Genomic DNA, 72,089 nt, shown 5'->3' with positions numbered 1-72,089 from the left:
TTTCTCTTGCCCCTAAGAGATGACGGCACACACTCGACTGCAGCCTGCATACCAGAGACAGTCTGAGTTTTCTTCTGCAGTGATATGTTTAGGCATTCAAGCGCTCCAAGAACAGCAAAGGCAAGTGTGAGGCCCCACACATTCTTGCCTTTGCTGAAGTGCTCAAATAAGCAACTGGCAGTTGATGCTGTCTTGGATGCAGTTTTTGCCATCTCCTCTAGGCTGTTTAGTACCCGCTCATACTTCCCTAGCACAGCTCTCATAGCAGTATTCCGCACATTCCGTCTTGTTGGACACATACGGGTTTCAGGGTGGTCAGATGTGTATCTTCGGACGTGGCAATTTATTCAAAAATACATTTAAAAACTTTCCTGACTGGCCATTAGGGTTGCACATTTTGGGGAATATTCAGGAGGTGGAAACTTTCCGTGGGAATTAACGGAAATATATGCAAATTAACATTAATACCATTTAAATGTAGATGTTTTTTGCACTGGATATATTTACCATATCATATGGAGAACGAAACATAGACCTTTACCTAATCATAAGTAGACATAATTGCAAATGATTAAATCCTTACAATAGAGTTAAAAAACAATTTAGTTACGAATTGAACTTTAATTAAATGATTTCACTGAAAACAAAATAACGGGAATATTGAATGACCCATCGCATCTCCCAAAAACATTTTCAACATACATCTGTAAAATGATAGTCTAGAAACTAAAGCTTTGGTTGTATTCCTCTCAAGCTTCCATGTCTTCTCCCTGGACCTCCTCAATGTCCACCTCTTGTCCACCTCTGTTCTGTTATAATCTCCACCCGGCACAGCCAGAAGAGGACTGGCCACCCAACATAGCCTGGCTCCTCTCTAGGTTTCTTCCTAGGTTTTGGCCTTTCTAGGGAGTTTTTCCTAGCCACCGTGCTTCTACACCTGCATTGCTTGCTGTTTGGGGTTTTAGGCTGGGTTTCTGTACAGCACTTTGAGATATCAGCTGATGTACGAAGGGCTATATAAATACATTTGATTTGATTTGATTTGAACATCAGACTGAGGCCTCATCTTCACTGTCACTTTCCAATGACAAAATACTAAAATTTGCCCGGATGGCCACTAATTAATTTTTCAACCCTTGTATTGGTCAGCCAGTTTCGTGCTTTGGTGTGTGTGTGTTCCCAAACAAGGACCAGTTGTGCTCTGAGGTGGCTGATTTTGATGGGATTCGGGGGATTATGGAGGCTACAGGGGAAAGAGCCTCAGATCCAAAGTCCCTTCCACCAGGTGGCTGATGAGATATGTTGACACGACTGCCATATTGCATCTCCAAAGCCCTTGCTTGAAAGTGTACTTCGCCAGACTGCCAAGAACCTTGCCCCCATTCAGGCCAAGAACCTTGCCCCCATTCAGGCCAAGGTGGCGAGACATGGTAGTGATGACACCATAGGCCTTGTTGATCTCTGCACCAGACAGGATGCTCTTGCCAGCATACTTGGGGTCCAACATGTATGCTGCGGCGTGTATGGGTTTCAGACAGAAGTCTTCTTGCTTTATGATGTATTTCAGAACTGCAGTTTCCTCTGCTTGGAGCAACAGTGAAGTGGGCAGGGCAGTAAGGATTTATTCTCTTACATCTGCAAGCATAGTCTGAACATCAGACAGGATGGCATGGTCTCCCTCAAGCCATGAAATGGCTACTGCTATGCTGTAGGTTTCAGGATCTTCAGGCTGCTTACGTCTCTCTCCCAAAATGCATCATCCAGGAGAATCCTCTTGATGGGGCTTTCCATATCAGCAGACTGTGATATGGCCATTTCTTGGAGAGACTCCTTCCCCTCCAGGAGACAGTCAAACATGATGACAACACCACCCCCAACGGGTGTTGCTGGGCAGCTTCAATGTGGTGCTCTTATTCTTCTCACGTTGCTTGTTGAGGTAGATTGCTGCTATAACTTGATGACCCTTCACATACCTAACCATTTCTTTTGCTTTCTTGTAGAGTGTATCCATTGTTTTCAGTGCCATGATGTCTTTTGAGGAGCATATTCAATGCATCAGCAGCACAGCCAATGGGTGTGATGTGAGGGTAGGACTCCTCCACTTTAGACCAAGCAGCCTTCATGTTTGCAGTATTGTCTGTCACCAGTGCAAATACCTTCTGTGGTCCAAGGTCATTGATGACTGCCTTCAGTTCATCTGCAATGTAGAGACCGGTGTGCCTATTATCCCTTGTGTCTGTGCTCTTGTAGAATACTGGTTGAGAGGTGGAGATGTAGTTAACCTCAGAGCAGAAATCCCGTTATCGGGATCAAATATGACAACATCTGGTGAAATTGGAGGACGCCAAATTCTAAAACCAATATCGTAATATTAAACATTCATGAAAATACAAGTGTCTTACATTGTTTAAAAGCTTAACTTCTTGTTAATCAAGCCACTTTGTCAGACTTCAAATAGGTTTTACGGCGAAAGCATACCATATCTGAGGACAGCGCCCCGCATACAAAAGCATTACAAACATTTTCCAACCAAGCAGAGGAGTCACGAAAGTCAGAAATAGCTATACAATAAATCACTTACAGTGCCTTGCGAAAGTATTCGGCCCCCTTGAACTTTGCGACCTTTTGCCACATTTCAGGCTTCAAACATAAAGATATAAAACTGTATTTTTTTTGTGAAGAATCAACAACAAGTGGGACACAATCATGAGGTGGAACGACATTTATTGGATATTTCAAACTTTTTTAACAAATTAAAAACTGAAAAATTGGGCGTGCAAAATTATTCAGCCCCCTTAAATTAATACTTTGTAGCGCCACCTTTTGCTGCGATTACAGCTGTAAGTCACTTGGGGTATGTCTCTATCAGTTTTGCACATCAAGAGACTGACATTTTTTCCCATTCCTCCTTGCAAAACAGCTCGAGCTCAGTGAGGTTGGATGGAGAGCATTTGTGAACAGCAGTTTTCAGTTCTTTCCACAGATTCTCGATTGGATTCAGGTCTGGACTTTGACTTGGCCATTCTAACACCTGGATATGTTTATTTTTGAACCATTCCATTGTAGATGTTGCTTTATGTTTTGGATCATTGTCTTGTTGGAAGACAAATCTCCGTCCCAGTCTCAGGTCTTTTGCAGACTCCATCAGGTTTTCTTCCAGAATGGTCCTGTATTTGGCTCCATCCATCTTCCCATCAATTTTAACCATCTTCCCTGTCCCTGCTGAAGAAAAGCAGGCCCAAACCATGATGCTGCCACCACCATGTTTGACAGTGATGATGGTGTGTTCAGCTGTGTTGCTTTTACGCCAAACATAACGTTTTGCATTGTTGCCAAAAAGTTCAATTTTGGTTTCATCTGACCAGAGCACCTTCTTCCACATGTTTGGTGTGTCTCCCAGGTGGCTTGTGGCAAACTTTAAACAACACTTTTTATGGATATCTTTAAGAAATGGCTTTCTTCTTGCCACTCTTCCATAAAGGCCAGATTTGTGCAATATAAGACTGATTGTTGTCCTATGGACAGAGTCTCCCACCTCAGCTGTAGATCTCTGAAGTTCATCCAGAGTGATCATGGGCCTCTTGGCTGCATCTCTGATCAGTCTTCTCCTTGTATGAGCTGAAAGTTTAGAGGGACGGCCAGGTCTTGGTAGATTTGCAGTGGTCTGATACTCCTTCCATTTCAATATTATCGCTTGCACAGTGCTCCTTGGGATGTTTAAAGCTTGGGAAATCTTTTTGTATCCAAATCCGGCTTTAAACTTCTTCACAACAGTATCTCGGACCTGCCTGGTGTGTTCCTTGTTCTTCATGATGCTCTCTGCGCTTTTAACGGACCTCTGAGACTATCACAGTGCAGGTGCATTTATACGGAGACTTGATTACACACAGGTGGATTGTATTTATCATCATTAGTCATTTAGGTCAACATTGGACCATTCAGAGATCCTCACTGAACTTCTGGAGAGAGTTTGCTGCACTGAAAGTAAAGGGGCTGAATAATTTTGCACGCCCAATTTTTCAGTTTTTGATTTGTTAAAAAAGTTTGAAATATCCAATAAATGTCGTTCCACTTCATGATTGTGTCCCACTTGTTGTTGATTCTTCACAAAAAAATACAGTTTTATATCTTTATGTTTGAAGCCTGAAATGTGGCAAAAGGTCGCAAAGTTCAAGGGGGGCGAATACTTTCGCAAGGCACTGTACCTTTAAATATCTGCCTCTTTTTGCAATCTCAAGGGTCCCTGCTACATAACAAATGGTCCTTTTGTTCAATAAAATCCTTCTTTATATCCCAAAAAAGTCAGTTTAGTTGGAGCGCTTGATTCAGTAATCCACCGGTTTTCCTTGTTCAAAATGCATACAAATGAATACCAAAGGTTACCAATAAACTTCGTCCAAACAACCACAACACGTAACCACAACACTACAGCCAAAATGGGAGCCACTTAGAAAAACTATAAATTGTAGCTCATTTTTCAAAAAACAAGCCTGAAACTCTTTCTAAAGACTACTGGAAGCCCTAGGAACTGCAATCTGGGAGGTATTCCTTTGATATACCCATAGACAGCCATTATAATGAGTGGTGAGCTCCAATTTTTTTTTCCCAGGATGGATTCTCCTCAGGTTTTCGCCTGCTATATCAGTTCTGTTATACTCATAGACATTATTTTAAAAGTTTTGGAAACAGAGTGTTTTCTATCCAATACTACACATTATGTGCAGGCTTTTGGGCCTGAGTAACAGGCAGTTTACTTTGGGCACGTCAGTCATCTGAAATACCGAATACTGCCACCGGCCCACGAGAAGTTAATTATTCCTTCCCCACGAACATTCGACCACCCATCAGAGATGATTGCAATACAGTCTGCTTTCTCTATGATTTGCTTGACCTTCACTTAAACGCTGTTGAACTCTGCATCTAGCAAATGAGTAGAAAGCATGTCTGGTTGAAGGGGTGTGTTCTGGGTGAAGAACATTCAGAAATCTCTTCCAAAACACATTGCCTGTGAGCATCAGAGGTGAACCAGTTGCATACACAGCTCGAGCAAGACATTAATCAGCATTTCTCTGACTACGTTCCTCCATTGAGTTAAAAAAAACTTCTGATTCCAGGAGGACAATGAGCTGTTGCTATCGATAAGGTGTCGGATTCATCATTTTCACCTCAAATAGAGGTAGAGGGACTTTTGTCAGAGGTTGCTTGTTGTGAGTGCTGAGGTAACTTTATGCACTTGGCCAGATGATTCTGCATCTTTGTTGCATTCTTAACATATGATTTGCCACAGTATTTGCAAATGTACACAGATGTTTCTTCTACATTAGCTGCAGTGAAATGTCTCCAGACATCAGATAGTGGCCCTGCCATTTTCCTGGAAAGATTAGGAAAAAAATTGTAAAAAAAACAAAATACAATTCCATGTACAGATAAATAGTTAAGCAGTCAGATTAAACAACTCCTTTGTAAGATAAATGTTTTAAAATGAAACATGTATGGAAACAGATGAAATAACACTCCTCAGTCAGCAGGCTCAATCAAGCTAAAACCTACATGGTAGCAAAAACTAACTAGCAGAAATTGTTAAGTTAGAAATTATTTAAACACACTTTGCTGTAGGCTACTATTTACTAGTTAACACAAATCATGTCTGTCATATAACATATATTCACCCCACCCAGTATTGTAATTAAAACTTACCAGAAAGCATGTAGTCCTTGGCTCACACAGTGTAGTAGTGTGGGCTCAATAGCATCTCATTAGTGTGTAAGATCTTGAGAATCAGCTGTACATGTGATGGAAGAGTACACTGAATATGTGATGAAAGAATGCAACTGTGCATGCAGAGGGTTGAACAGTTTAACCTAAATATACCACAAGACCTAGAATTGCCTTGTGTATCCCACACATTTTTTTTGACTGTTATAAGCCAACTTTTTTTATGAATTTAAGCAAAATTCCCCAAATTCCCGGGCTTAACATCCCATGGAAAAATTCTGGAGAAATTCCAGAAATTTACCAGAAAGTTTCAGACTCTTTGCAACCCTACTGGCCATAGAGGACACATAACTGATGGACCCAAGAAAGAGAATCCCGGATCAGTGGGGAGGCTGAGAAGCCAGTCTGCGTAATCAGATTTACACAGTGTGCTCCACAATGCACATAGAGGGCTAATGGCTGCTGCCTCCTCACAATTGCATGTGCACTGTCGTGGAAATATTCAGTCAATAATATTTCTTAAATACCGGAGCATGTGAGTTCAAATATACTTACAAAGTAACATAAGCCAAGCTGGTTCATGAAAATAACTAACTTTCCAGTCTTGCCACACACTCTTTATACAGGTTACATCCTTAGGTCACACACACAGTAACTCCTCATTATGATTCATCCCCTCTGGCATTTGGCCCCCGTTATCCTTTTTACCTTGTACTAATTTCAGTTTGGTTTCACATTAGGGCATGGAAACTTTAGAGCCATAGCAATGGTTAAAAAAATAAACAGTCATGTCCACTCTCTAATGGTGTCTAATGACACAGATGCACATATAGAGTGGACTATTCTTGCTGACTACTCTGAAATGAACACACATGTTCTGGAAAAATCCCAATATATCCCTCCTCTGGGGCTTAAGTCCCACACCTGAAAATTTGTCCCAGTACAAGTGAGAAGGGAAGCACCTTCTATGTTTCCAAGGAGACAACCTGCCACCCTTAATTCTTATCAACATTAGCGCCACTTTCTCATCCATACCGGGGAGGCAGGGCCAAACATATCCCTTCACATAGCTAGAAAGAAGTAAAAGATCCCTCCTCAAGCTAATTATCATTTAACATGCAGTTTAAAAGCATGTGCATGCATTTCTTGTCCTTGCCCGAGGTTCACAGTTATGTAAAATATAAGAAAACAATAAAAACATACAAAATAATAAACTAAACCTCAAACGTATGACCTTCCCTCACAGACACCTCTCTAAAAACTGTTTGGTCATAAGTGAAAAAAATAACATTTTGTCACGCCCTGACTTTAGAGAGTCTTTTTTATGTATCTTTTTGGTTTGGTCAGGGTGTGATTTGGGTGGGCATTCTATGTGCTTTATTTATATGATTTGTGTTTCTATGTGTTGGCCGGGTATGGTTCTCAATCAGGGACAGCTGTCTATAGTTGTCTCTGATTGGGAATCATACTTAGGTAGCCCTTTTTCTCTCCTTTCAGTGTGGGTAGTTAACTTTGTTTGTGGCACTTAGCCCTGTAAGCTTCATGGTTGGTGCTTTCGTTTGTTGTTTTGTTGGCGACATTTTAAAATAAAATAAAATTTACGCTCACCACGCTGCACTTTGGTCTACTTCCAACGACACCCTTCCAACGACACCTGTTAGAGGATTAAGGGCATGTTCTGTGGACTCTTGTAACCAGAAAACACTATGCAATTTATATGCCTAAGCAAACAGAAATTCAGAAGGTCTAACATAATTTATCATTCAGCAACTGTTACATATGTGTATACTCTAAACACATTCATAAGGGGCAGTCCCGCTTTTTGCGTCCCGCTTTTTTAGTTGCTTTTCTAAATTTTGGGTCAATGTTTGACCCTGGGGTAATTTCTTCATTGTGGCTATCCCAGTTGGTAACAGATGTCCAGATTTTCTGCATCAACCCCTTTCTTGTGGTTTTGACATTGTCTCCATTGGTGTACTATTGGGAGGTGTTTTTATAATTTCTTCTATGTTTGCTGTCAAGGCCATTCTACCGTTCTTCATCTGTCCTGGTTTCCCCTGTCTGGTAAGAAGTCAATGGTAGGGAAGATTCCTTCCCATTCTCCTGTCATTGTTTCTCCGTACCCTAGGACAGCACCTCCGTCAGGGGTATCTGCCAGAGTAGGTATGTCATCAGGAGCAATAGGCATGGCACTCCTCCTTATCTCTGGAATGGATATTCTGAAGAGAGTATGTTGGCTATTGGGAGTTGCACCTTGGTCCTCTTCTCCTTCTGTTTCCTCCTGCCTGGTGTATCAGCATCCTCTCCTTCCATTCCCTCTGGGCTCCTGCCTGGTGTATCAGTATCCTCTGCTTCCTCATGGCTTGATGGTCGCTCACTGATCTCCTCCGGAACTCTGGTACAGTGGTTTAGATGGTACCACGTAGTGCTTCCTTTCACCTGGACGGCTGTTGGTGTTGCTAGGACCACTTCGTAGGGACCCTCTCGCCTTGGCTCGTTCCACTTCCTCCGGGAACACTCGGATGTAGACCTGGTCCCCTGGATTCACCGGACAGGGAACCTCTGGTCCTGGTTCAGGTTTTTGCCTTCTTTCCTTGAAGTTTTCAAACTCAGAGAATTACGGCCTCTGTTCAATGATTACACCATACACAATCTTATTTCCATCTCTCATCACACCTCCACTTTCTCCTTCTGGTTCCTAAGCGAGTGATAGCATAAGACTTGGAAAGCAACGAAAAACACAAAACGTAACAGTATTAACAATGTGGTAAGTTATGCATAATTATATATGCATGAAAACCAAAGTCTGAAACCATGACAATTCCCACTCCCTCTTCACCTGACTTTATGCCTCTAGGATACTTTTCTGCTGGATTCCACAAAAATGAAAGCTCTAAAACACCTCATGCTTTCACCCAGTCTTCCCCTAATCAATGCTCCATCCTCTTGAGGTAACCAATTACCCCAACATCTATCCTCTTTCATATGATGCATTAACCAGTAAAATAGCTAACCCAACTATGATGTTAAAGTAGCTCCCAGACCCAACCCATCTGCATGTCTTACAGTGGAATCTTTCTCTCTCTTTAGCTCTGCTTACTGTGTCATGGTATCTTCAAGCTCACCCATTATGCAGCTGGACCTTACGTCTCGTGAGAACTATGCATCCACCGAGGAGAGACATGACGATCCTCACTGCTGCAGGTGCTGTAAGGAGTACTTTGTGTGGACCAGACCAACGCTGTCCCCCGCCTGGTGTATCTTGATGTACACTCAATCTCCAATCCATGTCCTTGGTTATCTCTGGCTCCTTGTGTGCTGCTTTCACCTGAGGACATACAAACTGCAACACATGGGTAATTTCCTGTCAACCTCTTATGGCAAGATCACAAATTTGTAACATTTAATTAACAGTCCCCCTGTACTCCCATTGGTCTTCCAGTTACCAAGCCATGTGGCATACTAAATGCTACTAAAGTAACCCCTGCTACTATTGACATAGCCCATAACTATAGCCTCCTTCAATTACTGTCCCACAGCAGCTGCCGTAAGAATAACTACTGCATGTAATCTGTCAAGTGTCTTCCAGCTGTTAAAAATTAAGAAAGATACCAATGAGTTGGAAGAATATCCAACCTAACAAAACTCTAAGTCATAAGTTTCTTAAACTTTTACCATAGGGTCTAAAATGCCACCACGATATTTTACTCTCACCATAATCTAGGTATGTATAATGTTCAATTTTCTTATAATTCTCCCTATCAATCAAATGTATTTATAAAGCCCTTTTTACATCAGCTGATGTCACTAAGTGCTGTACAGAAACCCAGCCTAAAACCCCAAACAGCAAGTAATGCAGGTGTGGCTAGCACAGTGGCTAGGAAAAACTCCCTGGAAAGGACAATTAGGAAGAAACCTAGAGAGGAACCAGGCTATGAGGGGTGGCCAGTCCTCTTCTAGCTGTTCTGGGTGGAGATTATAACAGAACATGGCCAAGATATTCAAATGTTCATAGATGACCAGCAGGTTCAAATAATAATAATCACAGTGTTTGTAAAGGGTGCAACAGGTCAGCACCTCAGGAGTAAATGTCAGTTGGCTTTTCATAGCCGATCATTCAGAGTATCTCTACCGCTCCTGCTATCTCTAGAGAGTTGAAAACAGCAGGTCTGGGACAGGTAGCACGTCCTGTGAACAGTTCAGGGTTCCATAGCTGCAGGCAGAACAGTTGAAACTGGTGCAGCAGCACGACCAGGTGGACTGGGGACAGCAAGGAGTCATCAGGCCAGGCAGTCCTGAGGCATGGTCCTAGGGCTCAGGTCCTCCGAGAGAGAGCGAGAGAGCGTGAAAGCCCCCGAACACAAACTATTGCAGCATAACTACTGGAGGCTGAGACAGGAGGGGATGGGAGACACTGTGGCCCTGTCCAACAATACCCCCGGACAGGGCCGAACAGGCATGATATAACCCCACCCACTCTGCCAAAGCACAACCCCCACACCACTAGAGGGATATCTTCAACCACCAACTTACCATTCTGAGACAAGGCCGAGTATAATCCACGAAGATCTCCCCCACGGCACAACCCAAGGAGGGCTGCCAACCTAGACAGGAAGATCACGTCAGTGACTCAACCCACTCAAGTGACATCTCCTAGGGATGGCATGGAAGAGCACCAGTAAGCCAGTGACTCAGCCCCTGTATTAGGGTTTGAGGCAGAGAATCCCAGTGGAGAGAAGGGAACCAGCCAGGCAGAGACAGCAAGAGTGGTTCGTTGCTCCAGTGCCTTTCCGTTCACCTTCACACTCCTGGGCCAGACTATACTCAATCATAGGGCCTACTGAAGAGATGAGATGAGTCTTCAATAAAGTTTTAAAGGTCGAGACCGAGTCTGCGTCTCTCACATGGATATGCAGACCATTCCATAAAAATGGTGCTCTATAAGAGAAAGCCCTGCATCCAGCTGTTTGCTTAGAAATTCTAGGAACAGTAAGGAGGCCTCCGTCTTGTGCCGTAGCGTACGTGTAGGTATGTACGGCAGGACCAAATTGGAAAGATAGGTAGGAGCAAGCCCATGTAATGCTTTGTAGGTTAGCAGTAAACCTTGAAATCAGCCCATGCCTTAACAGAAACCAGTGTAGAGAGGCTAGCACTGGAGTAATGTGATCACATTCTTTGGTTCTAGTCAGGATTCTAGCAGCCATGTTTAGCACTAACTGAAGTTTATTCAGTGCTTTATCCGGGTAAACGGAAAGTAGAGCATTTCAGTAGTCTAACCTAGAAGTGACAAAAGCATGGATACATTTTTCTGCATAATTTTTGGACAGAAAGTTTCTGATTTGCAATGTTACATAGATGGAAAAAAAGCTGTCCTTCAAATATTCTTGATATGTTCGTCAAAAGAGAGATCAGGGTCCAGAGTAACGCAGAGGTCCTTCACAGTTTTAGTTGAGACTGTACAACCATCAAGATTATTGTCAGATTCAGCAGAAGTTCTTTGTTTCTTGGGACCTAGAACTAGCATCTCTGTTTTGTCCAAGTTTAAAAGTAGAAAATGTGTCGTCATCCACTTCCTTATGTCTGAAACACAGACTTCCATGGAGGGCAATTTTGGGGCTTCACCATGTTTCATCAAAATGTACAGCTGTGTCGTCCACATAGCAGTGAAAGTTAACATTATGTTTCCGAATGACATCACCAAGAGGTTAAATATAGTGAAATCAATAGTGGTCCTAAAACGGAGCCTTGAAGAACACCGAAATTTACAGTTGATTTGTTAGAGGACAAACCATCCACAGAGACAAACTGATATCGTTCTGACAGATAAGATCTATACCAGGCCGGAACTTGTCCGTGTAGACCAATTTGGGTTTCCAATCTCTCCAAAAGAATGTGGTGATCGACGGTATCAAAAGTAGCACTAAGGTCTAGGAGCACGAGGACAGATGCAGAGCCTCGGTCTGACGACCATTAAAAGGTACTTTACCAACTTCACTAAAACCAGACTGAAGCAGTTCATATACATTGTTTGTCTTCAGGGAGGCAGTGAGTTGCTGCGCAACAGCTTTTTCTAAAACATGAGAGGAATGTGAGATTCGATATAGGCTGATATTTTTTTTATATTGTCACGGTCAAGGTTTGGCTTTTTCAAGAGAGGCTTTATTACTGCCACTTTTAGAGAGTTTGGTACACATCCGGTGGATAGAGAGTCGTTTATTATGTTCAACATAGGAGGGCCAAGCACAGGAAGCAGCTCTTTCAGTAGTTTAGTTGGAATAGGGTCCAGTATGCAGCTTGAAGGTTTAGAGGCCATGATTATTTTCAATGTGTCAAGAGATATAGTATTAACATGTTATGGCTGCAATCCCGATATTGGGATCGATATGACAACTACCAGTGAAAATAGAGTGCGCCAAATTCAAACCACAGAAATCTCATAATTACAATTCCTAAAATATACATCAAATCAAATCAAATTTTATTTGTCACATACACATGGTTAGCAGATGTTAATGCGAGTGTAGCGAAATGCTTGTGCTTCTAGTTCCGACAATGCAGTAATAACAAGTAATCTAACTAACAATTCCAAAACTACTGTCTTGTACACAGTGTAAGGGGATGAAGAATATGTACATAAGGATATATGAATGAGTGATGGTACAGAGCATCATAGGCAAGATACAGTAGATGGTATCGAGTACAGTATATACATATGAGATGAGTATGTAAACAAAGTGGCATAGTTAAAGTGGCTAGTGATACATGTATTACATAAGGATACAGTCGATGATATAGAGTACAGTATATACGTATGCATATGAGATGAATAATGTAGGGTAAGTAACATTATGTAAGGTAGCATTGTTTAAAGTGGCTAGTGATATATTTACATCATTTCCCATCAATTCCCATTATTAAAGTGGCTGGAGTTGAGTCAGTGTCAGTGTGTTGGCAGCAGCCACTCAGTGTTAGTGGTGGCTGTTTAACAGTCAGATGGCCTTGAGATAGAAGCTGTTTTTCAGTCTCTCGGTCCCAGCTTTGATGCACCTGTACTGACCTCGCCTTCTGGATTATAGCGGGGTGAACAGGCAGTGGCTCGGGTGGTTGATGTCCTTGATGATCATTATGGCCTTCCTGTGACATCGGGTGGTGTAGGTGTCCTGGAGGGCAGGTAGTTTGCCCCCGGTGATGCTGCTGCGCCTTCTTCACAATGCTGTCTGTGTGAGTGGACCAATTCAGTTTGTCTATGATGTGTATGCCGAGGAACTTAAAACTTGCTACCCTCTCCACTACTGTTCCATCGATGTGGATAGGAGGGTGTTCCCTCTGCTGTTTCCTGAAGTCCACAATCATCTCCTTAGTTTTGTTGACATTGAGTGTGAGGTTATTTTCCTGACACCACACTCCGAGGGCCCTCACCTCCTCCCTGTAGGCCGTCTCGTCGTTGTTGGTAATCAAGCTTACCACTGTTGCGTCGTCCGCAAACTTGATGATTGAGTTGGAGGCGTGGAGGAGATGTTGTTGCCTACCCTCACCACCTGGGGGCGGCCCGTCAGGAAGTCCAGTACCCAGTTGCACAGGGCGGGGTCGAGACCCAGGGTCTCGAGCTTGATGACGAGCTTGGAGGGTACTATGGTGTTGAATGCCGAGCTGTAGTCAATGAACAGCATTCTCACATAGGTATTCCTCTTGTCCAGATGGGTTAGGGCAGTGTGCAGTGTGGTTGAGATTGCATCGTCTGTGGACCTATTTGGGCGGTAAGCAAATTAGAGTGGGTCTAGGGTGTCAGGTAGGGTGGAGGTTATATGGTCCTTGACTAGTCTCTCAAAGCACTTCATGATGACGGAAGTGAGTGCTACGGGGCGGTAGTCGTTTAGCTCAGTTACCTTAGCTTTCTTGGGAACAGGAACAATGGTGGCCCTCTTGAAGCATGTGGGAACAGCAGACTGGTATAGGGATTGATTGAATATGTCCGTAAACACACCGGCCAGCTGGTCTGCGCATGCTCTGAGGGCGCGGCTGGGGATGCCGTCTGGGCCTGCAGCCTTGCGAGGGTTAACACGTTTAAATGTCTTACTCACCTCGGCTGCAGTGAAGGAGAGACCGCATGTTTTCGTTGCAGGCCGTGTCAGTGGCACTGTATTGTCCTCAAAGCGGGCAAAAAAGTTATTTAGTCTGCCTGGGAGCAGGACATCCTGGTCCGTGACTGGGCTGGATTTCTTCCTGTAGTCCGTGATTGACTGTAGACCCTGCCACATGCCTCTTGTGTCTGAGCCGTTGAATTGAGATTCTACTTTGTCTCTGTACTGACGCTTAGCTTGTTTGATAGCCTTGCGGAGGGAATAGCTGCACTGTTTGTATTCGGTCATGTTACCAGACACCTTGCCCTGATTAAAAGCAGTGGTTCGCGCTTTCAGTTTCACGCGAATGCTGCCATCAATCCACGGTTTCTGGTTAGGGAATGTTTTAATCGTTGCTATGGGAACGACATCTTCAACGCACGTTCTAATGAACTCCCACACCGAATCAGCGTATTCGTCAATGTTGTTGTCTGACGCAATACGAAACATGTCCCAGTCCACGTGATGGAAGCAGTCTTGGAGTGTGGAGTCAGCTTGGTCGGACCAGCGTTGAACAGACCTCAGCGTGGGAGCCTCTTGTTTTAGTTTCTGTCTGTAGGCAGGGATCAACAAAATGGAGTCGTGGTCAGCTTTTCCGAAAGGGGGGCGGGGCAGGGCCTTATATGCGTCGCGGAAGTTAGAGTAACAATGATCCAAGGTCTTTCCACCCCTGGTTGCGCAATCGATATGCTGATAAAATTTAGGGAGTCTTGTTTTCAGATTAGCCTTGTTAAAATCCCCAGCTACAATGAATGCAGCCTCCGGATAAATGGTTTCCAGTTTGCAAAGAGTCAAATAAAGTTCATTCAGAGCCATCGATGTGTCTGCTTGGGGGGGGGGGGGGGGGGGGGGATATATACGGCTGTGATTATAATCGAAGAGAATTCTCTTGGTAGATAATGCGGTCTACATTTGATTGTGAGGAATTCTAAATCAGGTGAACAGAAGGATTTGAGTTCCTGTATGTTTCTTTCATCACACCATGTCACGTTAGCCATAAGGCATACGCCCCCGCCCCTCTTCTTACCAGAAAGATGTTTGTTTCTGTCTGCGCGATGCGTGGAGAAACCCGTTGGCTGCACCGCCTCGGATAGCGTCTCTCCAGTGAGCCATGTTTCCATGAAGCAAAGAACGTTACAGTCTCTGATGTCCCTCTGGAATGCTACCCTTGCTCGGATTTCATCAACCTTGTTGTCAAGAGACTGGACATTGGCAAGAAGAATGCTAGGGAGTGGTGCACGGTGTGCCCGTCTCCGGAGTCTGACCAGAAGACCGCCTCGTTTCCCTCATTTTCGGAGTCGTTTTTTTTTTTTTTTTTTTTACATGTGTCTGATATCATTTTAAAGCTATTCTGGTTTTTAATCCCACCAAAGTGTCCGATTTCAAATAGGCTTTTCAGCGAAAGCACTACAAACGATTATGTTAGGTCTCCACCAAACCACAATAAGCACAGCCATTTTCCAGCGAAATATAGCATTCACAAAAACTGAAATAAAGATAAAATGAATCACTAACCTTGAATTATCTTCATCAGATGACACTCATAGGACTTCATGTTACACAATACATGCATGTGTTGTTTGATAAAGTTCATATTTATATAAAAAAAATCTGAGTTTACATTGGTTATTTGGATTCACTAGTTCCAAAAACATCAAGTGATTTTCATAGCCACATCGTTTCAACAGAAATACTCATCATATGTAGATGTAGATGATGTATGTAGATGATAATGTAGATGATAATACAAGTTATATACATGGAATTATAGATATACCTCTCCTTAATGCAACTGCTGTGTCAGATTTCAAAAAAAGTTTATGGAAAAAGCAACACATGCAATAATCTGAGACTGCGCTCAGAACAGAAGCCAAATTAGCCGCCATGTTGGAGTCAACAGAAACCAGAAAATACATGATACATGTTTCCTTACCTTTGATGAACTTCATCAGAATGCAGTCCTAGAAATACCAGGTCCACAATAAATGCTTGATTTGTTCGAAAATGTCAGTTATTTATGTCCAGTTAGCTACTTTGTTTAGCGCGTTTGGTAAACAATTCCAAAGTCACAAAGTGCATCCACTATAACGTGACGAAATGTCCAAATGTTCCGTAACAGTCAGTAGAAATATGTCAAACGATGTACTGAATCAATCTTTAGCATGTTATTTACATATATCTTGAATAACGTTCCAACCGGAGAATTAGAATTACTTCTGATGAGAAGTGGAACGCAAGTCCTTCCCCCGTGAACGCGCCTGGTGAAAGCATGGTCCACTAATGGCTGTGGTGACTTTCCTGTGTCAATCGACCCCCTTCGCATTAGAGTCATCAGACAAAGTTCTGTTGACTGCTGACATCTAGTGGAAGGCGTAGGAAGTGAAAACTCATCCATATCTCACTGTAAGTTCAATGAGACATGGGTTGAAAATCTGCCACCTCCAGAAAAAAAACAGGAAGTGGAATTTCTCAGGTTTTTGCCTGCTATATGAGTTCTGTTATACTCAGACATAATTCAAACAGTTTTAGAAACTTCAGTGTTTTCTATCCAATACTAATAATAATATGCAAATATTAGCAACTATGACTGAGGAGCAGGCTGTTTGATATGGGCACCTTTCAATCAAGCTACTCAATACTGCCCCTGCAGCCATAAAAAGTTGTAAAAACTTGAGTGTCTCCCCTTATCCTAGGTCTGGCAGAGTTGTGCAGACTCAGGACAACTGAGCTTTGGAGGAATACACAAAATTTTCTTTCTAATGATCTTTTCCTCAAAGAAGTTAATGAATTTATCACTGCTGAAGTGAAAGCCATCCTCTCTTATTAGTTAGCTTTGCGACAGTATCAAAAATATATATTGGATTGTTATTTTTTTTTTTAAGTTGGAAAAATTGGATGATCATGCAGCAGTGAGGGCTCTTCGATACTGCACGGTACTGTCTTTCCAAGCCAGTCGGAAGACTTCCAGTTTGGTGGAGCGCCATTTCCGTTCCAATTTTCTGGAAGCTAGCTTCAGAGCTCAGGTATTTTCTGTATACCAGGGAGCTAGTTTCTTATGACAAATGTTTTTTTATATATTTTTTTACGGGTGCGACTGCATCTAGGGTATTGCGCAAGTTTAAATTGAGTTCCTCAGTTAGGTGGTTAACTGATTTTTGTACTCTGACGTTCTTGGGTAGGTGGAGGGAGTCTGGAAGGGCATCTAGGAATCTTTGGCTTGTCCGAGAATTTATAGCAGGATTTTGATGATCCTTGGTTGGGGTCTGAGCAGATTATTTGTTGCGATTGCAAACGTAATAAAATGGTGGTCTGATTATGTCCAGGATTATGAGAAAAACATTAAGATCCACAACATTTATTCCAGGGGGCAAAACTAGGTCCAGAGCATGACTGTGGCAGTGAGTAGGTCCGGAGACATGCTGGACAAAAAAACTGAGTCAATGATGGCTTTTAAAGCCTTTTGGAGTGGGTCTGTGGACTTTTCCATGTGAATATTAAAGTCACCAAAAATGTGAATATTATCTGCCATGACAAGGTCTGATAGGAATTCAAGGAAATCAGTGAGGAAAGCTGTATATGGCCCAGGAGGCCTGCAAACAGAAGCTATAAAAAGTGATTGAGTAAGCTGCATAGATTTCATGACTAGAAGCTCAAAAGATAGCCATTTTCAATTTACAAAAAAAAAAAAAGCTATCGTAAATGTTAGCAACACCTCCACCTTTGCGGGATGCATGGGAGATATGGTCACTAGTGTAACCAGGAGGTGAGGTCTCATTTAACACAGTAAATTAATCAGGCTTAAGCCATGTTTCAATCAGGCCAATCACATCAAGATTATGATCAGTGATTAGCTCATTGACTGTAACTGCCTTGGAAGTGAGGGATCTAACATTAAGTAGCCCTATTTTGAGATGTGAGATAGCACAATCTCTTTCAATAATGGCAGGAATAGAGGAGGTCTTTATTCCAGTGAGATTGCTACGGTCGAACACCAGCCATGTTAAGTTTTGCGCAACCTAGATCAAGGCACAGACAGGTTCTCAATGGGGATAGCTGAGCTGACAACACAGACTGTGCTAGTGGCAGACTCCACTAAGCTGTCTAACAGCCTGCTGCCTGGCCAGCACCCTCGCTCATTGTGGAGCAGGGGGGAGTTAGAGCCCTGTCTATGTTCGTAGATAAGATGAGAGAACCCCTCCTATACTTTACACAGCCAACTGTCCTCCCTCTCCTATGAGCCATCTCCTGTAACAATACATATTCTCTAGAAATAACACCCCTACCACCACAACCTTATAAATTAAGTCCCCAACCAGATCCCCAATGCAGTCACATCCCATCTAACCCATAACATACTAGTCACTACTCCTAATGTACTTCCACAGTTAAACATACTAAAACATTTTCAAATAAATTTAGTCAATATACATCAGTCCCTCAAACAATAATCACTCTCTTCCACAAAACCTAAAAACATTTACTTATTAACAAGAAAAGAGAGAGAAAAAAAGTTTAATAACAGTACACCACCCATGGATGTGACTAACATTATAATTCTGAATACATTTTTAAACAAAATAACAAAAAAACCTTATGGTTAACCCAAGCTATCATCCAGTGATGATAGTGTCGTTCCTGTTGGTGTAAGGGTTTTCCTGTGGTGAAGTAGAGGCGGACCAAAACGCAGCGTGGTTATATTGATTCATGTTTAATGAAAACCACGAACACTACAAAACAATAAACGTGGAAAACCAAAAACAGCCCTATCTGGTGCAAAACACAGAGACAGGAACAATCACCCACAAACACACAGTGAAACCCAGGCTACCTAAGTATGATTCTCAATCAGAGACAACTACTGACACCTGCCTCTGATTGAGAACCATACTAGGCCGAAACATAGAAATACCCAAAACCTAGAAAAACAAACATAGACTGCCCACCCAACTCACGCCCTGACCATACTAAATAAATACAAAACAAAGGAAATAAAGGTCAGAACGTGACAGTCGGTGGACACTTAGAAATAAGGTTTCTGGAGCCTCCCTCGGCCTAATAAATTTGAGCAGTGCCCTCACCCCTCATCGTTGGTAAGCAACTATCTCTTAGTATCCGAATCATAACTACATAATTTTATAAATTATCCAACCCAAATTCAGAATGACAGTCCTTAGTGCTTACTTTGAGACTATGACTCGAATTCCTGCTTCCTAACTTAGCATCCCGGTTAGAAGGTACATTTGTAAACAGAACCTTTTATTGTCGTTAATAACTCTTCTCATTACAACCTCCCTTTGTCCCTGTTTTCCTGTCGCAAGTGGCCTGGTAATGAAAGATCAGTATCACAATGCTTCCTTAGTCTAAACTTTTCATAGTGTGTAGACCCCCTTCCCCTTTTATTATAATTTTTTTTCTCTCCCGGCACTTATCATTCTAGCTTGTCTTTGTCAGATATTGTTCACAGATCATCTTCCCAACAGACTCAGATAGTGACTATTAAAACTGTCACATTGCACGCGTTTGTCGCTCTCTCTTCAGCCGGTTAGGGAGGGTTTTGAGGTTCACTCAAACTGTTTGTGGTCAAATTATCCCTACCATGCATTAAGACACGATCTGACAACACCTTCCATGATAACTCCCTTATTCTACTGGCGACCTCCCGGAAGAGTTACCAGATCATAAAGTTATATCACCCTAACCCCTCGCAGAATCCCCTCGCAGGATCCAAGGATCCCAATCTGGTGAAATTTGTATCGAAACAAAAACACAAAATGAAATCAGCAAGACATACAGTATATCACAATCCATCTGAAGTAACTGTCATCCCTTATTAACATATATTTTCCCTTCTATACGCAGACTGAACAAAGTACCTCTGTATATTCACCCAAAGACCATGACCAAGTGAGGCCTGATCAGTCAGGATACAGGGCATTCGACACCATTAAAAGATTGGTGTCGAATCTCTCTCTCCCTTTCCTTCCGAAACTATTTAAATACCTTTCAAAACATTTCCATCCTTCTGTATACCCAATTTAAAGCTGAATTGATAAAACCCCATCCAAAATATATCCCACAGTATCAACACCACTATCACATAAATTGTGTACTGATGTGTGTGTGTGTGTGTGTGTGTGTGTGGTAAACCATATGGCAAAAAAACAAAAATGTCCAGGCCTTCCCATTCTTTATTTAGCATGTACTACCCTTAGACATAATTCACTCCCATATGGTATTATATGATTGGTCTCTCTCTTCCATAACCATGTACAATTATCCTGGTATCGATATTACTAATGCCCTAGATAATAGAAAGTACTGTGCCGCCTTGTTCATATATTTGTCTAAAGCTTTTGACACTGTAGACCATGCAATACTTTTGGGTAAGCTGTCGTTAATAGGCCTGGGTTCGGATGCCTGTCATTGGTTTCATGACTATCTAAAGGATAGAAGTGAGGCTGTTAGTCGACGGCATCCAGTCGGTGCCATTGGAGTTGGTTAAAGGGGTCCCACAAGTTCTATACTTGGTCCTGTTTACTCTCTACATAAACAATATTGGTGATGAGGTAAGTGTAAAATTAATTTTATGCTGATGACACTGTCATGTACTCTGTCACTTCAATGGCTGACCAAGCATTATCACTATTGGAGACAGATTTTAAGATATTAAAAGGGTATTTTATACAGCTGAAACTTGTTTTGTAATGCAAAGAAAACTAATGTCATGATTTTTAATAGATTCAAAAAGTTGGTTGAAAATACACTTACGAGCTTAGATGGCTCTCGAATTAATCAGGTCTCTGCATAAAAATACTTAGGGATATGGTTGGATGATAAACTGTCTTTTAAAATGCATGTTGACGGACTTTGTAAACAGCTAAAAATCAAGCTAGGCTTCCTCTATAGAAACATGACATGTTTGTCCTCTACAAATAGAAGACAGATTGTGCAAGCTACTTATATGTCTGTTATAGATTATGGGGATATTATCTTCATGCATGCTATGGCACCACACTTAAATCGCTGGATACTACTTATTATTGCGCACTTAGGTTTATTACGGGTACTAGCTACAGAACTCATCACTGTGTTTTATATCAAAATGTGGGTTGGACTTCGTTGTCCATGAGACGAGAACAACATGCTCCGTGTTTGTCTATAAAGCACTTCTGAATAAACCACCTTCTTATTTATTATCAATCATCAACATTTAAATTATATTTCCTAAAACTAGGTCTCAAGCATGGATTGCACTTGAGGCCCATGTGATTTCCACAGAGTTGAGGATGGCTGCCTTTCCCTGTTACGCTCCTTGCCTATGGAATAGCCTGCAGACTAAACTTAAACTTGATTCTTGTCGACCTTGCCCATTTTAAACATTTATTGGAGGATTTTTTTTTTCATTGCTTGCAACTGTTTCGGGTAATGCAAGTTCTTGTGCTGTTAGGTTATTCATATATGTTTAAATGTAAAAATCTGCTGCTGTATTTTTTGTGTTATCTGTGATTGTTTTGTTTGTCTTGTGTAGTTTCTTAATCATTGTACCTAAACTGTATGTGTAAACATGTATACACAGGGCCCAGCTGTAAAAGAGACCTTGGTCTCAGTCTGTGTTCCTTGATGAAATAATAATAGACCAATGTCCAATCAACATATATAATAGCTGTTTCGTCTTAGATTGTTCCTGCTAACCATTCAAAATGTAATACTTTTTCCTGTCGCAAATGTAGTCAATTTCTCAGCTTAAGAAATCAGTGATATTTGATCCTAGGCATCTAATAAAAAGTTGTTTGAGACATGGTCTCCTATGTCTCCCTTAATTAACATTCCATCAGTCCTGGAAGCATGAATTATATTCAAGACACATCAGATAATACAGAGTTCCATTAAGTGGAATCGACCCCATTTAAAATAAACAATCCCATAGCCCTTTTCCAGAAATCCTATCAGTTTAACCTGTTGCATTATTTTAATAAAATACAAAACTGTTGTTTAACAAATGTAGAACCTTCAAAAAGTTGGTGCTGTCTTATCAGCCTGATAGTTAATACTTATTTCATTCTACTTTTATTACTGGACCCTGTTCCACGTAATGGAAACATATTATAATTTCTAGAATACATTAAACTTCCTGCTCAAATTCACTGGCGTTACCTAACTATAAAACCAAGCAACAGTAATGTTTCTCATACCTCTACTTCAAATATCCCACTACCTGCTTGCTTTCAACCGCAGCTAATCTTTTTTACAATCTCAAAACTCAATCCCTCTACTCATATAACCTCGTATTGAAACCTCAGATTTTCAAATCACTAAAATATCGCATCATTGGAGTGCTATAAAAAAGACACTAATAACATATTACCATTCACATACTGTCAACACTCATTACAATTACATCAATCCTCCTTATCAGATTAACCTGTAATGCGCCAAATGCAGATCAGTCAATTCTTAATCAATCCAATTCCAATTCTTACTTTCCAATTGACTAACTGTTGTCACGTTCTGACCTTTATTTCCTTTGTTTTGTATTTATTTAGTATGGTCAGGGCGTGAGTTGGGGTGGGCAGTCTATGTTCGCTTTTTCTATGATTTTGGGATTTCTAGGTTTTGGCCTAGTATGGTTCTCAATCAGAGGCAGGTGTCATTAGTTGTCTCTGATTGAGAATCATACTTAGGTAGCCTGGGTTTCACTGTTTGTTTGTGGATGATTGTCTATGTTAGTTGCTTGTGTCAGCACAGTTCTTATGATAGCTTCACGGTCGTTATTTGTTTATTGGTTTTGAACAGTTTACTTCATGTTTTTTGTCATCTATTAAATGATGCATTCACACCTCGCTGCGCTTTGGTCCGCTTCTTACGACGATCGTGACAACTCCTTTGTTACCTTCCCTAGTCTACATCTCTTCTCTTAAACTCAGAAAGCTCTCTACAATCTCAACCATACTCCACTTTGATTTATAATGTTGAATATATTATAAAGGCTGTCAAGCACCCAAACTAACTGGTTAAAGTTGGCTAGCTAATTTAGCTAGCGCAACTTTCAGACATAAACAAGAAAACATCCTCACTCTCCATTCTACTCACCTCGCAGAGCTGGTTAGGCTCTTTACTTGTTTGTTAAAAATGGTGGTAACTAACTGTGCTGCTAGCAATAATTCTAATTACGTTATTTCCCTGACGTTTACTGACACCGGCAATATTCAATCCAGCTTTGAGCATTCGTAAAATCATCAGTTATTCTGCACTCTGGTGCATCCAACCTAGTGCTTTGAAATCCAAACAAAATAGCCTGAACGACTTTACCAAGTACCCTGTTTTACACTATCCATTCTCAAAATAATCCAGTTAGTGCAATTACGCTGATAGAATGCTAACTTCAATATGCTAGTATATATTGATTCTGGTTTTATGTGATTGTGCCAATTCATAATTGCCTCCCTGCATTTTTCTCCTGATTTGAATTCTCTGTTAGCAGGGAAATGTTGCCTTTCCATATTTGAGCCGAATTAGTAGAATTTGCGTGCACTTCTTTCAGCCACTCCATGGTTTCATTAATAATAACTATTCTCCAAGCCTCTCCCTATTGTCCTGTGATATTCATATTTATTCTTTGCTCCCTAGTTTCATTTTATTGTGCTATTCACTTTATTTCTCCCTACTATCCTATTACCTCATATTGATATCCACGTTATTTTCCTTTCTCTGACTATTGCACTCGGTCTATTGGTTATGGCCCGTGTCTCTAGGTTTTTATAATTGTTCTCTTTTTGAGTATATTCTTACTTCAAATGTTATAATTTCTATATTTCCCTGTACTGTATAATATTCTACCTTGCAGCACAGTATGCAATTTTCAATGGCCTTACCAGGCAATCGCTAATATCGTCTTGACATTTATTACTAATTTACTATAATGTTCATGTATTTTTTCATTTATCGTAACTGTTCAAACTTCTAGTATTATATTCCTTCAATGTGTATTCATGTACCATTCACCCACCCCTCCTTTAGTGCGGGACTGGGTGCGTTCTCCCAACCAGGCTACACTTAAGCAACGGTTTCGGGAGTGGTGCGTGACCCTTTCCCCACCAACAGCAGAGAACTTTTACACCCACTTTCACACACCCCTTCCGCTTTCCTAAGCGACCTGAAAACTTTAGTCCATTCTATAATTTAAAAAACAACGTATTATACAGAATTTTCACTTATTTATTTAACAATATCGATACACTTGCGCAACACAAAAAGGAACCCTATAGGATTTCTCTTAGACTTTCCTAAGTGACCTGGAAATTTAGAATTTTCTGATGCTGTCACGCCCTGGTCGAAGTATTTTGTGTTTATTTTCATTTATTTGGTCAGGCCAGGGTGTGTCATGGGTTTTTTGTATGTGGTGTGTTGGGTTTGTAGCTTAGTGGGGTGTTCTAGTGAAGTCTATGGCTGTCTGAAGTGGTTCTCAATCAGAGGCAGGTGTTTATTGTTGTCTCTGATTGGGAACCATATTTAGGCAGCTATATTCTTTGGGTGTTTCGTGGGTGATTGTCCTTAGTGTCTTGTTTCTGTCGCGGTGTTAGTTTGCACCAGTTTAGGCTGTTTCGGTTTTCACATTACGTTTATTGTTTTTGTATAGTTCATGTTTCTTCATTATTAAATGAACATGGATTGCAATAGCCACGCTGCATTTTGGTCCGATCCTTGCTACACCTCCTCGTCCGAGGAGGAGATAGAAGAAAGCCGTTACAGATGCACTTCCTCGACACAGAAAAGGCAATATTATACAGGATTCTTTACCCACCCAAGCAGTCCCACGCTAAATCTAGTTGAGGTGGTATTGTGGGCTACCCACCCAAGCAGTCCCTTGCTAAATCGAGTCAAGGCGGTATCGTGGGATTTCCTATCCTCCCAAGCAGTCCCTTGCTAAATCAAGTCGGCATCGTGGATTTCCTATCAAACAATTCACAAGTAATGTTATTCGACCATGCAGATAGACAGTTACCACTTCAAACTAGATTGAACAGAAGCAAACAAATAACCTGAATGAGACTGAACACCCACCCCAGCTGAGCAACTGAGCGAGCTAGATTAATTGAATGACCCACCTGACTCAGACTGACTGAATAAGCTGAATGGGCTGCGTTGTGCGCAAACTCAAACAGGTCTAAACAAATAAGCCCAGCCAAAGACTGAACAAACTGGTCAGATGAACTGCCTGAACAAATTAGTGAACAACCCCACTTCACTGAGCCAGACAGATGAAGCACATAAATCTCCCTCTGCAATTGGTCACACACACACCAATTACTATACTATATTTTCACTGTTGCAACACTCAAAAGCGTTTTATCCCCCCAATATTTTGCATGCATTTCTAAGGTCTCAATATTTCTTTGGTTCGTCAAATTTGGAGACCCACATGGTGAACTATCGCTACGACAGATTTCCAGAGTGAACCACAAACTCTATTTCTATAGGTAAGTACTCAGCTTACCATCTTTCAAGTGGCCACTTGTATTTTTGTGCAGTTCATCCAAGAAGCCTGTCCGCAGCTGCAGATTTTCACCGTCTCTGGTCCCTTTTCGCCACTCCTGGCTAGCTCGACATATATGTTGTCGAAATATTCAGTCAATAATATTTCTCAAATACCAGAGCCTGTAAGTTCAAATATACTTTTATTACAATAGTAATATAAGCCGAGCTGGTTCATGAAAACAACTAACTTTCTAGTCTTGTAACTCTAGTCTAGTAACTCCTCTTTATGATTCATCCACTCTGGAATTTGGCCATCATTATCCTTTTTGCCTTCCACTAATTTTAGTTTGGTTTCACATTAGGGCATGGAAACTTTAGAGCCATAGGAATGATTAAAAAATAAACAGTCATGTCCACTCCCCAGACAGGTGCATGTCTAATGGTGTCTAATGACCCAGACGCACATATGCACACATACCCATATGCACACATACCCAGATGCACTCTAGTGCACTATTCTTGCTGGCTCCTCTGAAAGGATCAGACATGTTCTGGAAAATTCCCAAAAGGTATACCAACCATAGCAACAGTAAATATTAGGCCATAGCACTGGTACAGAAATTCTAAGGGCACAAGGCGAGACCCAGATGGTTAGAGTCTTTGTAGTGTATTTATAATCTAAAAAGGAGTAGGCAAGAGAATGGTCGTGGGCAGGCAAAAGGTCAAAACTAGATTCTGAGTCTAAGAGGTAAAGAGTGGCAGCCAGGCTCAAAGTCAGGGCAGACAGGTCAGGCAGGTGGGTACGGAGTCCAGAGAAAACAGGTAAGGGTCAAAACCAGGAAGACCAGAAAAAGGGAATTAGAGAACAGGAGCATGGGAAAAACACGCTGGTTGACTTGAAAACAGACAAGACAAACTGGCACAGAGAGACAGGAAACACAGGGATAAATACACTAGGGAAAATAAGAGACACCTGGAGGGGGTGAAGACAATCACAAGAACAGGTGAAACAGATCAGGGCATGACAGAAATGAACAGTCATGTCCACTCCCCAGACAGGTGCATGTCTAATGGTGTCTAAAGACACAAATGCACATAGAGTGACTAATCCTTATCCCAGTCTGCTGTTCCCACATGCTTCAAGAGGGCCACCATTGTTCCTGTTCCCAAGAAAGCTAAGTTAACTGAGCTAAACGACGTCCGCCCCGTAGCACTCACTTCTGTCATCATGAAGTGCTTTGAGAGAGAGACTAGTCAAGGACCGTATCACCTCGACCCTACCCGACACCCTAGACCCACTCCAATATGCTTACCGCCCCGATAGGTCCACAGACTATGCAATCACAACCACACTGCACACTGCCCTAACCCATCTGGACAAGAGGAATACCTATGTGAGAATGCTGTTCATCGACTACAGCTCAGCATTTAACACCATAATACCCTCCAAACTCGTCATCAAGCTCGAGACCCTGGGTCTCGACCCCGCTCTGTGCAACTGGGTACTGGACTTCCTGACGAGCCGCCCCCAGCTGGTGAGGGTAGGTAACAACATCTCCACCCTGCTGATCCTCAACACTGGGGCCCCACAAGGGTGCGTTCTGAGCCCTCTCCTGTACTCCCTGTTCACCCACGGCCATGCACGCCTCCAACTCAATCATCAAGTTTGCGGACGACACTACAGTGGTAGGCTTGATTACCAACAACGACGAGACGGCCTACAGGGAGGAGGTGAGGGCCCTCGGAGTGTGGTGTCAGGAAAATAACCTCACACTCAATGTCAACAAAACAAAGGAGATGATTGTGGACCAGGAAATAGCAGAGGGTGCACCCCCCTATCCACATCGACGGGACAGTAGTTCCTCGGCGTACACATCACGGACAAACTGAATTGGTCCACCCACACAGACAGCGTTGTGAAGAAGGCGCAGCAGCGAGGCTGAAGAAATCCGGGTTGTCACCAAAAGCACTCACAAACTTCTACAGATGCACAATCGAGAGCATCCTGTCGGGCTGTATCACCGCCTGGTACGGCAACTGCTCCGCCCACAACCGTAAGGCTCTCCAGAGGGTAGTGAGGTCTGCACAACGCATCACCGGGGGCAAACTACCTGCCCTCCAGGACACCTACACCACCCAATGTCACAGGAAGGCCATTAAGATCATCAAGGACAACAATCACCCGAGCGACTGCCTGTTCACCCTGCTATCATTCAGAAGGCGAGGTCAGTACAGGTGCATCAAAGCAGGGACACAGAGAATACTAAACAGCTTCTATATCAAGGCCATCAGATTGTTAAACAGCCACCACTAACATTGAGTGGCTGCTGCCAACATACTGACTCAACTCCAGCCACTTTAATAATGGAAATGGATGGAAATTGATGTAAAAATGTATCACTAGCCAATGCCACTTAATACACTGCTCAAAAAAATAAAGGGAACACTTAAACAACACAATGTAACACCAAGTCAATCACACTACTGTGAAATCAAACTGTCCACATAGGAAGCAACACTGATTGACAATACATTTCACATGCTGTTGTGCAAATGGAATAGACAACAGGTGGAAATTATAGGCAATTTGTCACGACTTCTACCGAAGGTAACTCCTCTCCCTGTTCGGGCGGCGCTCGGGGTCGCCGGTTTACTAGCCGCTACTGATCCCTTTTTCCTTTTCTGGTTGTTTTGTCTGTGTTCCTTTTCACACCTGGTTTCAATTGCTTTTATTTCTGTGTGTATATAGGGCACCTGTTGCCTGCCTTAATTCGTGCAGGATTAAGCTTGTGGGTATTTGCGTTCGGTTATCTATGCTGTTTATTGTTTTCGCTGTTACGCACGTGTATGTAGTGTCGGAACTGCGGTTGTTCCTCCGTGTATTGACATGAGTTTCTGTTGCTTCGAGAGCGTAGTTTGGGATTTTCATCTGTGCCAATTTTGTATTGGTGGACTATGTGTGTATGTATATATATATATATATGTGTATATATATATATGTATATATATATGTATACATATATGTATATATATATCGATATTAAACACGCTTCTCAGAAATCCCTGCTCTCCTGCGCCTGACTCCTACACCTCTCACCGAGACGCACCTTATCACACAAATAGCAAGACACCCCCCAAAAAGGAGTGGTTCTGCAGGTGGAGACCACAGACCACTTCTCAGTTCCTATGCTTCCTAGCTGATGTTTTGGTCACTTTTGAATGCTGGCGGTGCTTTCACTCTAGTGGTAGCATGAGACGGAGTCTACAACCCAGACAAGTGGCTCAGGTAGTGCAGCTCATCCAGGATGACACATCAATGCGAGCTGTGGCAAGAAGGTTTGCTGTGTCTGTCAGCGTAGTGTCCAGAGCATGGAGGCGCTACCAGGAGACAGGCCAGTACATCAGGAGACGTGGAGGAGGCCGTAGGAGGGCAACAACCCAGCAGCAGGACCGCTACCTCCGCCTTTGTGCAAGGAGGAGCAGGAGGAGCACTGCCAGAGCCCTGCAAAATGACATGGGCAAATTGAGCCTCATCAACAAATCAGTTGCCACTTTCGCAATGCCCTCGCCTGTTGACTCTGACACCCTGTATAGCACAATAAACTCCTTGTGGGGGACAAGGACAACATAACACAGGCAGACACTATCCTGTTCAGCAGCAGAGACATCTTTAGTACCATCAACAATTACTGAAAACTGTACAATCGAAAGAGACCAAATATAAGCTGCAATGCCTCGAATGACTGTATTGGCCATGATGTTCAGAATTTCATTCTGTGCCTTGGGGCCTGTGTACATTGTGGTACACTCTGTTAACCACTTCAGTAAAATGAGATCATCCTCTTCTGCCCTAAGTTTCAAAAGCTGGTATAACTTCCCACTGTCATCCATGTGGCCTCTAAAGGCTTGTCCCTGTCTTGCTTCACTGAACTAACAATTTTCATCAAGCAATGCCTTGCGTCCTCCTGCTGTTTACCCCACGCACTGGATAACTGGGAACTGATTGGATTTAGCTGGTGTGCTGTTACAGTTACAAAGTGGCGGTGGGTTTGGCTGTTTTGATGTGCTGTGAATTTTACAATGGCTTTTCTCCAGTTCCTAAATCCTGCACTATTGAAGGCAGAATCCACTCTTTGGCCAAAATATGGCCAGCTTGAAAACCCTTGGCTACAGTGAAAACACTCCTTTTTTTGATGGATTATAATATAGCCAGGGGACATCGCGAAACCATTTATCTTGAAACGTTGTTGGTGTGGCTGATATGGTTTTGTGCCATCACTGAGGTAAGTGGACAATGCTGTGCCACTGTCCCCTATACTGGTGCTGCTGGCAACAAGGTTGACACCTGGTCCTGCCGTGGCTGTGACACTGTCATCTGAAGTCTCTCTCCCTGGCTCTTTTGCTTTCACCACCCTCACTGACTCACAGTTTGTCTCCTAGAAAATAAAGAAGGTGTTTGCCACACTCCTATCTACCGGTACCCAAAAACTACACAATTAATCACAGCAGTAATACAATTGCCTTTAAATGAATCTTGGTTCAGTCACCAGTTTAAGTTGAGAGTGGGGGTATCCATGGCATTGTCCAATTATGTCCCTATTTTATAGGTCTAAAAGAAAGAGGGGACCTTTCATAATGTTGTCAAACAAAGACTCAAACTTACCTGAGACTCCCTGTCTTTGCCAGTGTGTCCCTGCCTATCTGTCCCCAGCTCTGCTGTCTGTGTGCCATCTGTTGCCTGCTCTGCCTAATGACATCATCATGAAACAATTCCATTAGCATTTCACTTCTTTCTTATGAACATTTTATCAACTAGTCTTTGAGATATTAGGCTACTAGGGTCCTTACTTTGCATTTTAGTGCACTGAAAAATGTATTTTTTCCTTTTTCTGTCATTTTTCTGGCTGGCTGGCTACACACACACACACAGTGTGCAGGCTATTTACAGTAGGAGATGGGCTTCTATCATCTACAAGGGTAGCTGTATGAGTTCACCATTTACACAACATATGTAACCTTTTGTAATTTGAATATTGTTTGTTTTTGTTTTATATTGGCTGGCTTCCCACAATAGCTGAATTTGCAGAGCTAGCGAGCACCAATTTCGTTTCAGTGGTGTTTGCTATAATCTTTGCTATCGTCAGTTTACTCCAAGATCGGCACATAGGTGCTTCAAAGTCCCTAGCAGCAATGTAGCTTTTGCAACTAGACCATTAAAATATATTTAAGACAATGGTAGAAGAGAGTGTAGTTCTGTTCAGTTTGGAGTTCAGTTTATCGCTAACCTTATCACAGGGAAGAATTACAGCTGCATGCTGATCTTGGAATAAACTGACAATAGCAAAGATTCCATCTTTGACGACGCCACATAAATGGAATAGGTGCTAGCTAGCTAATGTTTGCTCCATCGGTTTGCTCGCTAGCTCTGAAAATGAACCCTGCCAACATAAAACGAAATCGCTATGGTGCGATTGACTGGATTAACCTCACATTAGCTACGAGCATTGAGTGTCTTCCAGATGGTAGACACGAACACTGTCACATTGCCAGCTAAGGAACACTACATTGCATTGCTAGCTTCTCTCATCGACTCAAATTCAAACAGCTGCAAACACTGGTTGATGTTACTGTAGCTAGCTAACAAACGTCAGCTAACCGCTAGCTAACATAAAGAGTGACCTGTAATTCAATGCTGTGAAAATGAAGACTGGTGACGGTTATAAATGTGTTTTATTGTATTGAGTGGTAGAAGTAAAGAAATGTCTAACATATCCTTTGTTTGAACTACTTACTGGAGGTCAGCCACCAACGACAGACTGTCAGATTCCCACACATGCACTGTACCTGCATCATGTGCCACTACTGGGGTTGCAATGTTTGTCTATAATCAGCACAAGTGTTTTCATTGCGCATTATAAGTATTATTGAAATTACATAGTTATATTTACAGTGATATATTGGCTGGAAAAAATCTTATTTTTCCCAGGATGGGGGGGGGGGTTGTGTCCCCCCAGGGATTTCCGCCTATGTATAATGAATTTGAAATTATTCATACTTTTACTTTCGATACTTAAATATACTTTAGCAATTACATTTATTTTTGATACTTAAGTATATTTTAACCCAAATACTTTTAGACTTTTACTGAAGTATTATTTTACTGAGTGACTTTCACTTTGTTTCTATTGTCGTATCTATACATTCACTCAAGTATGACGATCGGGTACTTTTTCCGCCACTGCAAATCACTGCTCTTTTAAATACTTCACTCATTGCTTCAAGTCACACCTCGCCACACCCACAAAACTGGAGCAAACGTGCCTCAAATCTGTTGAACGAATGTGGTGCTTTCAAGACAACTGCGAACTCGGGGGGAAAAGGTCGGAAAGTCTGAGCTCTAGAAAGATGCCAGTGTTTCCGACATGGAATTCAGAGTTGGGTGACTGTTGAAGTCGGAAGTCAGAAAATTCAGAGTTCCCAGTTGTTTGAATGTGGCATTGAAAGCACCATGACGTTGGTGTGTGTGTTCGACTGGATTCATTGGCGGTAGAGCAAAGAACGAAGACTCGCTGGGGACGGCGTTTTCGAAGAGACGTTGTGTGAACAGTTAGAATTAGCGGAAAAACAAACAATCAAACTTTACTTGTGTGGTGATGGTTCGGCTCAGCTGTGCTATGACTGGGTTAGTGATGGTAGGAGATAGTGATGGAGAAGAAAGTGAAGCAAGTATGGAGCATAGTGGTGCAAATAAAGGAGGGAGTAAGAAAGAGTAAAAGAAAGCGGGAGAGAAAGGGAGTAGGGGTTTGAAGGGGAGCAAGAGGTCTATGGAGGTGGAGAGGAGGCAGAAAAGTTTGAGGAAAGCAACATAGTTTCTAATGCTAGCGGCAGTTCAGAGGTAGAAAGTGCAGAGGCAGGGCAAGATAAGACGCGAGGGGAGCATGGAGGTGAGGAAGAGCATAGTGATTCTGAAGTTTAGGGAGGAAGGGGTGTAGGGGTGATGAGTACGATAAGGTTGACGGCTGCGATAAAATAGTTGATTGGGAAAGTTATCAATGCTAAAGTGTTAAAAGATGGGAGTTGGGAGCATCCGGGACTGCTGGATAGGAGGGAGGATGTACTGGGTTAACTTCACCTGAGAAAGATGAGGTGTGCTATGTTATGTTGGCCCATCTTAGTGATGAGGCACTGGATAAGGTATTGGTGTTGTACAACAGTGTGGAAGGAGGGGACACCACCAGGCAGCTGGAAGGAGGCAGTAGTGGTACCAATCCGGAGGCCAGGGAAGGACACAACGAGACCAACAAGGTCAATAGCCTTAACATCACATGTATGTAAGATTATGGAGCGTATGATAATGGAGGCTAACTTACTTCCTGGAGAGCAGGGGGTTAGTATTGCCACATCAGAGTGGATTCAGGAAGGGTAGGGGGAACAATGGACCCAGTGCTCTGCTTTAAAGCAGAGGTCGGAAGGCTCAGGTGAACAAGGAGACTGTTGTTAACTGTATTTTTTGATGTGGAGAAGGCATATGGTATGATACGGAAGGAGGGGTTGTTAATCAAGCTTGATATTATGGGGGTAGGAGGAAGAGCGTACAACTGCATAAGGATTTCCTGTTTGGGTGGGGAAGTCTCCCTCAGACAGCTACACGGTGGATAATGGTACACCACAGGGAAGCGTGATTAGTCCTCTGTTGTTCTCAGTCATGATCAATGATTTACTCTCAAGTACAGACAGATATTGGGAGGTTGTTATTTGCAAATGATGGGGCCTTATTGAAGAGAGGAAGAAATGTGCCATATAGTGTCACAGGCCAGCTCATAGCCTGTGGCAAAAATGAGGGGACACGAACAACAGGTATAGGCCAATCAAAAAGGTTATTTATTGTAAACCAAAACTATTAACTTTAAACAAAGAAAAAGGAATGAGGTGTGAAAGTATCATAATGTAAGGTGTATGTAAAGTGCAGGGATGCATGAATCTGTGTGTGTGAATATGACTGAGTGAAAACTAAGTAAAACTACAAAGGAACAAACAAACAGGATAATACCTGGAGGAGCAGAGAGAGAGAGACAAGAATGATTAGTGAAGCAGTTTAAATACCCTGAGCCCAGGTGACTCCAAGCACTAACGACCTTCCTCTGCCTGCAGGAGGAACCGCCCCTGCACTGCAGAGCAGGGGCCGTGACAATAGTCAGGAAGGTACAGGAAGCAATTGATGAGGTAGAGTGGTGGGTATTAATGTGAGGATTCAGGTTCTCTGTAGAGAAAACTCAGACAGTGTTCTTTACCAGGAGGAAGGTGGGAGATGAGGTATGCTTGAGGTTATATGGAGATGGTGGGGGCCTTCATGTACCTTGGGGACACTTTGATGCTAGAATGACCTGGGCAGAACACATTGAGAGAGTGGTGGGACAGTGTAAAGAAGGTACTAAATGTGATGCGCTGTCTGACAGGGAAGGACTGGGTGTGCCTCATTGAAGACCATATATGTTGCATTGATCCGATCTGTAATAGACTATGGAAGTATAGCGTATGGTTCGGCAGCCCGTACATCATTGGAAAGACTAGACGTCATACAGGGACAAGACTCAGAATATGTAGTGGGACGCTTCGGATGTCCCCAGTGGCTGCACTACAGGTGGAGATGGGGGAAATGCCATTGCAGATTAGGAGACAGATTAGGAGACAGCAGCTGGCAATGATTTATTGGGTCAGCCTACAGGGACATGGGGTATCTCATCCTGCGAAAGGGATTTTACAGGCATGCTGGGAACATGAGTGAAGACAGAACATAAGCTTTGGGTGGGTGGGTAATACCCAGGCGAAGGAGATGGGACTGTATGGAAGGGAGTTTAGTCCAATGGTAGCTATCCCTGTGAATCCATCATGGCTAATCCCACCTCCAGTAGTAGATATAGATGTATTGGAGAGACTACAGAAAGATAGGGAGGGTGTTGATCCATCTGATTTGTTTAAGAGACGTCTGGATACTGTGTATCAAAATTTTGTTGCCATATTCACAGATGGTTCAAAAGATCCAAGGAGAGGGCGCACTGGGTCACCATTTGTAGTGCAGGAATGTGAGGTGAGAGTCAGGAAACGTATTACAGATCATCTGGCTGTATATATGGCAGAGATGATGGCCATACTGTTGGCCTTGCAGTGGGTGGAGGAAGTTAAGTCATAAAGAGTAGTTATTTGCTCTGATCCATGTGCAGTGCTGAGGAGTCTCCAGTCCTTTATATCACAAAGCAGACAAGACCTGCTTTATGAGGTGCTACAAACCCATGGCAGGAGTAAACAAATGGGTATACAGAAAATATTTACATGGATCTGAGCTCATGTGGGAGTGGAGGGGAACGAGGCAGTTCATGTGCTGGCTAAACAAGCACTAAGTAGTGGGGATGTTGATGTGGTAGTATCAATGAGCAAGGAAGAGGCAAAAAGTATGATATGGACAGTGATGGTGGAGAAATGGCAGGAGCAGTGGAATAGAGATACTAGGGGCAGGCATTTATTTCAAGTACAGAGGAAAGTTGGGGAGGGTAGAACGACAGGAAAGGACAGAAGAGAGGAGGCTGTATTTTCAAGATTAAGGGTGGGACACAGCCAGTTGAATAAGACCTTACATGTGATAGGAAAGCATCCAACAGGAAAATGTGAGTATTGCTAGGAAACAGAGACCGTGGAGCATGTATTGATACAATGTGGGCATTATTAGAGGGAAAGAGAGAGGATGAGATCTAGTTTGAGGGAGAAGGGGATACAGGAAATTAGTTTAAAGAGTATATTGAGTAGAACGTCATTAGATATAGTCACAAATATGTAATATTTTTTAAGAGCAATGGGGCTGGCAGGTAGGATTTAGTTTATCCCTATCTCTGGCCTACACTCCAGTACAGTAGGTGGCGGTAATGCACCTTAACGGTGGATGCCAACCGCCGATAAACCCCACCGAAGAAGAAGCGTCTGTGTTCTACGTCAGGGCAGAGTGCGTTGTTGCAGAGTCACTGCGAAGTGGTTCGTGTGTAAACAAGATGTTGGAGAAAGAAAAGTCTGGAACTAGCCAAGTAAATACTGCTTTTGAAAATAATAATAGATTAGAATGAAACTGAATTGATTGTAGTGTGATGCTTGTGGAACGCTAAACCTAATCGAAAAATGCAATAGCTCGCGTCTGTCGCGTCTCATCAATCGATGAGACATTGCTAACAGAGTTAGCTACTTTAGCTAGCCACCTCACTGTTGCTTAATAGCTTGCTGCATTTGAGGCCCGTTTGTCGCAGCGCCTGATAGACCCTACATGTCCAGGCCATCCTCAATCTGGACTGTGGACAGGAGATCCTGAGTTGTGAGTACCCCAATTCTCACACGATGTCAAACTTCGATATTGCCTTGCTAGCTAGTATCCACGTTGATTATTATGGAAATGATGCGCAACTTCATCCACACACGGTAGGCTAGCTAGGAGCAATTCCACGATTTTCACTTTAAAATGTACAAAACAAATACTATTGATTTAAAAGCTTAATAAACCGTACAAGTCTATGCACTAGCAGTACCTTGAACAATTTACAACATTTAAGAAAAACGAATTTACTGGAAGAACTGTGGATGCAAAGTTTGGTGGCTAGCTAACATTTAGAATCTTTATGCTAAAATCTCACTTAGTTTTTTTAAAAGCGACGTTTACCAAAAACTCTTAAATATCTGCACCGAATTAAGATTTAAAGATGTCTACAGAAAGAATGGGGTGTCCGCTTATGATATGACACCTTGAGTTTGAAAAAATATACTGTTGTTGTTGAACTAGGCTACAGTGAGTGAAGTGTATTTACACCTGGTATCAGATTACGGTAACGGAATTACATAATTTGTTAAATTAATTTCTTAACTGCCATTTTTCCTTAACTATAGATTTAAATACATTTAAGCAAAGTTGCTATTCCTCAACAAAGTTATTGGAAGTGTTATTACCTATTCTCCTAGGAAGAAACGGGGGAAATTAAGAAATGGGATTCTTGAGAATAATGTTTTAGGATTTCTTCTTGGAAATGCATTTAATTTTAGGGCAGCTAAACCATTGTCTTGACTTGAATGGATACTTTTGTAAACATGAACGTTTTCTTGCACCACAGTTGCCTACCTGATATTTCATTACAGAAAGAAAACAAATTAAAGTGCATTAGCTAGCTAGTAATTAACAATATATTACAATATTCTAGAAGTGTTAAATAGCTAGCGTTATCTCGTCAATTTGTAAAGAATTTAACTAACGTTAACCTTCGCTAGCTATGTTGGCTATAATGTCGTTACGCGTTAGTTAGCTAACGTAGCTACCTAATTTACCGGTCGCGCAGTACCTCTACCATCGTTTCTCCTATCATGGACGACACCTTCTCCTCCAGCTGGTCCACATGGTCTCTCCGCACCACTTCTTTTTTACGGCGTCACTGTCCCTTGCCATTTTGCCCGAATGCAGAGTCAGACTCGGCCAATCTCGCCCATCCTCTCTTTTTGGTCTCTGCAGTGACCCCCCCCCCCCCCCCTCGCAGTTATCAAGTCTCCCCAACAGCAACCTTTTCCCGGCTGCTATTTCCTCCACCGTCACTTCAAGCTCTTGTTTGCTGAAGTTTTTACTGCTCTTTCCTTGGTTATTATTTTTGGTTTTGATATAGCTAGTCTGATGGCTATAATGTGTGAGAAATAACCAAATCCTGTCACACAGGCTTATTTATTGGTTTCAAGCACGTCACTAATGTCAATGCCAGATAAGATATTTACGAGGTTCCTAAGAACTTTGAGGAATTACATTTACAAACTATCTTATGAACTTTGTATTTTTTCCCATAAACTTTACTTTTTTTTGTAAGTAATGTTTTGTGAATCCGGCCCCTGATCTGTACTACACAGAAATGCATAATTACGGATATGAATGTCATTATCTTCATGATGACTTATCCTGAATAGGTTCACCATGGAAGAAATATGCAATATCATTATTTGCATATATGAGTATTATTCTACACACTGACTATTATTCTAATCAGCTCTGCACCAAAACAAGACCAAATTTGGTTGGACCTGACCAAATCTGAACCAATCATAGACATTTCTGTTTCACAAGTTTGGACTGTACAGCCACAGAACAATGAGCCAGATATTTCACGGATGTATACCTGTAAAGCATCCGGTTGACATTTTCAGATATGGTGATGAGAAGAAGCCCAGTGGCCGGCAGTGGGAGATGGAGTGATATGGCTTTTGGCCGACATTCTTCTTATCAATGGAACATTTGATCTCAATACAGTTTGCTCTTCCAAAACTAAGAGTGGACTAAGTTTTGTAGATTTTACCCTCTGCCAAAAAAAAATACCGTTTAGGAGTGCAAGGTGTGAATTTAGTTATTGGAAACTGGTGTAATTGCGGCCTGCAATTTGGGGTGTTCCTGCATGTGGGCATTCCTATGTCTGCAGGAACCCCTCTTTATACTTCTATTTGTAAATGTTTTAGCTAGGACAGGCGGGGGCGCTAATGCACAATAATGTTGGATGCCAGCTGCCAATAAACCCCCCAGAAGAAGGGGCGGGGCGACAACGATAGCTAGCTAGCCGTACAACGGTAGACGGTGTCCTTCGTCCCTGCCTATTGGGTACTGTTTTCCCACAGTTATGTTAATGATGGCGAGGGCAGGCGGGAGAGAAGGACACTGTGTGCTAGCTTAATCGGCAGCGTAGCCTAGTGGTTAGAGCGTTGGACTAGTAACCGAAGGTTGCAAGTTCGAATCCCCGTCGTTCTGCACCTGAACAAGGCAGTTAACCCACTGTTCCTAGACCGTCATTGAAAATAAGAATTTGTTCTTAACCAACTTGCCTAGTTAAATAAAAGTAAAATAAAAAAAATTATCTAGTCCGGTGAACAGCAGGCGAGGGAGACACCACAGATAGAACAATGAAACATTTGATCTCAAAACAGTTCTCTTTCCAAAACTAAAATCTGTTATGAACAGAGTGGACAACAGTTTGTAGACTTTACCCTTTGACAAAGTTTTTTAAAATTACGTTGTTAAACCTCTTACAGCCACTGAGACGCCAGCGTCTCACCTAGCCAACAGGAATAGTACTCGATAAAACTCAAACTTTCATTAAAACACACATGCAGGGTACTGAATTAAAGCTACACTCGTTGTGAATCTAGCCAACATGTCAGATTTTTAAAATGCTTTTCGGCGAAAGCATGAGAAGCTATTATCTGATCGCATGCAACACCCCGAAATACCTGAAGGGGACGTAAACAAAATAATTAGCGTAGCCGGCGCTACACAACGCAGAAATAAAATATAAAACATTCATTACCTTTGACGAGTTTCTTTGTTGGCACTCCTATATGTCCCATAAACATCACAATTGGGTCTTTTTTCCGATTAAATCCATCCATGTATACCCAAAATGTCCATTTATATAGCCCGTCTGATCCAGGAAAAAACAGCTTTCCAAAACGCAACGTCATTTTTTAAAATGAAAAAAGTTGCCTATAAACTTTGACAAAACACTTCAAACTACTTTTGTAACCCAACTTTAGGTATTTGTAAACATTAATAGTCGATCAAATTGATCACGGGGCGATCTGTATTCAATAGCAGCTACTCTTGAAATCATCGTCCATTGTCTCTCTCCCATAAGCCTCTTCCTGTTTACTGGATGACAGGAAGGGCCTATTTCTCATTCCACCAAGGATTAAATCCAATGCAATTGACAGTACTGGCGACATTGTGTGGAAGCTGTAGGAACTGACATCTATATCTATTTTCTCTTGCCATAGACAATTCAGAGACTGGCGGATTAATACTTTATTTTTTTTTTGTGACCAGGTTTTTCTTGGGATTTTGCTTGCTGTTCACGTTCTGTTATAGTCACAGACATGATTTAACCAGTTTTAGAAACTTCAGAGTGTTTTCTATCCACACATACTAATTATATGCATATACTATATTCCTGGCTTGAGTAGCAGGACGTTGAAATGTTGCACGATTTTTAACAAAATGTTGAAAAAATTCAAGGGAGCTCTAAGAGGGTAGGAGTGCAAAGGCGAATCGACTTATTGCACACGTGCACTTCAGAGTAGACCGTCCCTAACATAAACATGCAAATGCATGCTAAAACTCACCAATAGGATCTCGCTAGCTCGTGCTTGGCTCAGCCCCCCCCCCCCCCCGCTTGTTCTGCACACTATGACTCATTTGTTCCCATTTTAAATGACGGGCTGTGGTCTCTCGGTTTAGTTATAAAAATCTTTGGTTCAGCACAGTAGAGTGCAGTACAATACAGTTATACTCTAGCGTGCTCTAGTGTACTGTATTGAACTCTACTGAACTATATTCTACTTTTCTTGACTATACTGTACAGTGATCTACTTTGCTTCACTGTAATGTGCTGTCCAAGCTTGTGAAACACAGATGTCTATGATTGGTTCAGATTTGGTCTGGTCACCAATCATGGATGTTTATTAGGGATGCACCAATATGACATTTTTGGCTGATACTGATATCCAATATTTTCTTTGCCAAAAAAAAAACATTACCGATATTTAACATTTTTGCTGATTTTTATGCATTCTAGTACAGTTAAATAGTTGAAAGACACACACACTGACCCAAAAAGTAATTTTGTTGCCATTTACTTATTCGCCAATTCGCATTACCAGTAAAACATAATCAAAATGTTTTTTTTTCACTTGCTGTGCTGTTTCGTTGTTCTTTTTTTCAGTCTCAACCAGGATTTTGTTACACATGTCATGCAGTGAACTTTCAGCTCTGTCTGTCCTTGGCCTCTTCCTCGGTGCGCTCTGTCCGTTTCCATCTTGTCCAGCTGTGCCTGTAACATTTAGTGTAAACCCTGTTTCTTGTATGCATCAAAGTAGCGGTCCTTGTACCTATCATCGAGCATGGTGGCGACACAATAAAGAGACTGTATGTCACCAAATCGTAGAGTACTTTTGCAACTTTTAACCCCATGGTATGTGTCGGCAGTTTTGTTGAGCAGGTGTTTCAATGCTATTACAGAGGGTATTGAGTCTCCTGCAGACATAGTTGGATTAGCTTATTTCTTGAGTCAGTTGTTCGTTTCAGCTCGAATAGAGCTAAGAGTGTATTCATGTTTCCAAGTTTCAAACATGTTCTCACGTGCCATTGAAATGGCAGCAGCGGTATCAGAACCAGCACACAATAACGCTTTCCTCAGTACCAAATCCTCATTGACCCACTGTGCTGTCAGTCAGCATGCAAGCAGGCTGACATCGCTGGTCCAAATGTCAGTCGTGAAGCTAATAGCAGTGATGCCCATAACAAGTAGCTCAGTGCGTTTCAACAATACCGTGTTACTCCGGTAGGGCAACATCTGAAAAATAGCACCTATTTGGTGGTGTGTACCAGGGCTCGAGGTGCTCAACCAGTCGGCGAAAGCCAACATCATCCACGACAGAGAACGGTTGATTGTCAAGGGCAATGAATCCCATTATCTTGCCGTTAATGGATTTCACCTTTGAGTTGTCTCTCTGAAAGTTTCTTACTCTTTCAAATGATGGCTCGACTTGAACTTGTTTAGTTGTTGGAAGTGTGCGCTTAGTATTTTTCTGCTTTTGTTCTGTGTAGCGCTGTATTTTCCGTGGCGTCATTACGTCATCTACCTACATTATATAAGTATGCACGTCAGCTTTGACATCGGTTTTGCACAGCGGCTTTAAACCAGATATTGGGCCGATTGTTGGCATTTTTAACTAATATTGTCCGATTCCGATATATCGTGCATCCCTAACATCTATGTTTGGGCCAAATCAAGGCTGTTTTGGACCGGCCCAAAAATAGATGTTTGGATGTTGAAATCAAGGCCAGGGCGGACTGACCAAACTTCAACCACTTCAACGTCCATGTTCAGTGGGTGTGGATGCTGGTTACAGTAAGTGGAAAGAGAGGCGGTAATGGGTAGGTGTCAGTAAGAGCCGGTAGAGGTTTCATTAACTTCTTGACGCTACCTATCCCGTTAGCGGGATAATTGTCATCAACAACCGCTGAATTGCAAAGCGCCACATTCAAATAATATTACTAAAAAGATTTATATTCATGAAATAACAAGTGCAATACAGCAAAACACAGCTTAGCATTTTGTTAATCCACCTGTCGTGTCAGATTTTGAAAATATGCTTTACAGCGAAAGCAATCCAAGCGTTTGTGTAAGTTTATCGATCACTAGACAAAACATTATGAACACCTAGCATCAAAGTAGCTTGGTCACAAATCAGAAAAGCAATCAAATTAATCGCTTACCTTTGATCTTCGGATGTTTTCACTCACGAGACTCCCAGTTACACAATAAATGTTTATTTTGTTCCATAAAGATTTTTAGATCCAAAATACGTTTGTTTGGCGGGTTATGTTCAGAAATCCACAGGCTCGAGCCGTCACGACAACGCAGACGAAAATTCAAAATAGTATCCGTAATGTCCACAGAAACATGTCAAAGGTTTTTTATAATCAATCCTCAGGTTTTTAAAATATATAATCGATAATATATCAACCAGCACTGTCTTTTTCAGTAGGAGAGGGCGAGATGATGGCTGTCCAAGCTCTGTTGAGCAAGTAAAACTCATGCGAACACCTGACGCGATGTTATCTTTCTCGCTAATTTTTCAAAATAAAGCCTGAAACTGTCTGAAGACTGTTGACACCTTGAGGAAGCGATAGGAAAGGGAATCTGGTTGATATCCGTTTAAATTGAGCAAAGGCAGGCTATGGAACATGGAGCTTTCAAAATAGAAGCCACTTCCTGGTTTGATTTTCCTCAGGTTTCGCCTGCAATATCAGTTCTATTATACTCACAGACAATATTTTGACAGTTTTGGAAACTTTGTTTTCTATCCTAATCTGTCAATTATATACATATTCTAGCATATGGGCCTGAGAAATAGGCTGTTTACATTGGGAAAGTTATTTTTCCAAACATAAAAATAGTGCCCCCTAGCTGAAAGAGGTTATCTAGAGAGCGAGGGTTTTTTCAGACTGTTCACACTCGCTTTGACCACCATATGACTAAAAGAGAAAGAAAACAGTTATGAGCTGAACATATATATAAAACAAATGTAACCTTTTATTTAACTAGGCAAGTCGGTTAAGAACAAATTCTTATTTACAAAGACTGCTTAACCCGGACGACGTCTGGGCCAATTGTGCGCCACCCTATGGGACTCCCAATTACGGCCGGTTGTGATATAGCCTGGATTCAAACCAGGGTCTGTAGTGACTCCTCTAGCACTGAGATGCAGTGTCTAACAGTATGCCAGTGTAAGGAAGAACAGTAAAAGGTGACCCAACTGTGGTTTGTGACTACTATGATTTTCCATTGTAGCCAAATCAATTGCAGTATTAGCGTATTTTAAAAAGGGGAAAAAATAAAATAAAAAAATGCATAGGTAATTTTATTACCGATTTGGTAACAAAATTACGAGTTTTAGTCACTTAATAAACAAAAAATTATATTAGTACAAACACAGACTAATTGGTAGGTTTACCTTGTTACTTCTGTTAACTTTCATTGTCCTTCCTCATGGGGTCAAACATTTTGAAACATTTTGGTAACAGAATTACAAGACACACGGCAATGTTTTTTAAACTTACAGAAGGCAAATAATTTCTACAAAACCAATTTTTGTTGATATTAGTTGGCAGGGGTCTTTACATGTATTTCTAATACCTTTTAAGACTTTCTGCTAGAGTTTTTGTAAGACCCCTTTTCGATCAGTTTGACCAGAAATCAAAGCCAATACTTACGCCTAATTTTTAAGGGTGCTTGTTATCTGGAATACTTGGGACATCCCAACTCTGATGTTACCCAATTGAAGTTTGCATTTAAAATGGTACGGGTTAAGTTTAGGCTTAATAACTTCTTACGGCTGAAATCCCGTTAACCTGTCTACGATACTGGTTCCCAATTGGGAATCAACCCTCCCACGTTCAGCTGAAACGGTGGCGCATGGAACGCAAAAATATTCTTAAAAATATTTAACCTCCACACATTAACAAGTCCAATAGCTCAAATGAAAGATAAACATCTTGTTCATCTAGCCAGCAAGTCAGATTTCTAAAATGTTTTACGGCGAAAACATAGCACATATATATGTAAAACCACCACCAGACACAGCTCATTTCAATAGCCAAAACATGCAATCAACAAACGCAGGATTAAAAAATAAATCGCTCACTAACCTTTTGAAAATCTTCATCAGATGACAGTAATATGACATATTACACAGTACATATTTTTTTTTTTCAATAATATGCCATTTATATCCATAAATGTCCATTTACAGTGAGTTCACCTTCAGAAATTACTCAAAAATGCCCGCAGGAAATCTATGTAGCGCGGCAAGATAACGTAAATAGACATCATAAACTTTGACTAAATATACATGTTCTACATATAGTTAGAAAGATACACTGCTTCTTTATGCAACCGCTGTGTTAGATTTATTTTTAACGTTACAGAAATCGCACACTATTCCATATGCTGAGACAGCGCTCAGTTCCAAGCTACATTTCCACGTAATGTTGGAGTCAACAGAAACACAGATTTAAGCATAAATATTCCCTTACCTTCGATGGTCTTCGTTCAGAATGTTCTGGAAGGCTTCATACTTACCCAATACATCGTTTGGTTTCAAGTCTTGCGTCTTTGTATTAGCTACTGCTAATAACATCAGCTGAAATGCACCCAAAACGTCCTCTGGTCCGGATAAGTTGCGCATCAAAACTTCAAAATTACACATTATATGTCGACTAAACAGGTCAAACTAAGTGCAGAAGCAAGCTTTATTATGTTTTAGACGTGCAAAACAAACTTCAATTCAATCGGCCATCGTCTGCCCTTCTCTTGAGTGCTGGAAACAAAGGAATGGCTGGGACCAATTCGCGCCCATACGCACAGCCTATTCTCTCGTGGCACGCACTAATTTCACTCCCATAGGGTCAATTCTCGCGGGATTTGAAGCTCTAATGAAAGAGGACATCTAGCGGAAGAGATAGAAAGTGTCCCCAGAATCATAGCTGGTTGGGAAGGGTGGGGGCCATGACGTCAAAGTTGCTCCAACTTTCATGGCCACAAAAACTAGTTTGGAAGAATGCCTGCCCTGTGAGTTCTGCTATACTTACAGACATAATTCCAACGGTTTTAGAATCTGTAGAGTGTTTTCTATCCAATAATAATTTTTATTTGCATATATTATATTATATTATATTATATATTATATTTTTTTTCCAGTTTACTAGGGGTACCCAATCTCTCCAAAGGGGGCGTATGTCTGCCATATCCTTAACAGGTTTTAACGGGATCGATTTGACAGCCAGTGAAAGTGCAGGGCGCCAAATTCAAACAACAGAAATCTCATAATTAAAATTCCTCAAACATGCAAGTATTATACACCATTTTAAAGATAAACTTGTTGTTAATCCCACCACAGTGTCCGATTTCAAAAAGGCTTTACAACGAAAGCACACCATGCGATTATGTTAGGTCAGCGCCTAGTCACAGAAATCAGCCATTTTTCCAGCCAAAGAGAGGAGTCACAAAAAGCAGAAAGAGATAAAATGAATCACTAACCTTTGATGCTCTTCATCAGATGACACTCATAGGACTTATTCATGTTACACAATACATGTGTGTTTTGTTGAATAAAGTTCATATTTATATCCAAAAATTTCAGTTTACATTGGCGCGTTATGTTCAGTAATGTTTTGCTTCCAAAAGATCCGGTGATTTTGCAGAGAGCCACATCAATTTACAGAAATACTCATCATAAATGTTGATGAAAATACAAGTGTTATGCATGGAATTAAAGATATACTTCTCCTTAATGCAACTGCTGTGTCAGATTTAAAAAAAAAGCTTTACAGCGACAGCACACCATGGAATAATCTGAGTACAGCGCTCAGAGACCAAAACAAGCCATACAGATACCCGCCATGTTGTGGAGTCAACAGAAGTCAGAAATAGCATTATAAATATTCACCTACCTTTGATGATATTCATCGGAATGCACTCCCAGGAATCCCAGTTCCACAATAAATGTTTGTTTTGTTCGATAAAGTCCATAATTTATGTCCAAATACCTCCTTTCTGTTCGCGCGTTTAGTTCACAAATCCAAATTCACAAGGCGCGTTCACTAGGTCTGACAAAGTCAAAAAAGTTACATTACAGTTCATAGAAACATGTCAAATTATGTATATAATCAATCTTTAGGATGTTTTTATCATAAATCTTCGATAATGTTTCAACCGGACAATTTCATTGTCTTTAGAAGTAAAAGGGAACACAGGTTCTAAAGCCTTGGGAATTGCAATCGGACCAAATTTTACACTGTATATTGGATAGGCAAAGACTTGAATACCTACAAACCTCAGATTTCCCACTTCCTGGTTGGATTTTTTCTCAGGTTTTTGCCTGCCATATGAGTTCTGTTATACTCACAGACATCATTCAAACAGTTTTAGAAACTTCAGACTGTTTTCTATCCAAATCTACTAATATATGTATATTCTAGATTCTGGGCCTGAGTAGCAGGCAGTTTACTCTGGGCACCTTATTCATCCAAGCTACTCAACTGCCCACCAGCCATAAGAAGTTAAGGGTTAGGTTAGGGACTTCCCAAGGAGCCCAGATAGCACTAACCAATTTTTAAGATGGAAAATAGTTGAAAAATGTATCTATGCCTTCATTTCCCCAAAATATACTCTTTGCTTTCATTTGACACCCAATTTGAAATGAACCTATGAACTTCACATGTTGGTGCTCATGGGTTCATTTTAAATAGAAATTAACCTAGCTATCCGCTAGCTGTGCTTATTGTGATAGCTAGCTAATGAAATCATTGTGCATGGCTGTTGTGGTGTTTTTCTAAACTGGTCTGTGTTTAAGGTCTGCACGCTGCTGTTTTGAAAGCGGTTGCCTCACAGTAGCAGAGCCTATTTGTAAAGCCTATTCACCGTATTATGGCCAGAGATGGTTCATATTATTCATACAAAATCTGATTAGGCTATTGCTAATTAGGCTATTCCTAAATCTGATTAGGCTATTGCTACTAGCTACAGGAATGCAAACTCATCACTTTTCAATGATATTTGCTGTTTTGATTTCAAAATAGGTCATCCACGTGAAAAGTAAACAGACGCAGAGTGCATCACCCATGGAGCTATAAAAGAACGGGGCGATCAGATCTTCTCCCTGTGTGATCACATTACCTTCTCTGTCAGCTGTGTCATCACACACTCCACGCAACATTGTCCTTGACTGGGATATTTGGAATGCAACTCGAGGTAAGCAACCTATGGTCAAAATAATGCTGTGGTTATAGTTGATAAGAAGTCAATTATAGTTGCATATATGTTTCAATAGAGCAAATTATTACTCAAAGTAAACTTTAGCTAGCTGGCGTTAGCTAGCCAAGTCAGCAACTAAGATGGCCAGCTAACATTACCACTCGTCAATGAATAATGATGTATGTTACTCATATTGAAATTGAGTGAGCGCTGAATGCATTCCTACGTGTCCTACAAATAGAATATCAGAGTTCAGATCGTAATATGTAATATCAGAATGAGTCCTCCATCCAATATCACATGTGACAGCTGAGTAGCCAGCCGCATCTCCAGCCATTAGCCTACTCAGCTGCTTCTCTGTTGTCTGTTGTTTCTGTGCATCGCCATCTGTTTTAAAACAGAGCACTGTGACACGTGCTTGTGCCTTTGTCACAGAAAAACGCAAGTTTCTAGCCCAAACCCTTGGCGCACATGTTTTATAATATAGAAGATAAAAAGCTTTTAAAACTTGTTAGGGATAGGTGTCCCGTCAACGGGACAGTTGTAAATCATGCAGTGCCTTGTGTCACGATCGCAGATTAGAGAAACAACAAATGTTGGTACATATAAGTGTCTTATATCGTCTGAAAGCTGAAGTTGTTGTTAATATATCTGCACTGTCCAATTCACAGTAGCTATTACTAAGAATTAACTACTCATGGGCTGAGTTTTTGGTTTGATATCAAACAACCTTGTTTAGTCATGTTAGCTGGCTAGCTAGCTAACAACTTGTTAACTTGGCTATGCACACATTTGAATGGCACAGGGAAACGGGATAGATAGCCTACTTAAAGAGATACTTCAAAGGTAGGATGCATATGCCAACGTAATTTTTAAGCTAAATCTGAATCAAAAGTCAATCAATTTTTTTGGTGTTAATTAAATTCTGTTTGGTTCCTAACTTTTGGGAGCAGTGTGTGAGAAAGAGTAGTGTGGGTGGGGGAGTATGTATGCTGTGTGTAAAAGTGTCTGAAGAGTAAGCTAAAGATGGTTTCATGTAGGGCTAGTGTGTTTCCCCTTATTGCCAAAATGAAAATGCTAATTATGCGTTTCTATTCCTTACTATGTCTGTCCGGCCCAATCACAAGTAGACCTTTTGGATATGAGCAAATCAGCTATTTTCTGCAGTAGCCTTTTCTATTATACAGTAGAAAGTGTGGAGTTAAATTCAATCTGTTGTATTGAGAAGAGGTGTGAATATCAGAGACAGGTTTACAGGGTTCGATACTGCGACAAAAACAGTCACATTTGAAGCTATTTGACTTGGCAGTGCGACACACATTTTGAATTGGCCAGTGAAAATAAATTACATGGTCACATTAGTTTTTGGTTCAATTTGCAATTTTTTTGTCATTATGATGAGCAATTGACCATAATAAACCAACTTTTTATGAAGAGGCAACAACGGCACGGGAGTGCCCCTGTCTGTGTGTCAGGACTCAACATACAGGGGAGGTTTTGGAAACCCTTCGATCATCCCCATCAGTGACCCTCTTGGGCCAGTGAACAAAATGTTGTAATAATGGTATTTTTAATCTAGGCTATATAATTTATAAAAAACAGATTGATTCCTTAAACTGTTCCTTATGTCGATTTATTTATCACACGCGCAACTCTCAAACAGCTGGTTTTTGCATTTTGCAATTTTTCTTTGGTGGTCTCTGGGGGGGATAAATCTAGCTAGCTAAATCAGCCATTGGCTAGGCCATCAAAAGCTAGATAGAAGGCATCTGCTGTTCAACTGTATTAGGGCAGAACTTTGGAGTGCCAGTGAAATCAACCAATTAATTACATTTTAACCTGTAATGGGTGGGACCGTTTTTACCAAAATGGTTCAATTTAAGGGAGTAACTATTCTGGTGCGGTAAAACCATGTCCATTTATTATTACCAAGACAACGTTGAATGTTTGCCTCAACTTGGTTTTTACATACAATGCTTTCCATTAGAATGGGAACCCAGTTTTTGGTCGCTTTCTCGTTTTAGGACATGATACAATAACTCATCAATAACTCTTTAAACATCTCAAACGGCATGACTGACTAGCTACCACACGTACATTCTTCATTAGTGTGTTTGTGTCGTGAGCATGCTTTATATTTTGTCAGGCAATGCCCACGTTATTGTGACATTTTATAATGTAATTTTGCTGTGCGGTAGCAGAGAGAACGGTCTATGACTAGGGTGGCTGGAGTCTTTGACCATTTTTAGGGCCTTCCTCTGACACTGCCTGGTATAGAGGTCCTGGATGGCAGGAAGCTTGGCCCCAGTGGGCCGTACGCATTACCCTCTCCCCGTAGTGCCATACCAGGCAGTGATGCAACCCTCCGGATGCTCTCAATGGTGCAGCTGTAGAATCTTTTGAGGATCTGAGGACCCATGCCAAATATTTTCAGTCTCCTGAGGGGGAATAGGCTTAGTCTTGCCTTCTTCATGACTGTCTTCTTGTGTTTGGACCATGATAGTTTGTTGGTAATGTGGACGCCAAGGAACTTGAAGCTCTCAACCTGCTCCTCTAGAGCCCCGTCAATGAGAATGGGGGCATGCTCGGTCCTCCTTTTCCTGTAGTCCACAATCATCTCCTTTGTCTTGATCATGTTGTGGGAGAGGTTGTTGTCCTTGCACCACACGGTTACGTCTCTGACCTCTTCCCTATAGGCCGTCTCATCGTTGTCGGTGATCACTGTTGTCATTGGCTAACTTGATGCCTGGCCATGCGGTCATGAGGGAACAGGGAGTACAGGAGGGGACTGAGCACGCACCCGAGGGCCCCCGCGTTGAGGATCAGTGTGGTGGATGTGTTGTTACCTACCCTTACCACATGGGGTTGGCCCGTCATGAAGTCCAGGATCCAGTTGCAGAGGGAGGTGTTTAGTCCTAGGGTCCTTAGTTTAGTGATGAGCTTTGAGGGCACTATGGTGTTGAACGCTGAGCTGTAATCAATGAATACCATTCTCACATAGGTGTTCCTTTTGTTTAGGTGGGAAAGGGCAGTGTGGCGTGCAATAGGGGTTGCATTATCTGTTGGGGCGGTATGCAAATTGGAGTGGGTCTATGGTTTCTGGGATAATGGTGTTGTGAGCCATGACCAGCCTTTCAAAGAACTTTATGGCTACAGACATGAGGGCTGTGGGTCGGTAGTCATTTAGGCAGGTAAACTTAGTATTCTTGGGCACAGGGACTATGGTGGTCTGCTTGAAACATGTTGGTGTTACAAAGTCAGGGACAGGTTGAAAATGTCAGTGAGACACTTGCCAGTTGGTCAGCGCAGTACATGTCCTTGTAATCCATCTGGCCCCGCAGCCTTGTGAATGTTGACCTATTTAAAGGTCTTACACACATTGGCTGCGGAGAGTGTGATGACACAGACTTCCGAAACAGCTGGTGCTCTCATGCATGTTTCTGTGTTACTTGCCACGAAGCGAGCATAGAAGTAATTTAGTTTGTCTGGAAGGCTTGTGTCACTGGGCAGCTCGCGGCTGTGCTTCCCTTTTTTGTAGTCTAATAGTTTGCAAGCCGTGCCACATCCGACGAGTGTCGGAGCCGGTGTAGTACAATTCAATTGTATTGACTCTTTGCCTGTTTGATGGTTCGTATGAGGGTGTAGCGGGATTTCTTATAAGCTTCCGGGTTAGATTCTCGCTCCTTGAAAGCGGCAGCCTTTTTAGCTCAGTGCGGATGTTGCCTGTAATCCATGGCTTCTGGTTGGGGTATGTACGTATGGTCACTGTGGGGATGATGTAATCGAGGCACTTATTGATGAAGCCAGTGACTGATGTGGTGTACTCCTCAATGCCATCAGAAGAATCCCAGAACATATTCCAGTCTGCTAGAAAAACAGTCCTGTAGCTTAGCATCTGCTTCATCTGACCACTTTCTTATTGACCGAGTCACTGGTGCTTCCTGCCTAAATTTTTGCTTGTAATTATGGTCAAATTTGTCAAATTTAGGGAGAGCTTTGTATGTGATTCTGTGTGTGGAGTAAAGGGGGTCGAGAGTTTAATTTTTTTAAATATATATATATATATATATATATATATATATATATATATATATATATATATATATATATATATATATATATATATATATATATATTTTTTTTTTTCCCTCTAGTTGTACATTTAACATGCGGTTAGAAATTATGTTAAACAGATTTGTTTCCCTGCATTAAAGTCACCGGCCACTAGGAGCGCCGCCCCTCGATGAGCGTTTTCCTGTTTGCTTATGGCCGTATATAGCTCATTGAGTGCGTTCTTAGTGCCAGCATCGGTCTGTGGTGGTAAATTGACAGCTACGAAGAATATAGATGAAATGCTCTACCTCGGGTGAGCAAAACCTTGAGACTTCCTTAGATTTCGTGCACCAGCTGTTGTTTACCCCTTGTCTTACCAGAGGCCGCTGTTCTACCCTGCCGAAAAAGCTTAAAACCAGCCCAGCTATGTTATGCATGTCGTTATTCAGCTACGACTCGGTGAAACATAAGATATTACAGTTTTTAATGTCCCTTTGGTAAGATGTACGTGCTTGTAGCTCATCTATTTTATTATCCAATGATTGTACATTGGCTAATAGGACTGATGGTAAAGGCAGATTACCCACTTGTCGTCGGATCCTTACAAGCCACCCAGACCTTCGTCCCCAATATCTCTGTCTATTTGTCCAGCGAATGAGGTGGATGAGGGCCTTGTCGGAAGTCTGAAATAAATCCTTCCCGTCTGACTCGTTAAAGAAAAACTATTCCTCCAGTGCGGGATGAGTAATCGCTGTCATGATATCTAGAAGATCTTTTCAGTCATTAAGACACAGTGGCAGAAACATTATGTACAAAATAAGTTACAAATAACGCAAAAAAACACAATAGTATAATTGGTAAGGGGATCGTAAAATGGCAGCCATCTCCAAACGGCATTACAAATGTGTTTGATTTAAATGGATAGTGCGATATTCAGTCAGGTGAAGGTAGTTTAGCGAGTGAATGGATGCTAATTGACCTCATAGACTTCGTCATTGTGCAAACCTAGTTAGCAGCTTCCTTCAAACTGCTCGCAGAGACAAAAATGGTATCCATGAGTTCATCTGACTCTGGGTAAGTAGAAAAATTGCTTTATTTCCAACATCTCGCACTATCCCTTTAAGTCTGTACCTGTTAAGCGACATCCCACTTCGGAAGGAATATTCGTAGTCGGTAGATAGTTTTCATTAAATCTGCATGCCTTACATCATCACGAGCAGTTCACAAGAAAGTATTTAAGCCAGTTGTTAGATGCTATAGTGTGAGAACATGACAACTTTAGCCAGCATGTCTATAACAAACCTTACACTAGCAAGTCAGTCACTCACATCTTGAGTCAGCAGTAATACCTCGCTAATGAAGTGTTCTTGTTTTATAGCTGGGTGGCTGGTCACTACAACCTCCTCCCACTATGGAGGAAGGAGGAAAAGACTGTGAGGACGAGACCCTACAAACTGCCTTTAAAAAGCTCCGGGTAGATGCTGAAAGGTTCGTAGTACTGTTAATGGCTATTACATTTAACTCTTTCACGTTTTAGGTCCTTCCTTACTGGTTGATCTAGGGTCAGTTTCCAGGATTAATGTAATATTTCTTGAAAATTTGAAGTCTCAGTTAAGTTCTTCTGCTGTTCAGTATATTGTGGTCTGAGTTTTTGTTGGTTTCTTTAGCTTGCCTGCTACGCTGCACGTCTGTGAGACCATTACTCCAAGAGTGGTTAGCCGAGCCTTTCTAGAGGGTGCCAAGCCCAAACTTAGCTGCCCCAAGGAGAACTGGCATGGGTAAGGAAAGGCCCTCTTACAATCATTGTCCACTGTTTTATAAGTATCTTCTTGCTATGCTTCTCTATTGTCTGTTCCTTTTTTATTATTTAAGTATAATAACTTGTTAGAACCCCTAGGGCCAGATTCAGTTTTATAAATTCTATATTTGTCAAATGTACACATTTTGTAATAAAAATGTAACACATTGTGTTTAAAATGAGTGCAAAAAAGGCTGTATAAAACAAATTACACAAATACTGAGCTATATTGATTGAAAAAAAAATGAAATTATATTATTTTATACTAATATAAATGCTCAGAGAAAAAGATTTGGCCTAGCAAGTAATACAAAAAAGAGCCAGCACCCTATTTTACAGTAGGTTAGGGGTTATTTTCTGCTTATAAATCTTTGTTTCAATGCTAAACCCATCACTGGTGTGTGTGGCCAAAGAGCTCTATTTTCATGTCATCCAAAAAATGTAAACGCTTGAAGATTTCTAAACGGCATTGGCACTTGGATTGGAACTCTTTGGCCACGCACATCAGTGGTGGGTTTAGCGTTGAAATAATAAGGATTCATAAGCATAAAAGAACCCCATACCTACTGTATAGTATGGTGGTGGATCTTTGATATTATTGGGCAATTTTGCTTCCACTGGTCCTGGAGCCCTTAAGGTCAATGGCATTATGAACTTTACCCAGTATGAGGACATTTTAGCCAAAAACCTGGTTGCAAGTGGATCTTCCAGCAAGACAATAACCCCAAGCACACATCAAAATCCACAAAGAAATGGTTAATTGACTATCAACATTTTGCAATGGCCATCTCAGTCTCTGGACTTGAACCCTATTGAAAACCTGTGGTTTGAATTGAAAAGGTCAGGCCATAAGATCTGGAAAGATTCTGTATGATGGAATGGGCTAAGATCCCTCATGTGTTCTCCAATAAAATATTTTAGAAAAAGGCTCAGTGCTGTTATCCTTGCAAGGTGATGTTTTGAAAGGTATTGAAAACGGGTGGAAATAATTTTGACCCCTATCTTTTTGAGAGGAAAAAAACGTATTGATTGTTAAAATTGCCATTTGAGCAATTTATTGGTATAAAATAATCATAATTTAAATTGTTTCGCATATAACAGCACAGAATTGGTATTATTGTTTACAATCTTTTTTTCCCAGTTTTCTTTATCATGGTGTGCCAATAACTTTGGTCCTGACTGTAACCGCCGCAGATTCATGACTCAATTATCTCAAGGCTCAAAAATACATCTTTAACCTGTCTCGTCCCCTTTATCTACAGTGATGGAAGTGGATTTAACAAGTGACCTCAATAGGGGATCATGGCTTTCACCTGGTCAGTCTGTCATGGAAAGAGCAGGTGTTCCTTATGTTTTGTACACTGTATGTCAGGTTTTCTGTTAGGAAAATTTGGCACCGGACAACTTGACCAGTAAGATTTTAATTTACTGGACATTTGAAAAATTGTCCAGACATCCATATGCATTGGGTGCGTAACGCATTAGGGCATCCACCCACGGTGCTCAAAATCACATTTAGATGTAATTCATCTTAACAGAATAGAATTTTGCCTGTAAAGTTGTAATAAAATAAAGTAGAATGATGTTCTTATACCAACATGACAGGTTTTATAGAAAAGCAAAACATTGCCCGTTGTCTGTTCATCCCTGCTATAAATCACTTTATAGCAGCAGGTTAGGAGAATTAGGTTAAGGTTAGCTAAAATGCAATTTTGTTTATTTTTTACTTTTGACGTTAATTTGACAAAAGCTGGGATCCCTTTTAGCCATGACCGGGCTTGGCTGTCCCACCACCATCCATTCCACCTTCCACAAGCAGTTGAACGAGGACACTCTAGGCAGCCACAAAATTAATACGTTATTAAACTGATGTTGTGCAATCAAATTCAATATGTACATAAATGAAATTTGTTAAGGCTGGTTCATTGAGAGAAAGCTTATTTTACAATGCTCTTGAAGTCACTCTTTTTACAGTTCTACTGGATGATGTTAATAAATTGTATATTTACTGTAATTTGAACTATCGTGGGGTTGTGTAGTCTACCACGGTATGAATCACAATACCCATAAAATCTATCGGTCAAACACGGAAATGGTTCCAATTGTTTTTCCATCATTTCAATTTATCCATTGTGGATTTTAGAAACACTTCGAATAAGGGCTGTGTTTCGTGGAAACTTACCCTGGTATGGCGTTTTGATAACCATGTAAGTCTCCTGGACAAGGTTACAAGGTTTTTTTAATCAATATATTCGCCTGTATTCAATGTGGCTATCAAAGAGAACTACAATTCCTGTCTCAAGCTTCAAGTCACTCACCAGGGCCATGATGATCTAGACGAGACTGCCGAATCGAGGCAAAGGTAAGCGTCTCTGAATTAACTATCTAATATTAGCTACATTTATTAGTTAATACATTGGCTAAAATTGTTTCAGTTCACAGAATTGCCAAATGTCTTGAGCAAGTTTTACATTGAAAATGTCTTTATTTAGCTAGCTCATGGTTAGCTAGTTAGCAACATTACCCTGGCTAGATGGCTACATTAGCCGTCTATTTGTCTAGCCATTAAAATGCATGAGAAATTCAGAGAAACAATTTTAGCTTTCTTTTGGCTTCTATAAACCAACAATAGCTCACTAGTCAGCAGTTTAGCTCGCTAATTAACTAACAAGCTAGCTTAGATGGTGAAGCTCTAGCGATAGGAGTTCTTAATCATGTTTGTTTGCGTCTGTGGGTAGCCTACTTCAAGTACTACTTTACTTGTAGCTACCCTAGCTAGCTGTATTATTTTAGTCTGGCATTCTGAGAGGCTTCATAGATGGACTGATTTAGCATTCTCTCGAGTCAGTGTGCTTACTGTACTGCAGGAAAACATTATGTGTGCTGTTACCCTCTGGACAGCAGATCATTAGTATAGGTAGTAGGCAAGGTTATGTAACCTTATTTGGTGCTATCTGCTATGGTGGGTTTTAAGTTCATTGATATTCACACATTTGTTTTTTTGAGGTAGAATTACTGTAATGTTAATGATTCCAAATTGCTAACCTTATTTGCACTTTGTCTATTCCAGAACCATTTGGTGTGCCTGAGTCTTCTCAACTAGGTAAGCTGTTTCAACCTCGACCACCATTCTCCTGTTTTTGTCTGTTTCAGTCATTGCAAGAAGTCCTGAGGAACAGGAGCGTGTGAAGGGTTTTGTCCATGCCCTGCTCTAACAACTGACTTAAATAAGCAACATACCGAAAGGCTATGATTTGTAGTCAGGTATGGGCTGGGCTGGAACAAAAGCCTATACAAGCTCTTGCCATTCAGATCTGGAGCTGTCCATTCTGTACTATGGGTACACTTAAGTGGGGTTATTGCTATAACACATGCTCCACTCTCAAATTGAAGTTGAACTTGTTGGAAATGCTGTGATCGCTCATCGTCTTTAATGTTGTGATCCACAGACACAAGATGACCATGATTTGAATGCTGAAACTGAGACGTAATGATGTCGAGGGACATATGCAGAGACCACGAGTATGATTGGACATGGTCCGGATATTTGTGACCACTACCTACAAGGGGTGCAGAAGCACACCAGCACCCCATTTTATTTTTATTCCATGGCCAACAAGCTCTCTAGCTACCCTTTATTCCACACTGTCTTTCAACTTCAGACACTTTGGAACTCTACCCTACCTTCACCCATTTCCCCTATGCTGCTTCCTTCACTTGTTCTTCTGATTTGATAACATCTAGACTCAGTAACACATTTAAGTGTTGTGGTGTGCTGTTTTTGCTATTGACAAGCAACATTGACAAGAAGGGTGTTGATATTGCTGCTAACTTGTTTTGAGTCTTAAGTGCATTTCTCATTTGACATTTTTACATTTGAGTAATTTAGCAGATCTTACCCAGAGCGACTTACAGTAGTGAGTGCATACATTTTCATACTTTTATTTTTGTTGTTGCTGGAGTTGGCTAGTAATTTATATAAAACCTACTTTACGCATCCAGTTTTTCCATTTGTAACCCACCCACCATAATCACAATATGTTGTTTTACATGTATTATTTGTGCTGGCCTAATTCCTAAAAATGGGAAACATAGAAGAATCTGTTCGCTCTCAGATAGTAATAATAGTTCATATGGTGCTCTTTGATGTCCCAGGTGTGTGGCATTGAATGTTTGCTTAACAATGCATACATATTCGTATATGTTATGTTAACTATTTTTTTATTTAAAACAATGTGATTGTTGGATTTTGGGTGTCTGTGATTCATGGGTGACACTAAACTATTTTTGTCAAATATATGTTTATTCATTCATGATTATGGATATATTCTGCAATGAGTTAATTGGGCTTTGAATCTGCAAACAGAACATGTCAAGTTAGATCTGAACTGCTTTAATACAGCAGTGCATTCTGACAGCATTAATTGAAGTAGATTTGACCTTGTTCATATAGTTGGCAGAAATGATAATGGATTAAATAAAGACCTCTGTCTGAAGGAGAGGAGTATCTGGTAAAATAAAGGTATGTTGCTAATATCATCTAGCTAACTAGATATATAGCTTCTTTTCAAAAACCAAGTAGTATTCATGGAACATTATAAATATCTGACTGCTACTAGAATAGTATTCCGTACAAGACCAAATGCATACCGTAATTTCTGGACTATTAAGCGCACCTGAATATAAAGCGCACCCACTGAATTTAAAAAAAAATATGTATTTTGTACATAAATAAGCCGCAACATGTATATAAGCCACAGGTGCCTACCGGTACATTGAAACAAATGAACTTTACACAGCCTTTAAATGAAACACGGCTTGTAAAAAAAAAAATAGCAGTGAACAGTAGCCTACCAAGAAAGTCATTGGCCACTCTTCCTCCTCCTGTGCACTGAAACCAATGAAGTCATCTCCTTCTGTGTCGGAGTTGAATAGCCTCAGAATTGCTTCATCCAATGTTGGGTCACTTTCATCCGGAGGCAAATAAAAAGTAGGTCTTATTCTTTAACATATTCAAGAGTACAATACGAAGTTTCATGACTCTACGTGCATATTTAGTGATGTAAAGATGGCCTAATTTCTACATTTGACCAAATGTACAGTTTAAGCTGTTAAATATTTGGGGCGGCAGGTAGCCTAGTGGTTGGAGCGTTCGGCCAGTAACCGAAAAGTTGCTGGATTGAATGGATTAGCTGACAAGGTAAAAATCTGTTCTGCCCCTGAACAACGCAGTTAACCCACTGATCCCCGGTAGGCTGTCATTGTAAATAAGAATTTGTTCTTAACTGACTCGCCTGGTTAAATAAAACATTTTAAAAACTTATGGTTACGTGCCAGTTCCTCACTCGTCGCCTCAAATCTCTCATTTTATGTCATGGATCCTAGCATTTGTTGATTTAGTTGCCATACCTACAAGGATCAAATGAAGAAATGTGTTTTCCTGCTGGTAGACGGAGATCCGTAGTGGAATGAGAAAATGCGTTTATCAGCTGGAGGATTTGGAATCCTATGCAGACATTTGCCCTTGTAACCAGGAACACGTTTCGTTAATAAAATAAAGAACTAGAGACCGCTGCAAGCATCCAAGGTTAGATAACTGTGTCCAGCGGCCGACCACGCGTCATATGTTTATACAGAAAGAAAATACCACAACAGAGAAAATTGGCACAGTTTTATAGGACACCTACACAAAACACTGTTTTTCAAATCCATGGTGGAAAAACTATTGGAACCATTTTTGGGTTTGACCGCTAGGTTTATGGGCGTTATGACTCCTCCACTGTGGGGCTCAATTGATAACTGTTTCCTACTATAGGAAGTTGACTGCCTTGTGATTGCAACATTGTCACTGACGTGAATAGTTGGCAACGATGTTTCGTTTCCAGGTTCTGCTGAACTGAAAGTCACCAATTGCACATGATACATATCATTAGTCTCTCTACTCTAGTGTAGCAATCAATTTCAAATATTTATACTATACATGAGACAGGCGGCATATGTTGGTCTTGCCTAGGGCGGCAGCAGAAGTGCTAGGACCAGGCCTGACGAACACAATAAATGGCCTCTAATTTACTCGCGTTTGCGGTGGATCTGGGCCTGCTCAAAGTGAGTCGCTGCTGTTGGGAAGTCAAAACTGTCCTACTCTTCAGAGCAGCTTGCGTTGCGCATCAGCCTTGTTCCTTTTTCTTCAAGATGGTGCGATTTGAGGCCGCCTTTAATTTGAGGCCGCCTTTAATCCCCTCTCGGCGGGCACACTGGAAGTGAACAATCTTTGCCAATTTTGCCCAGTTGGGGTACACTTTGCTGAAGTCCCTTAAGAGGACCTTGCGTGAAAACTGAAACACGCACTCAACACTAATTTCCAAGCAGCTTGAGGATTTATTAGCCTATGAAGTATATTTGCCTTTGAAGTTGGAGCACATCGACTGGTATTTCCATCAATTAATAAAAAGCATTATTTTGCTATGGATTTTTTTTCTTTCTGCCGTGGACAATTTGACCAGCAATAATTTTTTTATCAGCCAAAAGTAGTATTTTACCATCTAACGGAAACCCTGGTGTGTGTGTGTGCGCACACACACTTGCTGGTCGAAAGTTTTAGAACACCTCATTCAAGGGTTTCTTTTCATTTTTTAAAATTTTCTACATTGTAGAATAGTGAAAACAAACTAAATAACACATGGAATCATTTAGTAACCAAAAAAGTGTTAAACAGATTAGATTTGAGATTCTTCAAAGTAGCCACCCTTTGCCTTGATGACAGCTTTGTACACTCTTGGCATTCTCTCAAACAGCTTCATGAGGAATGTTTTTCCAACTGTCTTGAAGGAGGTCCTACATATGCTGGGCACTTGTTGGCTGCTTTTCCTTCACTCTGCGGTCCAACTCATCCCAAACCATCTCAATTGGGTTGATCGTGGGTGATTGTGGAGGCCAGGTCATCTGATGCAGCACTCCATCCCTCTCCTTGGTCAATTAGCCCTTACACAACCTGGAGGTGTGTTTTGGGTCATTTTCCTGTTAAAAAACAAATGATCGTCCCACTAAGTGCAAACGAGATGGAATGGCGTATCGCTGCAGAATGAGGTGGTAGCCATGCTGGTTAATAAGTGTACCTTGAATTGTAAATAAATCACTGACAGTGTCACCAGCAAAGCACCATTGCACCTCTTCCTCCATGCTTCACAGTGTGGACCACACATGCAGAGATAATCCATTCACCTACTCTGCGTCTCAAAGACACAGTGGTTGGAACCAAAAATCTCAAATTTTGACTCATCAGAACAAAGGACAGATTTCCACCGGTATAATGTCCATTGCTTGTGATTGTTAGCCCAAGTAAGTCTCCTTATTATTGGTGTCCTTTAGTAGTGGTTTCTTTGCAGCAATTTGACCATGAAGGCCTGATTCACGCAGTCCCCTCTGAACAGTTGATGTTGAAATGTGCTTGTTACTTGAACTCTGATTCATTTATTTGGGCTGCAATCTGAGGTGCAGTTAACTCAAATGATCTAATCCTCTGCAGCAGAGGTAACGGAGTCTTCCTTTCCTGTGGCGGTTCTCATGAGCGCCAGCTTCATCATAGTGCTTGATGGTTTTTGCGACTGCACTTGAAGAAACATTCTTAACATTTTCTGGATTGACTGACATATCTTAAGGTAATGGACTGTTGTTTCTCTTTGCTTATTTGAGCAGTTCTTCCCATAATATGGACCTGGTCTTTTGCCAAATAGGGCTGTCTTCTGTACCACACAACTGATTGGCTCAAAAAAATTCACAAATGAACTTTTAACAAGGCACACCTGTTAATTGAAATGCATTTCAGGTGACTACCTGAGAGAATGCCAAGGGTGTTCAAAGCTGTCAAGGCAAAGGGTGGCTACGTTGAAGAATCAAATCTATTTTGATTTGTTTAACACTTTTTTGGTTACTACATGATTCCACATGTTATTTCATAGTTTTGATGTCTTCACTATTATTCTACAATGTAGAAAATAGTAAAAATAAAGGGAAACCCTGGTATGAGGTGTGTCCAAACTTTTTACTAGTTCCGTATACAGTTGAAGTCGGAAGTTTACATACACCTTAGCCAAATACATTTCAACTCAGTTATTCACAATTCCTGACCTTTAATCCAAGTAAAAATTCTCTGTTTTAGGTCATTTAGGATCACCACCTTATTTGAAGAATGTGAAATGTCAGAATAATAGGAGATTTTTATTTCTTTCATCACATTCCTAGTGGGTCTGAAGTTTACATACGCTCAATTAGTATTTGGTAGCATTGCCTTTAAATTGTTCAACTTGGGTCAAATGTTTCAAGTAGCCTTCCACAAGCTTCCTACAATAAGTTGGGTGAATTTTGGTCTATTCCTCCTAACAGAGCTGGTGTAACTGAGTCAGGTTTGTCGGCCTCCTTGCTCGCACACGCTTTTTCAGTTCTGCCCACAAATGTTCTATAGGATTGAGGTCACGGCTTTGTGATGGCGACTCCAATACCTTGACTTTGTTTGTCATTAGGCCATTTTGTCACAACTTTGGAAGTATGCTTGGAGGTCATTGTCCATTTGGAAGACCCATTTACCAACAAGCTTTAACTTGTTAGCTAGCTTTAACTGATGTCTTGAGATGTAGCTTCAATATATCCACATACATTTCCTCTCTCATGATGCCATCTATTTTGTGAAGCTCACCAGTCCCTCCTGAAGCAAAGCACCCCCACAACATGATGCTGCCACCCCGTGCTTCACGGTTGGGATGGTGTTCTTCGGCTTGCAAACCTCCCCCCTTTCCCTCCAAACATAACAATGGTCATTATGGCCAAACAGTTCTATTTTTGTTTCATCAGACCAGTGGACATTTCTCAAAAAAAGTACGATCTTTGTCCCCATGTGCAGTTGCCAAACCGTTGTCTGGCTTTATGGCAGTTTTGGAGCAGTGGCTCCTACCTTGCTGAGCGGCCTTTCGGGTTATGTCGATATAGGACTCGTTTTACTGTGGATATACAGTCGGGAGAAGTATTTGATACACTGATGATTTTGCAGGTTTTCCTACTTACAAAGCATGTAGAGGTCTGTAATTTTATATCATAGGTACACTTCAACTGTGAAAGACTGAATCTAAAACAAAAATCCAGAAAATCACATTGTATGATTTTTAAGTAATTCATTTGCATTTTATTGCATGTATTTTCATGCATTTGGTTTTTGTTGCCATGTAGAATGTCTCCTTTCAAAAAGTCACCAGAAGTGACCTCAGTCTTTCTACAGAAAAAAAGTATATTGGCTGGGCATGCCCCTGGGCCCCCAAGCTTCCTTTGTCACCACTGCTGAAAATAATCCTAGGGAAAACACAAACTCTTTTTTTTTCAGCTGAAAAAACAACCGATTTAACACACAGCAGCGGCTAACATCTCACACATACTGTATTCTGGAATACCAAAAGGAATGTAACGCTGTTAAGTCAAATCTGTCAACTTGTCAATTTATAACTTCATTGTTTATCGAGGTTATTTATGGCTAACCACAAAGATCCAAATATATTCTGATTCCACTCCTTCACTCTGATTCAAATCATTTTTGCTGATTTTGAATATCACGAGCAACGGGCGCAAATCTTTGACAAATATTCGTAAGAAATGACTAATCTGATTCTAATCACAAAATTGTGATACATGGACAGCCCTAATGTCATTACACAAGTAAACAATGGCTCATACCAAACAATAGATTCAGTTAATAAGACATGACCACCAGTGGCAGTGTGAACCAAAGATATTGCAGAGTGAGAGCAATGCAAAAGGCAGCACTTTAAAGCACCCACACAGAGCATCTGCGCATGTGCAGGAAAGTATGGTCCACTCTTCTGCAGCTTGATAGCTGCATGACAAGAACTGCAAAGGAGATTAGCATCTTGCTATGTGCTCTTTGTTGCTGCGGAAGTCAACCAAGTACAGTTAATGTTTACTTTGTACCATTTTAAAGACTCATCAACATTCAAAATCATGTTTTTCATTAAATGTTATGATATTTGGATGACACCCAATCAAACTATGATGACCAAAGTGTGAAAAATTGCTGTTGCTTCTATAGTTTGATCATAAAGTTACAATTCCACCCCCAATGTAAAACACTTGGGTTCACGAGGTGGGATTATTAATACACCAATGGTAACATTATCTTTATAAGTACTGCCTTGTTACCAACATCCGCAAAGTGTGTTTGCAAAGGGGTGGGGTTTATATAGCAAGATAGCTATACTACTGGTCCCAAAATTTGACTGTAGGGTGTCGGCAAATATATTTAAAAATGTACACTATTCAGCTAGATACTAATGTTTCCCTTTTCATTTGTGTATGGTGTTAACTAGTTACTGGCTAGCTCGGTATTCAGCCAGCATGGAACAAAAGGGCGAAAGGGTAGTTCTGATGCAGTTGTCAGTGCTGCTATGAAACGCATCACAAGAGACATGCCAAACAAGTGGTGTATAAAAAAAATTGACATCATTGATGCAATTTCAGTGTTTGAGTTGCTTTGTGTATCACAACATTTGCTTGATGATTTTCATGCAACTGTTCACTGCAAGTTTCTTGACTTGGGCATTTCAAAGAACTGTCACTCAAGGCGAGACCATGACTGTAAGCTCCCCGCCCACTCAGCCTATCTTTTCAAACTTCCTGGTAGTTAGCCACGAGACAGTGCTTTTTCTAATTTACAGCATTTCTATTCCACCAAAATATTATGCGTTTTATTTTAGTCACTCAAAAGGCATGGTAATCAGAATGACTGTTTGGGTCCATTTTTATTTTACCATCATAGTTATGTTTGGTTTTAACATTTTTGTTTTTCTATGTAGTAGTTGTATGAGGAAGACGTCAAGAGGAGCCGTGAGAAGCCAAAGACGCCGGAGATCCAAGTCTCCCATTCTCCATCCTCCAAAGTTCACCTACTGTGGTTCCAAGATGTCGCCCTTACCTGGCCATCTGAAACACAAGAGCCTGCCAGAGGCTGAAGGTTGCAGCTCCTCCCTGGAGATCCCCGCCAAGAAGGAACTGCTCTCCTCGGGCCACTCCTCCCCTGTGTTTGGCGGTGCTGGCTATGAGCCCCACATCCCCGCTGCCTCTGGGGAAGGCCCCACAGCCAAGCTGGAGGGCAGCCCCAGACAGCCCCTGTCTGACGACAAGGATGTCCCAGAGGCAGCTCACTGCGTAGGGGCTGAAGCCAAAACCGGAGCTGTGCCCTCTGACTTCAGGTCCCTGTCAAAGCTCCACGAGGGTGGGGGCCCGTGCCCCTGCGCTCAGAGCGAGTGCCAGTGCACGGGCTGGCAGGGCATAGAGGTCTACTCCTTCACGGGCCTCCGTAACATCCTCTCAGAGTGCGAGAGGAACCTGGCGAGCCCAGAGGATACGTCCCAGACCTCCCTGCAACAGAGAACTCAGACCGATGGGTCCACCACATCAACCTCCCCGCGTTCCTGTTCCGAACAGGCTCGGGCCTATGTTGATGACATCACAATAGAGGATCTTTCTGGTTACATGGAGTACTATCTTTATATTCCCAAGAAAATGTCACATATGGCAGAGATGATGTATACTTAAATAAGTAATTGAAAAAATATATAAATTTTGGGGGGTGGCTTAAGGAATGGTTAGGCATGAATTAATTTAAATATAAGGTTTAACTGTTTATTACCGCAGTTTCTCCATTCTCTTCTTTGCAACTCCAGTACCAGAGCTGAAAGACACATTGTATTTTTCTTATTACTTTTGAATTATTTGTTTTCTTTTAATTTTTCATGATTGTCCTTATTTCTGGTTGACAAATGAAGTTGCCAAAGCTCTATCGCAAAAAGTGCAGGTGGGATTTGTTGGTATATGCAAAGCAAACTTGTAATGCCAAGTGTGATTGTTTTCCACGGCCAAAGAGGTTTCCATTTCACTCAATAAAACATTTTTGTTGAAAACAGATGTTTGCCTTTGTCACACTTTATTTTTATCACTATTTTACCCTTTGTGTTTATTGTTTGATTAATATTGTTTGTGCTGCAATAATGGAGAAGCTAGAGCAAAGAATTGTGCCCTTTTGTGATAAAGCACCACATTTCACCCAACCAGATCAATGGGCTCAAATTGGACATGTTCCACATGTATTTGTTTCTAAGAACTCTAGGGAATAACCAGTAATTTGATCAGATGTTTGATTTCAAAAGGGTGAGCGAGGAAAAAGTGTTAATTTGACCACATTCAGTCAAATTATGTCTGAAATATGTCTTACAAAATTGCACACAATGTACCACTGGAGCCTGAGCTTCACTGCAACACAGGGGAGGAGTAGCACATGGAGAGCAGTTCCTTCATGGCGGGAGCCCCAGAGAGGAGCTGCAGCCCTCAGCCTCTGGCAGGCTCTTGTTTCTGGTGGCCAGGCGGGGGCGACATCTTGGAGCCACAGTAAGAATGTCTTACAAACAACTTTTCAGAAATATAATTTGACATTGACCACTAAAGCCTGAACTTTAATGCAAATAAATAATGAAGGGACTTGAAAAAACCTGGCACACTGAAATGCTAGAGCACATTAAGAAATTGGTTCTATTATGTCTACAGTAAATGACTGAGGAAACTATTTATTGAAATTAATGCAGTTATGATATTCAGTAATATTGTAGGCTGGAATTTGAAGTTATTAGGAACCCCATTAACTAATGTCATGATGCCAGCTAATCTTGTTGGGGTCCAACACAATAAAAATGCTTACATTTTACATTGAAGACATTACAAATGTTAAATAGATATTACAGACATAAAATACCTGACAGGTAACAAACACATGTAACATTTAAACCTAAGCATTAGGTATTTTCTTGAAGGTGAATTAACTTGTTGTAGGTTGGGATGAGCCTCTGGTGTCCAAGGAGATACAGGGCCAATTGTAACCATCGAAAGCCACCAGATTATCGCCAGCTGATCTCTCAAACCATCAATATGCTCTAAAATCTCCTGCACAGTTGATCTCATTTGCCACCAACATTTGCCAGAAATTTACCACTCCCTAATGTGGATGTTGAGGTTATCTTTTAGTCTTGATTGCAGCTAACATTTTTCCAGACTATTTCGTCCTCTGGTTGGTATTATCATCAAAACATCTAAGTCATACTTTATGAGCAGACTACAGGCGATTTATCTGTTTGACAATCATTCCGAACAACTCGAATAAAGTATTTCCTCGTTTACCATGGCAAATCTACTGTGGAAATTTACCAGACACGTTGTATGAATGGAAAACTGTTTATGGTGTAGCCAACTCTTATTATTTTATGAAATACAGGACAACTACTTCTATACTTATACTCCAGTAAGTATTTTTACATTCACCAGCCTTACAGTTTCCAATGCTCCTGATAGGTTGATATTTCATTGGGGGCAGGAGAAGAGCACAACGCCTCTCCCGTTTAAACCTAGATAGTTTGTGTGTCTATTGATATGTAGGCTACATGTGCCTTTTTTAAAATTGATGTAGTTCTGTCCTTGAGCTGTTCTTATCTATTAATGTTTTGTATTATTTCATGTTTTGTGGACCCCAGAAAGAGTAGCTGCTGCTTTCGCAACAGCTAACGGGGATCCTAATAAAATACCAGGTACTGGTATCTCAATGACTTGACACATTAACAATGACTGTATTCAGTACGCCGATTCTGTTGCAAAATGTTTCTTAACCCAGAAACAAATGGAATGAAACGGCGAGGGATCTACCTGAATTTTTCCATTATAAACTTGTTTTAGTTTGGACTAATGATTACACTCCAGGGGCCTAATTTATAAACCGTGCATACCTACAACATACACTCCAAAATGTGTGTGCGCCAAAAGTTGGCATTTATAAAAATAAAAAAATGTACTCAGCTCCCCGCAAACTTTAGACCATGCGTACGCACATCTAGCCTCGTACGAACCATTCTGATCTAGCGAGCTAACATTGTTTCGTTGCACGGATACAGTTTGGCTGATTCGCAAACAATGTATATACACTGCGAGCTGTGACCAATGATTTATATATACAGCATTGGCTGTGACTCACTGTTCTGAGGTGCGCTCAGTTCGCTTGAACATTTGCTACTTTGCGGAACGGTTTGTACTGAACTAAACACTTCCCAAAAACGTTCATGTACGTTATTGAACAGACTTTGAGGTACGTTTGCTTCTGTTTGGTGGGTGTGGCTTGAAGCAACGAGTTTTGCGTTTTAAAGGCAACGGCCATGCTGGAAGCATTCCCCAACCAGAGTATGTGACAATGACGGTGTAGGCTGGCATTGTAAATAAGAATTTGTTCTAAAATGACTTGTGTAGATAAATAAAATACATTTGTGAGGAGACGCTCAATATGCTCAATTTGAGCGAGATTCCCAAAGGCTGGACCGTTGGCCTTCTCGCCCATTCCAATTTCACTACAGTAGCGCTCGCTTCATGGAGCAGCAGGTAGCCTAGTGGTTAGAGCATTGGACTAGTAAACGAAAGGTTGCTGGATAGAATCCCCGAGCTGACAAGGTAAGAATTTGTCATTCTGCCCCTGAACAAGGCAGATAACCCACTGTGGGCCGTCATTGTAAATAGGAATTTGTTCTTAACTGACTTACATAGTTAAATAAATAAAAATGTTTTAAATTCACCAGCTCAGGGCATGCCTGGCCCAGCATGCATTGTAGTGTACTTGTGTGCTGCTTTAGCTACTGTCATGGAGTTAGCAAAATATTGACATTTTCATAAAGAAACTGATAAAGACACAGGAACAAGAGCAAAAGAGGGAGTGCGGTGATGTAGTGTCCATAACTAAATAATCATTGTGGAATCTGAAAAGACACATACCCTAAAGCATGATGTTGTACTTACTATGTGCACATGATAAAAGTAAAGAATGAGTTGGGTAGATAACTAAGTGTGTCATTATAGCAGTATTTATAAACTAAAAAATCTGATCTCTTAAATGTTTAGCTCATTTTTGTTGCATTATCTTTACAATAGGTCATAATTGAGTTTGGCCCAATACGCCTGGTATATTCCCACATTCAAAGAGTTTTACGTTTTGATTGGGTTATTTTGCCTAATAACCTTTAGATAGAAAACAACAACAAAAAACTGTATCTCTGCCTAGAGTGGCCAAAAGAGTGTTTAGCATCCCCAGTGGCTCTGCAAGTGTGGAGAGGGTATTCTCCACTGCTGGCCTGCTCTCCAGGCACCATTGCATGAGCTTGAAGCCACAGACCGGCCAAACTTGTGAAACACAAACTGTAATTTACAAATTAAGTCTATAAATTGCAATTATAAGCTGTCATTTACAAATTAAGTGAAAAATGACTTACTGGTGCATTTAAATTATTTTTTTTGAAACAATTTTTTTTATTGAAATGCACCAGTAAGTAATTTTTCACTTAATTTGTAAATGACAGCTTATATTTGCAATTTTTAGACTATAATGATTTAATACAACAAAATGTTGTTTAAATACTGAGCGCTTCATGTTCCTACCAGCCAATCGTGTAGCACTCGGACATGCTTCGCAATGTAGCTTATAGCCTTGAAATAATATAGCGTAAATCATTTATTTTTGTTCCTTACGCTCCCTGTCTGGCTCCTGACCTGTTTAGAGTGTGTTTATGCTGTTTAATATGATGTAGCCTATTTCAAATTATGCTTCTTACATTCACCTTTTCATGTTTATTCAAATACTTTTCATTCAAATCCATATGGTTTGGTTTCAATACTTCAAAACCAAGCGGTCGGTCCATGTCGTCACAAAAATAGATGTGTGTTGGTTAAAGTGTGATTTTAATGAATGACTTTATGATTGGTTGTCATATGCATACTATTTGCAGGCACATGCTTCCTCGTAAATTTGAGATGACCCCACTAGAGAAGTAAACAAGCTAAGCTAAAGTTAGGCTACCTGCCTAGCTAACTAAAACTTGGGAGAAAAACTCAGCGATGGACCTTTCTGAAAAGAAGAGAGAACACTGCCACATAGTAATAACCAACCTGAAGCATTTCAAGCCTTTTGTGCAAGGTGAGTATGTATTGGCAGTCTTGCCAATGAGCTTTGGGGAAAAGTCTAATTTACCAGTTAGCTAGTTGTAATCTTCAAGAAGCTAGTAAAACAGCCTCCAATTCTGACAGTCGTGTCCCCGTTAAAGGCTTTGGTGGACAGATGATCAAATCTGCAAGGCGACAGTCCTTGGTCTCAGAGCGGTAGTGATAGTAGCTCGCCTAGCATAGTAGCGACTACTGAACGGCTCCCTGATTAACCTATTGCAACTCATTGGACCCTATGATCACTCGGCTACACATGCCTCTCCCTAATGTCAATATGCCTGTTTTGGTTAGTGATTATTGTCTTATTTCACTGTAGAGCCCCCAGCCCTGCCCAACATGCCTTAAATAGCCCTTTTGTTCCACCCCCCACACATGCGGTGACCTCACCTGGCTTAACTGGTGCCTCTAGAGACGAAACCTCTCTCATAGTCACTCAATGCCTAGGTTTACCTCCACTGTACTCACATCCTACCTTGTCTGTACATTATGCATTTAATCTATTCTTCCACACCCAGAAATCTGCTCCGTTTACTCTGTTCCGAACGCACTAGACGACTAGTTCTTATAGCCTTTAGCCGTACCCTTATCCTACTCCTCTGGTGATGTAGAGGTTAACCCATTCCCTGCAGCCCCCAACACCACTCCCATTCCCCAGGTGTTCTCAATTGTTGACTTCTGTACCTGGAAAAGCCGTGGTTTCATGTATGTTAACATTAGAAGCCTCCTCCCTAAGTGTGTTTTATTCACTGTTTTAGCAGGAGTTGCTCATATTCTCCATGGACTTTAGTGTCCCAGAACTTTTTGGAGTTTGTGCTACAGGATGCAAATTTCTGTTTGAAAAAGTTAGTCTTTGCTTTCCTAACTGCCTGTGTATATTGGTTCCTAACTTCCCTGAAAAGTTGCATATCGCGGGGGCTATTCGATGCTAATGCAGTACGCCGCAGGATGTTTTTGTGCAGGTGAAGGGCAGTCAAGTCTGGAGTGAACAAAGGGCTATATCTGTTCATAGTTTTAAAAAAAATGGGGCATGCTTATTTAAGATGGCGAGGAAAGCACTTTTAAAGAATAACCAGGCATCCAGAGTAAAAGGAGCAGATTTCTGGGTGTGGTAGAATAGATTCAGGGCATAATGTACAGACAAGGGTATGGTAGGATGTGAGTACAGTGGAGGTAAACCTAGGCATTGAGTGACGATGAGAGAGGTTTCATCTCTAGAGGCACAAGTTAAGCCAGGTAAGGTCTCTGCATGTGTGTTGGGTGGGACAAAAGAGCTATCTAAGGCATTTTGAGTGGGACTGAGGGCTCTACAGAAATAAAACTAAGAACAAGCCAAGACAGCAGTAGACAATGCATATTGACATTAGAGGCATAAATTAAACGCAGGTGTTGATCAGGAGAGCTAAGACAACAGCGGGTAAATGGCGATGAATGGGCAGAGTGGGTTAGTTAGGTACATACAGTACTTGAGTTCGAGGCTGGGGCCAACAGGTACTGTGTTATTGAAACAGTCCAGGGGGCATCAGTGGTGTAGCCGGGTGATCATAGTGTCAAAAGGGCAGCAATCGGTGAGTCAGGGTGCTGTTCGGTAGTCACTACTACGCTAGGCGAGCAGGGGACACAGCGTTCAGAAAAGCTAGCAGGCCGTGGCTAGTAGATGGTTCTTCGGCGACATCGTAACAGAATAACCTGTTGAGCCAAAATGTTAAAGCCAGCATCCAGCAATCGTGGTACAAAATCTGGGTGGTTAAGAATCGAGGTAAGAGCAAAGGTTAGTTTGGACCTTCCCCCCAAAAAATTTAACAAATCTCCTTGCTTTGTGTTAAGTGTAATGGGATTATTGCAGTGAACTTTTTCTGACTTGAAGCTTTGGAAAAATAAAAGATCCTGCAAGGGGTATTTTGAAAAAGAACTCTCAATATCTAACCAAATAGAGTCATCGTCATTTGGGATCCAGTCAGAAATATAACATAGGCAGGCACACCACTGATGAAGCCTAATATTGGGCAGATCAAGCCTGGCAGCTGCAATATTTACATCTTAAGTCTTGGCTTGCATTTTCTCCATGTGAAGGAACTTAACCAGCCATTTAAATATGTTATTACCTTATTGGAAAGAAAGACTGGGATCATTTGGATTGGGTGAAGTAGTCTAGGTAAAATGTTCCTTTTCAAGAGGGAGATTCTACCCAATCATGAAATCAGAAGAGAGTTCCAGCGCTCCAGATCCTGTCTTTTTGTATCAAATAAGGGAACAAAATTGGCTTTGTACATTTGCTGGAACTTAGGATATACCCTGATACGTAAAACCTGAGGGAGGCCATTTAAAAGGAAAGGGGGGGAAAGGTACAGAGTGAAGACTACCAAGTGGCATAGCCTCTGATTTAGTTAAATTATAGCCTATTAACAAGATATGTAATGGAAGTCTCTGGGCTGGAGATGAATATCAAAACATAATTAGCAAGCTTATTTTATGATGAACATCACCAATCAGACACTGTATAGCAGGTGTTACTCAGATTGACTGGGCCAGTGGTTCTATAATAGCAGGTAGCCTAGTGGTTAGAGTGTTGGACTTGTAACCGAAAGGTTGCAAGATCAAATCCCCGAGCTGACAAGGTAGAAATATGTTGTTCTGCCCCTGAACAAGGCAGTTAACCCACTGTTCCTAGGCTGTCATTGAAAATAAGAATTTGTTCTTAACTGACTTGCCTAGTTAAATAAAGATGTTTTATTTAAAGAGCACAAAATAGGACAGGGGACAAAGGACAGCACTGTCTAGTACCTCTGTGTGTGGTGAAGCTATTTGACCATAGCCCATTAGTAAGGACAGCTGCATGATGATCATCATTTAGAACCTTAACCCATTTTATAAAAGTTGTCACCTAGACCAAATTTAGTTTGAGCAAAGAATAGGTAGGACCACTCCACACTGTCAAATGCTTTTTCAGCATCTAGGGAGAGCACAAGACCATCCACAGCACTTCGTTGGTAGTCTTGAATAACATTAAGAAACCACCTGACATTATTACACGAGTTACGGCCCGTAATGAAGCCAGTTTAGTCCCCTTTCACAATTATGTGAATGTGGCTAGGATTTTAGAAGGCAATTTTCTATCCACGTTCAGAAGAGCAATAGGTTTGTACAAGGAACAAGACTGGGCATTTTCCCTTTTTGAGAATAAGTGATATGTTAGCTCCCTCAGCGTTTGAGGGAGGCGGTCTTCTGAAAATGAGTGGTTAAACTTATCAAGCAATGGCTCAATTATCAGTCCATGGAACTCCTTATAGAACACACTACTAAACCCGTCTGGTTCCTGGGGCCCTACCATTTTGCAGATTCTCAATTGCAAACATTATCTCTTCCTCTATAATAGGGGCATTAAGGAGAGACCGCTTTTCTTCAGAAATAGTTTGGAGCTCAATCTTAGAAAATAAGTCCTCTATCAGTTTGGGTGCATAATTTGTCAGTTCTGAGGCATAAAGATTT

The 72,089-nt window shown here is 41.2% G+C and overlaps 1 protein-coding gene and 1 long non-coding RNA gene across 3 annotated transcripts; both read left to right on the top strand.

The window, feature by feature from the left end:
* Positions 1-35,241: 35,241 nt before the first annotated feature.
* oser1 (oxidative stress responsive serine-rich 1) lies at positions 35,242-64,490 on the top strand. 2 transcript variants are annotated; one of them, XM_021609103.2, is made up of 5 exons: positions 35,242-35,383; positions 46,501-46,672; positions 52,107-52,216; positions 52,396-52,506; positions 63,380-64,490. In XM_021609103.2, exons 2-5 carry the CDS (start codon positions 46,661-46,663, stop codon positions 64,119-64,121), a joined length of 975 nt encoding a protein of 324 aa, XP_021464778.1. In that variant the 5' UTR covers positions 35,242-35,383; positions 46,501-46,660; the 3' UTR covers positions 64,122-64,490. The 2 variants fall into 2 exon arrangements, with proteins under 2 accessions (XP_021464778.1, XP_021464777.1); XM_021609102.2 differs by having other exon boundaries at positions 35,276-35,664.
* LOC118965284 lies at positions 54,895-56,816 on the top strand. Its single transcript, XR_005052570.1, has 2 exons — positions 54,895-55,629; positions 55,976-56,816. It is a non-coding gene; the product is annotated as an uncharacterized LOC118965284 (long non-coding RNA).
* Positions 64,491-72,089: the final 7,599 nt, after the last annotated feature.

Source organism: Oncorhynchus mykiss, chromosome 7, assembly GCF_013265735.2.
Source record: "Oncorhynchus mykiss isolate Arlee chromosome 7, USDA_OmykA_1.1, whole genome shotgun sequence".
In the NCBI taxonomy this organism is placed as follows: Eukaryota; Metazoa; Chordata; class Actinopteri; order Salmoniformes; family Salmonidae; genus Oncorhynchus; species Oncorhynchus mykiss.
The sequence above is the reverse complement of the archived record's forward strand: the minus strand, read 5'-3'. Positions and strand labels throughout refer to the sequence as shown.

Excerpts from the sequence above, each read along its gene's own strand:
- oser1 (XM_021609103.2), top strand. Across the intron at positions 52,217-52,395 it reads CTCCGGGTAGATGCTGAAAG|CTTGCCTGCTACGCTGCACG; the intron begins GTTCGTAGTACT and ends TGGTTTCTTTAG. Across the intron at positions 52,507-63,379 it reads CCCAAGGAGAACTGGCATGG|TAGTTGTATGAGGAAGACGT; the intron begins GTAAGGAAAGGC and ends TTTTCTATGTAG.